The following is a 71,735-nucleotide window of genomic DNA, read 5'->3' as shown; positions in this document are numbered from 1 at the left end:
AGCGGACAGGAAAGGCTCCCTACATCTGTACCCATGCTAATCCTCTTTACTTGAGGTATCTGTCCGACTGCTGCTGTATCAGAAGCCACCCAGAGATAACTTTTCTATAGCACATTTCTATTTGTCCTGAGCTGCCAGCCAACACATATTTCCTTTTCCTGGGGGGGGCAATGAATAGCCATTGTATTTGCATTGGACTATTAATCTGCCTGAATTTGGTAGAGATTCTTAAATGAATATTCATGGGAATTAATGTCATTTAATTCCTATTGCTTCCTGAATATAATTACATGCTGTACGTGAACTGGCAAACACCACAAGACATCCAATCTTGTTGAAAGTCTATGACCAATTAATTTGAAACACCACAAGCTGGACACTTGTGCAGTACTGAAGATGCACAAAGCGCTACCAAGATGCAGCCTGGCTTCAGGAGAGGAGGTGGGCTGGAGAGAAGGCTAATGAAAGAGGGAAGTTGTACACTGTGGAAAGCAAACAATGCCTTTAGAGATGGAAAATATGATTAAAAAGGTATTTTAATACAAGCTCTTCCCCAGGTATCTGTCTACAGATAGGGACTACCCTAAACATTTGTATGCTCTTGCAAAGGAGCTTTAATTTTTCCCTTTCTCACCCATAGAAAAAGACCTTTCAGGGCCTCCTGTTCCTGGTCCCTGTTGAGACCCAGCATCTTTTGAAAGACCTTCAGCACATCCTACAAATAAGAAATGCCCAAGTCCCATCCTCCTTCCTCGCAGCAGCCCGCTTGCCAGAGTTCACGCTGTTCCTCCAATAATAAAGCAGTAATCAGCTCAGTATTGAAGCAAAACCCGTCCCCAGCATCAGTGCTACCAACCCCTGTCGTAACATAACAAGGACTCTTCCCAAAATATTTGGGCTTGCCCTGTCACAGTGAGAGGCGTTCAAGTTCAGCGCTCTGTCAACAATGCCAGGTGTCTCCTGAACCTCCAGCGCCCGAGCCAAGAGGGAGAGCTCAGAAGCACAGTAATAATCATTATTCACATTACTAAAACATAACGGAATGTTTAAACAGATAACATAACAAAATCCTTCACAGCAAAAAAAAAAGTAATACTGTTTATTATTTATCCCAGTCAGATAGAAAATGAACTCAATCTCCTGGAAAGCAAAAGCAAGGCTCCTTTTTATTTTTTTGCAACTGACAGCCACAAAAAAATTCTATTGTGCCAGCTGTGCCCTTTCAAAGGGGCTGATGTTTGCTGTGGCTCTTGATAAAACAACTGGCAAATTTTTTGGGAAAAAAAAGGTGACTCAAAGCCAAACACAAACATCTAAGAAAAAAAATGGTGAAACCAAAAATCCAAGAACAATTTCATTTTGAGTCAATCCAAAGATTTCATTTCAATTTTGATTTTTCGGGGGAATAAGAAAAAAGACACACACCCCCTTGCTTGAAAATAAAATTAAAGGACATTTTGAACACAAAGTAGTTTCAAAATGAAAAATCAAAGTGTTTCATGTCAGAAGTGTCAAAACTAACAGCTTCAGCATTTGTCAGAGCTTTTTTGAGTTTTTATAAATGACAAGTTTGGCATGTGTGCACAAACCGTTTTGGTGCTGCTGAATCTGCATTTTTGCATGCAAAAAAATGGTCAGGCAAATTTTCCTGCGCAGAAGCCCTGTTTGCCGTTCCCTTTGTGCAGAGGCCAGCAGCGCTCTCCGACGGCTGCGCTGCGACGGAGCCTCACTAACGCCCCTCTACCACTGACACCTCTAACCCCACAGCTCCTCTTTGGCTGATTAATATTTTACTATTCGGTTCGCAGGACTCCACAGGCCTGGTCTTTTCCAGAACCCGTTCCCTGGTTAGCAGGAGGAGGTACAAAGGTTAGGAGAGACCGACTGTGCATCTCCAGCTTGACGCGCTGCTGTGTGACAGGCTGCCACAGACCTATTCTAAGGTGACATTAGGTAATTTATTAGCCTGGTTCGTTACAGCCTTAACAAAGTTGCAGGCTAAGGTCCCTTTCATCAGCTCGCTGCCTTCCCAAAGTGAGGGTTTTCAGAAGGTGTTTTCTCCCGAGAAGTTTGGGGAGGTTTCGGTCGGGTTTACAACTTACCTAGCAGGAGGGCAGGGGTGGAAATAGGAGTATATAGCACCCAAAATACAGCATTTAGTTTAAAATCTCTGAATTACATAAAATGCTATTGCTATAAAAGTTGACTACGAAGCATTTACAATATCAGCAACTGAATATATTCTTGCTGTGAACCCAGCAGCCATCCGGATTTTACGTGTCTGCTTCCAGCATAGCTGACTTTGCTGCAGGTTTGGGACAGTGCCTAGTCCCCAGGAAAGGCAAAAAATAAGATCTTTGCTGTAAGCACCATAGGCCTGCAATCGCTTCTGCGGATAACAGACACCTACCTGCCTTTTGCTACCAGATTTCTGTAACACTTTCTACATCTCTCTGGTGACAGCACTGCTTCTTGCTGTATCTTGACAACTTCTAATTAACCCAGTCTCAGCATCTTTGAAGCTTCTGTAGAAAACCAATGTACTTCTCTAGAGCAGGAAACCCAATTCAAAACACCATCTCCTCCTCTGACTTCCAGGACAGCCTTTAATCCACAGGGGCTTCAAAACCCGGTCATACATAGTCTGACTCTGCTGAAGGTCAGACGAGCTGCTTCCCTGCCCTTGCTGGAAGGCAGTATTAGGAGCAAGCAGAGATGGAAACAGGTTTCTTGCCTCTTGTTGGCATTTCTGGGACTGTTCGAACTCCTGCTGTGGTGCACACAGAGAAATCCTCACAAGGACATGCCACTTTTAGCTTCTAGTAGGATGACCAGTCCCATCTCAACGGGACGGTCTCCTCACTCCCCACCCCACTCTCCCCACAAGTTAAGCAATCCTTCCCCAGAGCTATGCTGTGAAGGCAACACAGTAATTGCAACTTTCCTCATGAAGGATTGTCTGTTGATGCTGTCTCAGAAGTGTACTATGCTGAAATATTATTTCATCTTAATTTTTGCACTATTATGACTCTTTTTTAATCCAAAAGTTCAACATCAACAAAGATTAAAGCTTTTACTCTAGTTACATATCTATGAAAACAGCAGTCTCTTGTGTCTTGGGAGATAAACACTACCAGATGCTCTAGTAAACACCAGAAAGGGGAGAGAGGAAAAAAAGAGAATGGTCAGGAGAAGGGAAAGGCTGAAAATAAGTTAGAAATAGCAGAAGAGAAGACCAGAAAAGTAAATTCCTGCTGGTTCTTGCTATGTGGCAGTGAAGAGGTTAAACCCCAGTACGCTGCCATCTCTAGACAGAATTGGTTGTTATTGCATTGATAAAACCCCGGGTTGTGTTTTCCTTGTCCATTTTGACCCGTATCTGACGTTAGCATTGCAAATGATGTCTGCTGCCATTCAACTAGTCAAAGTGAGCAGACAGAAACAAGACAGAGAGCTTAGCAAAGACGATACTAATGGAAGGGGTGGGGAAAAGTCTGATTTACATATAATTAATTATTATTTATGTAAAAACCATATCATTGTGGTGGTTCTTGACATCATTTAAAGCCTCTTTTCAAAAGAGGAGTCTCCCCTGTTAGTGCACTAATCTTTTCTGTGCTGCAAGTATGACTTGTGATATGGCAGTAGCCGCGTTGGCCCGTCACCACCACTTGCAGGGTTGACATCTGACTGCCCCAAAGAGCTAAGCAGAGTAATCCTGCCTCCTCCTAAACAGGTGACTTTGCATCACCGGGGCCGCAGGAAGATAGCAAGTCATTTGGTGGGAAATTGTCAGACCTAAGGCCGATGTCACGCAGAAGATGACAGAGTTATGCATAGCTGCTGTGAAGAAGTTTCAAATGAAATAAATGTATTTTTTCTGAACTTGTAAAATGATTAACTTATTTGATTTCAGCATCTAATCACAAAATAATTACCTAGCCCAGCCCCCAGGTATCTTGGCAATGTTGTTCAAGACACACTCCTGCACAGACAAAAGCTCCCGCGGGAAGACATGAATCTTCTTCCTCTACAAATGAAACCGGCCCACAAAAATGAAGGGCACAGCTCCACCCCAGCTCTTTCAAAATTCAGCTGTCTCAGCCATAGCTCCAGTCCAGCTTCCAGACACATCCCTGCCCACTGGTTTTCACAGGAGCTAGGTCAAACCTCAAGTGCATGGATTACATATGGCAGCATGACCTAATTTATTCGGGCTCCGCTGGACAAAATCTATACAGTGGAAAGCTTATTGGCAGTGTCTCGCTGGTTCTCTCTAATTTGCCAAAGGAGCTGCTGGGCAGGAAACTCAGTTAACCTCAATGATGGTAGGGACAGATTAAAGGGAGCTGAGCTCAAAAACAGGCAGGTCTCAAGCAATCGTCTTAATAAAGACAAACAAACCACAGCACTAATTGGAACAATTGGATGGGGTAGGAACTTCAGCTCAAGCCTGGGAGCGGAGGCAGGAGCGGATGGGACGGGCAGTGCTCAGAGGGAGGGATGTCACCTGGACGGATGGTCCCACGCACCCGTTTCATGCTGTGCACAGCCCACAGGCTGTGCCAAGAGGGTGTCCCCAGCCACATCTCTCCCATCCTCCATCTCCCCCACACCCACCTCCACAGCATTTCTACACGACATGGCCTCTGCCCGTGCTGTCAGCCCACGGGGGCCACGCAGTGATGTCAGCTGGCTGCCGAGATCTCAGTACGGTGCTGCCCAACTTCTGAGGACACACAGAGCAAGCCCAGGTTTGCCTGCCATAGACCATGCAGACAAAACCAAGAGCACTGCAGGCAGAAATCTGCCTGCAAGGCTCCAACCTACACTTCTGCTTTTAGGAACAGCATAATATTTCATGTTCTCCCATCACTGTCTCCTTGTCATCAGCTGCTGGGAGCACCAAAGCATAGCTAATTCCACCCGGGGGGGGGGGGGGGGGGGGCGGGCAAATCTCCCTCCAAACATATACTTTTGTCCCAAGCAAACAAACAATTTCCAAATGGCAGAGACCAGCATTTCATTCATCCCTTGCACACCCCACAGCTGTGGTAGGATTTTCATCCTGGGTGAAATGGCTTGTCCAGCCTTGCCCAGTTTGTGAATGAACTCTGATACCAGGCAGGGACCCGATATCCCAGTTGGAAGAAAAAAGAAAAATAATTTCTCCTAATAGAGAATAATCTTCCCCATCGCATTATTTGTTTTGTCAAAAGCAGCAAAAGCTACTGTCATCAGCTTGAGACTGAGCGAACTCAGCTCACACACAGAGCACACTTGGCACAAGGAAATGTTTTCATCTCTTGGAGCAGGCCCTAAGAAGGTCAGCTCGCCTCACTATCCACTCCACTTCAGACTTTAGATGTTTTCCATTTTGTTTTTGGTATTTTTTGCCTACACCATAATCAACACATTCAGATTTTTGTTTTATTTTTAATCTGTTTTTTTTAAAGTCACATTTACCATAGGGTCAAATAGGCTGATATCTCTCTATTCCAACCTTCAAACTTTGTAAAACTGAATAAGGTCAGTAGAGGGACTGTTTTTCCCTAGTGAAATTAGCACAACCGTAGGGCAGAAACATTATCACAGCTACCGAGAGCTTTCTTTATCTGGTCGGCCTAGAGACCAGATGTTTTGTTACAAATTCTATGGCTCTCGGTGGTTCACAACTGCTCTCTGCCATCTTTGCACATCAAATGTCTGCAGAGTAAAGACAGTGTTTAGAATCTCAGCAAAATTTCAGACTTTCAGGAGGGCTATTATTTCTGCTGTGGGTTTTTCAGAGAGAAGAAATTATTTCAATGGGAAACCTCACACCCAAGAACCTTCTGGCTGTTTATTCCTACACAGGGTAATTCTCTGGCTAACACATTACAGCTTCCACCCTGATACTGTGAGAGTTGGAGGCACATTTCCATCAACCCTGACTTGGTTAATCACATCAAATAATTTGTTTATGAAGTTCAATTCTACAAAGCCCAACCTGGAAGCAGGTATTCATCCTCCCAGATACAAGCACTTTTGCTATAATTTCTTTTAAAGTCAAAGCTGATCTTTATCTACAAAAGGCCGGAGCAATAAGTATTTAGTGTGTTTAGAAAACACAGCTCTTTCACCACACCTGCAGCCCGGCTGCCAACTTTCAGCCATGTGGACTCTCCACTGGTCTGGGAGGCTCCAGTGCAGTGAACAAAGTACTTTTCCCTGGCTTCCCTTGCACCAGGTTCCTCTCCCAAATGTCTTCACATACTCACACCCTAAAGGTCTTCACACAGGTCCTGCTTCCACCGCGTTTCCAAGGGCTCAGATTTGGTGGTGGGAGTTGATGGTAGTTGGGTTTTCCTCCACTTCCTCTAGGTCGTCCTGTTGATGAATTTGCAATAGATCCAGAAGGACCTTCACTGTTGAACAAAAGTTGAACCCATTTCAGGAGTTACTCCTAAGATTCCCCTGCCCTCCTTGATGTAAGAGACAAATGAAGTCCCGTCTTTTTCAGGCTTCTGAGGGAAATTTGTTACAGCACCCAAATCTGCAGCTGTCTCCCATGAGCTGCTTCTATCTGACTCAAGGTAATGTCCCATAAGCCTCTCCCTTGGCATCTCTGGTGTTCATTTTGGTCATAGCAATGCCACTGAACAAACTTCAAAGTAAAAAGCAATGCCAGAGCCAGGGAGACGTGCCTGGGGGTGAGAGAACTGGGATAATGAAACTCACGGCATCACCCCGTTGCCAACAAGCCTGTACTTTTTGTGCCTCTAATTTCTGCAGTTTCTTGGAATGGTTTCCTAAGACACCATTTCATTTTGGAGATGAAAGGAACAGGCAAGGGTTAAATCAGAGCCACCATCCCCCACCCCCAGCCTATTCACAGCAGAAGGAAATCTGTCTCTCTCCCACCCCTCAGCATCCTGTCTCTGCTGCCTTGGAAAACACACAAATCCCTTACAGCTTCCTGAGGGGCAGAGACCTCAGCCCGCTCCCAGCTGCCCTCCTCCCCAGTGGACCCTGCGGCACCCTGGTTCCCCCAAGGCAGACCACCCTTCCCAGGGGGCTCAATGCCCCGTGCCACAGCATCTCCTTCCCTCCCGCCAGGCCTGGCCAGAGGAGATCCTCTGGCAGCACCAGCTGGGTCCCCTGGGTGTTACCCCAGCAGCTGCTTGTCCTGGCTGGGTGCTGGAACTTGGCCTCGGATGCAGCAAGTACCCAGCAGCTAGCACGGCTCTTCCTTGATGATGGGCTGAATTATTCCTAAGTGGCTTTTGTCCCCTTGTCCCCCTTACCAGGTCTATCCCAATGGCTCATTTTCCCTTTTCTCTCTACAGTTGATGAGGACAGCCAGAAGGGACTCAAAACCGCTTCCTCAATGTTGTCCCAAGCTTGTCCAACGTGTTCCCCACTGAGCATCCAAGACTTTCCCCATCCCACTGATGCCTACCCTGTAGCTCCAAGGAGCTGAGACATGCTCATGGCAATCAGCCACTGGAGATGGGGAACCCACAGGCAAGTTTCAATGTTAAACAAAGTCACCCAGGCCTCAGGAAGTCCCCCAGAGGTCACACAGGTGTCATTGCTTTCCCACACATGGCCCTTGGGTACTGCCGAGCACGCCTGCCTCTTCAATGAGCAGAAAGGCCAGCTCCAGAGCCACAGGTCCTCACCCTCTTCCCCTCCAACAGGCTCAGAGAACAGACCAGCCACCCCACTCTCTCTTGAGATACAGGGGATGGGATGCTACGAGAAGCCAGCCCTTGGCACCCAAGGAGGCTCAGCACCGCTCGGAGCACCTAGAAGGCATCCCACCCACCACAACCGCATGGCACGGCACAACCAGGAGGTGCTCAATATCCACACAGCAGCAGCACCTCAGAGCTGTGCCCATGCTAGTAAGTGCAGTTTGAAGCATGAAATGGCTGTGCTACCTCCAGTCCATGAGCTGGAGCACGTTGCTGTTGGCTCTAGGGCCTCCGAACTGCATGCCGTATGTTACTCACATAGAGGCATGCCCTGAGAACACTTCCAAAGGGCAGGTACTGCACACTTTGCATCCACGTGGGGAATCTGTGCAACGTAACTAGGGCACTGTAAATTCACACCCCGGCTCTCTGTGCTGTAACTTGTCCGTGGAGACAAGCCCCGCATGGCTTCTTCCAACGCTCCTGGTCACGCGGGAGCGGCACGGAGAACTACAGTGTTGCCAAATCTAAACATTCAAAATCATGAGTCATAGTTTCCAAAAGTTATCTAACTGGTATAAAAACAAAAAAAATAAATTTAATTAATTCCTTTTTTTTCATCTTTCAGATGACACCCAAAAGTTTCTCCACAGTTCTCAGTGCTAGAAACTCAAGGAAAAACAAACACGTGACAGAAAGCAGAAGTAGAGATTTTCATGCATTCTCGTGATTCCAGAAGCTGGAGCTTTAAGGAAAAAAAATAAACAACAAAAGGCTTATGATATAAGGATTATGATTTGGCTAGCAGCAGAAGCAAAACCTCATGATTTATGTGACAAACCTCAACTGAACAACTCAGCTCAAAAACTTGGAAAAAGAAGGTGAAACATTCCAGCATCATTTTGGCTGCCAAAATAACAGAAACAATCGTGCAAAATTTCAACAGAAGAAAAAAAAAATTAATGAGATTTGTTCCACTTTCATGAACTCAAAGACAAACAGATGTTGACAAAAAGATGTTGCAAACAGTTCTTGCTGTTGTTCAGCCGAGCCCAACTCGCAGCAATGTGACTGCATCTCTCCTTCATTATGTCACCCCCTTTGCTCTCGCTTTTCACTCACTCACACAGAGCAGCCAGTGTCTTTGCACGCTGTGTGTTCTTTCACGTCTTTTACTAACACAATGGGTTTAATTTCAGTCTCTTTTACGCCATGTTAACAGTCACAATTAATTATTTGCATTTATTCTGCAAGAACACACCTGTACTGGGTACTTCCCTAGGAGAAAGAGGCACAGACCCTGTTTCTAAGACACATGAAAAATCCCCACTCCTTAGTAACATCTGCACTTTTTAATATGATTTACAGTTTGGACTACAAGTACCAAAGGGCTCAGCTGGCTCCTGTGTACGACTTTGTCCTCCTCCAGTACTGAAGCAACCCTTAATTTTATTTACTCTAGATTAGACCTGTAGGACCCAACCTAAATGATACTGAGATCCATGAGGCGTTCTCCTGGAAAAAGGCTTCAGAAATGGATCCCATGTCCAAATTGAAGATGACGCCAGCACTGGTTTCATTTCAAGGCAATCCAGATGTTCAGTAAAGTGATTAGGAAGTGGTGTGTATCAAATATAAGATACTCTGCATTGAACTAATGCATTTATTTGCTCTGAATGGTTTTCCAGTTCAGGGCAGCACTTTGCCTGTCACAAGTAAAGTGCTTTGACAGAACACATGGACATTTCTGCTGCTTAAACTGAGCCAGCAAGCAGAATGGCCAGCAACTCCCAAGTCTCAAAAGAGTCCAAAGAAGTACTGTCACTCTGATGTATTTATTTCCCAGGCAACTAAATGCACGAGTTCAGGTCCCATTTGTCAGCATCCTGCATATCCACAGCCATTTGAAAGGAAGCAAATAAACATAATGATGTTATCATGGGGTCATTGAGTTTTCACCCTATTACTGGCTAGCAGGTGTCCAGAGTGTCGCTAAAATCAGCTAATATGTCCCTTTACTTTGAAGAATGGAGGCCAAGAGCTTGTCCCGGCTATCGGTGCTGCAGCACCGCTGCCCAGACAGGCTTGGGTTGATCCAGCACTGTCTCCAAGTGTCAATGCTTACAGGCATGGGGCTCCAGTACATAACCTGGCCTCGGCTGTGTAACTGTCACAAGGTAGGTGAGACCTGTCCAGGGCTAGCAAGAGGTGATAAAGCCTTGTCTCAAGCTACTGCAGAGGGCGAGTGCCACCTGCCTCTCCCATGGGGACCTGTTGGTGGGTTTATCATTCCCTTCAAGGAGGAGGAAAGACAATGCAGAACAGCTGAGGAAGTTAAATGAGCAGATCCTCTGTTTTAGTGCCATATTTAGTAATCTGAGAGAAAGAGTAGCCCCCTTCTTCCCCTTCCTCCTTGATGGAGAAGCCTTCAGTGGATGTGTTGACTATTACCCCAGCTGCCTTGGTTTTCTAGAGAGTTACAGAAACAAAGTCTCCAGGCAAACACAAAAACATTAAATCCAGAGGCATCACATCCTCTACTAATATAAAACACTAATTCCATCCAGCTCAGAAAAGGCACCAGCCCCACCATCCCATCCAAACGCAGCATCCACAGACACAGGCAGGATATCTTCTGCACTGTCAGGGTCCCTTTTGACTTTGGGCCTATGTCTCTCTTTCTTACTCAAGTTTCTCTTTGCACCTTCTACTTGTGAACAGGGAAGGACTCAGGCACATGGGGGGGGGGGGAATCCAGATAAGAGAATGCAGCTGCGTTGTAATTTGTAGTTTCACAGTCCTCTGTGGATAAGCCCCAACACAATACATCCATTTGCCTGCAAATTGAGAATTGTGTTAAACCCACAGTAGTTCTGATGTAACAATATCTTCATGCTGAGAAACTTGAAGACTGCTGAGAAATACAGCACTTAAGCAGAACAAAAAGCAAATTCCCAGCAGCACCTTCCACCCCCATGTTTTTACTGAGTTTTAGTAGAAAAGAATTCAAAAATACAGAGGGCCTGCAGACCAGACTAGGCATTGTCTGCATTAATTTGGGGTATACATTACTTTCAGCTGATACTCAGATGAAAAGTTAACCCAGCATTCCTCCATGGTTTGGGATTTCCTAAGTGAGTTTTGCCAATGCATCTCTGCTCCCTGGACCTGGTGCTCTCGATTTCCACTTCCATGGGCACATGGGAAAAAGAACAGCAGCTCTGCATGTGCGTGCATGCATGCTGGCAAGACAGTCCCCCAGATGAAAAAGGAACATGCAGAATACTAGCAGCTCTGAACTCACGAGAGCTCTTCTGGAAGGGGTAGGGGTAATGTGGCTTTTCACCATTTTGAGTGACAGCAGAATCTGGCCACCAAGACACCAGATCTGTACTGGCTGTGCAAAAGCAAATATCAGAAACTGATTTAAGTGGCACTAAGATTTTTCAGTAGTGCCTAAAGGAGCTGGAACCCCCATCTTCCTACACATTGGGGGTCTTGGGCTCCTCAGTTTTTATCCTAAGCTTTTTCCTTACGGCAAAAAAAGTATTTTAGGTTATAAAGGTACTATGCTCCCAGCTGCTCCTATCCCATTATCATGAGATTTTAATTCTCAAAATGCATAGCTTCATAGTTGTCATTTCATTACATTATGTAGAATGCAAAACAGGACATTGCCCTTATAAAGATTCATCAGTGGAACCTTATTGCTGATGGAAGCTAAGTTTTTAGCAGCTACATGTAAATTCAAACACTTAAGGCCCTCCCTTGCACCAGAGGTTACAAACTTTAGCCACTTCTCCCAAGAACCTCTAGGGCCAACAAACTCTTTCCATAAGGGACACTAATAAACAAAAGCTCCATCTGTGAATGAGAGGGAGGAAATACAACTGTGGGAGGATAACAGGGCATCAGCACCACCCTGCTGAACAAAGCACCTATTGAGCACTCCATCCAGACACCTTCAGCAGCAATCCCACATGCTTCACCACCCTGGAAGGACAGGCTTCCTCTCCTAGCCACAAGCCCCTGGTGCCCATGGAGCAGATCTCCAGGGCCCTGCAACACCACCACCATGCTCCCACCCCCAGGGAAAGGCTGCCGGTCTTCTCCAGTAGCAGCACCGCCAACACCCAGCCTCCTGGGAAGCACCACCACAAAACTCACTGAGTCCCACTGCTAACCCCTGCAGCCTCCCAGAGCACACAGATCACTCCTGGCTCGACCAAAACCGCTTCTCTCCTAGTATCTAATGGGAGCCCCCTCCCAGCAGCCAGTAAGCCCCCCCGAGCAGAGCCCAAGGAGAAGACCTACCTCCCCACAGCAACACAAGAGCTTCCCTCTCTCCCTTGGCTTCAGTCCCACCAGCCTTGATGCATAACTGGCAGAAAGCCAAAATGCACAGGACCCCCTTCTCAGGGGCTGTACTTCCCTTTCCCCTTCCAAACCACCTCCTTGGAGGGGAGCTTACCTTCCTCATGGGCTCTTATAGCCTTGGGGAGCTCTGGGAAAACAGCTTGTGCAGATGAAGCAGGTCAGGCCCATTCCCGTGTTGTCTGCTCGCAGGTGTAGGCGTTTTCCTCTCCTGAGCAGGAGCTGGAGGTTGCAGAAACACTGTGTGAACCATCTCCCTGCTCTGCTTCCTAGGATGGGAGGGCTGCCAGAAATACAGGGACCTCAGCTCCAGGCTTTCTTGTCTGGACTGACACCTTCCAGTTAAAGGAGTTGGACCCTTTTTACATGAGACAGACAGGGTGGCAAAATCAGGATTAAAGCAGGTCAGACATTGGGTGTTCAAAAAATGTAGTAAAAGTAACATCAGTTGCAAGTCATTGGCAAGAATTAAGATGGGCATCCTCACTGGAGCAAGATCTGCAAGCAGGAGCAGATAAATACGGGCATTTCCATCGGGCATTGCTTTATATACACCCTGCAAAAGCAAATCATTGGGTGGGAAATGAAAATCAAGAAGGAAAAATATATATGTTTCCGATTATTCTACCCTAATGTTGTGTTCTGTCATTATGGCAGATTGCTTAATTGTGCTGCTGATTACTTTTCCTGAATTCTTCCTACAGCTGTAGTTTTTGCAGTGCCGTGGAAACACTAATTAGCAGGGGGAATGTTGCCTTAAATTTTGTTACAATATATACATGTAAAAAAAATAGAAATCCTGGGCATTTACTTACTTAGTCCCCCTCTCTTGTTTATTTAACCCATCTGACTCCCTGTTCATCTGTCCCTCCTGTAAACCCCGCCTGGGCAAAGGTGGAGAGGTCGCAGGCAGACACGTCCTGCTGCCGGCTAAAGACAGCTGTAATCCCAGGCAGCAGTTTAGATCAGTCCTTTCCACCCCACAAAATTCACCTTGTAGAACAATCCAAATGTGCATTCACTGTAGGGTGGGCTAGTCTTTCCGTGCGTTTGCTACTACGAATTATCTATATATTTTGCAATATGCAAAATAAGCTGCCTGTATAGGAACATCTGCATGATGCTGTAATCTTACCGCACATTTAGACTCCACATTCTTAATGATCCATCACGGGGAATGATCTGATGTTGTTTAACTCTTGTTTCACTAAGCTGTGGCATGTGTTTGCCCTGATTCTTCTGCAATATATTCCTGCGATATACTGACTCGCTAAGGAGAAATGCTTATTTATATAACTTAATGCTGTGACTTTTTTTTTTTTTTTTGTCCGTAAGTGCTAACTGCCAGTTCAGCCAACCTTCCTCTTCCTCCTTCTCTTCATCCTCTCTCCAGCAGATGTAATGGGAAGAGTGCAGTTGCTCTTCACTCAGAAGCATGTATGGAGTCCTCAGAGCAGTTCTTTTAAGAGGGGTCGGAGGGGATCCTAGTCTTACACTTCCATAAACCCACTGGTATGGGACTGTTGGGATTAGCAGCAAAATTTGAGGAGGGGTAAGCAGCACATGGGTGCTGTTTGTAGGATTTACCTCTCTCTGAAGTGACTGATCCATTGACTAGTCCTAGTATAGCACTTTTTCTGTTTCTCTTGCACATTTAACCGTGGACTGAGCCAGCACCTTGGCTGTGACCTGGGGCCAGCCGGCTCTGTTTAATCAGCATTTTAAGCCTCCGACACAGGAGGTTTTTGCTCTGGATGCTTGAGACTACAGCTATTCCGTCAGCTCAGTTTGGGTTTGACTCCCCAGGAGCTTGCGCAGCCCACGCGCCCCAGTGCAGCCACCTCACTTCCCAGGAAAGGAAACTTGGGTGGGATGAGAAACCTCTTCAGGCGCCCTCACTGCCCAGCGCGGCGGCGGCTGACTCACGAGTGATGCCCGTGAGGCTGCCGCCCATCACTGTGAAAGTTCGGTGGCTCAGCCGCCTTCCCCAGGCAGCCCTGTCTGCGCCCTGAGATGCGAGCGAGCGATGGGTGTTTCGGTTCACCAGCAGCATCAAAAAGTCAAGACGAAGCAAATCAAAAGCAGGTTGGGCTGAGCTGTTTAACAGACCGAAACCCAAGGCGAGGAACACAGCTCAGCTCAGCTTAGCAGCTTCAGTGGGTGAAAAGTGCCCAACGCTCACTGCAGTGGAGTTTGACCATCTGAAAGCTGGGAAGGAAATCAGAAATCTGGCTACGGTCAAGGGCATCTGATTAAGTCCCATTTATAAGCAAGAAGCCAATCTTGGGGCTTAGAGCAAGTGCTTGAGGAGCAGAGGCTACGCACTGACATGGATCTCTCGGAGGCAATGCTTTATGCATGTGCACAAAATCCATTGGCTTCTTCCCGCATACATTTTCCCACCAATATGTTGCTCCTGAAACACTGCTAAAATGACTTGAAAAAGTAGTGCTGCACATCAGGACAAGGACTTCAGGATGCATGGCACTGACCAAAGCTGGCTGTACCTCTGGCACAGCGTGCAGGCAGAAACCCTGGCATCTCTTGGGCTTCCTACACGCTCTTAAAAGGACCAGACAGCACGTGCACGGCCAGCCCCGCGGTGCTGGAGGCACTGGGCTTGCTTTGAGCCTGCCGTGGAAGAGCTCATGCATGCTTAGTGGGCGAGGTCAGCGTCTCTGGACATCTGGCAGCTCCCAACAGGCTGCTAGACATTGGGAAATCTGAGACAAACACACAAAAGCCTCCAAATCTGCCTGTACACAACATTCAGGTGGAAAATGTCTGGGGAAACCTGCATATATGGTAACTCTCCGCTCCGCAGCCTCCTTTGCTTTAGCCATGACTGAAATGGAACCAGTTCCGGGATGGACTTGGACACCTGCGGTGCCAGGAGCTGTGCTGGGCTGTGGTGGGAGACAGCAGCCATGTGAGCTGAACGTTATGGACCAGCCAAATGTTGTTTTTGTGATACAAACCTCAGCAGCCCCCATGCTGTGCGTGTCTGGCCATGCTGCTGGAGCAAAGCGAGCACAAGAGCACAGCAATGCCCGGCATTAGTACTATACCAGTCACTGCTAGTTAGAAATGCTCCCACTGAGTGCTGCTCCAGAGCTCGGGCTTGTCTGGGGCTTGGGTTTTTGGAGAGAGCATCCCTGAAGAAGCTGCACAGCACATCCCGGACAAGCAGCACCTGAGACATCCCTCTGCATCCCAGCTGGGTGTGATGAGGTGCCCCAAGGCTTGGGGTTTTGTGGAGTCAAAATTAGGACCTTTTTCCCTGAACCCACTCCACGGTCAGGTTCACTAAGGTATTTAGGCACAAGAATCTCATTGAACAACTAAATTCCATTGATTTCACTGGATCTCTGTTCACAGGGAGCAGTCCCTACCCGAAAGAGCTTGCAGGTGAGAAGCAGGAATGTCAGGCAGTACGGATTATTAAAAACCAACAGCACATACAGCAGATTACTAAAAATCAACAGCAGATACATGTCCTCTAGGAGAAAAGCCATTTTATCTGCCTATTCCTAGTAAGTACAGGAAGATGTTTCATGGTCACTGTAAGTACTAGGATTGAATAATGTTTGGCTATATTAATCTGAAGTGCACAGCAGGGAATAAGGTAATTTTTCCATCCTTCTGATTATATGTAAAAATTTTATGTGAGCTTTTTGTGGGTTTGATTGCAGCAACTTGGGATGTTTCCCAATTTGCTCCTCTCCCAGGACAGTTTTTCTGGATCAGCTGCTAGCGAGCCCTGGTGGAACACATGGTATTAAATATTTGTTGCTTTAACATTTTAAACAACCTAGAGAGAGGAGGTCACGCTCTCCTGGCACGTGGCCCATGTGCAGTGCCTTCGTGGTCTCGGAGGCCCTCCTTTAGTATCTGCTGCAGCCGAGCAGCAAGGAGGGAGATGGTCCTGCAGCACTGTGTTGGCTCACAGGGACACATGTGCAAACACAAATCCATGCTTTCCTTCCCTGGCACTCCCCTGTTGACACCACCTTTCACTTTGGTTAAGGCAATGACACGTTGGCTAAGAAGGGCCTCACCCACCCTCTAAATGGCAGTGCATGTAAGTCACTTCGTTACTTAAAGTCTGTATTTCTTTATTAGAGGAGATGCTGCAAAGTACTTGAAAATAATGTTGGCTGCTGTGAACTGTGGTGCCCGATCAATGAGGGACATGACAGTCAATTATCCTTCCACTTTCTGATTGTCCCCAGCAATCAGCCCGGATCAATACCTTCAATCTCAATTGATAGCAGATATCAAATCTGAACTAATATGTTTCATTGTTTTGGAAGTACTATCACATTGTGTACAGGCGGCCACCGCATTTATTTAACCATTAATTTCACTTCCATCTGGTCCAATCTGGCCGGGCGATGCGCTGCCCAAATGGCTCCCGCGCGTGCTTTCAGCATGAGCGCCTGGCCACGATCAGTTCAGCATGAGCGGAGGGGAGCAGCAGGACTGCATCTCATTGCCCCGGGGCATCTGTAGTGCAGAACTAGCTACCTGAGAGAGGCTGTGATGGAAAATAAGGGAAAAAAAAGTTTAGGCCACCACAGCAGGGAAAAAGCATGAAAATCAGGAGCAAAACTCAGGTGCTGAAGCAAGGAAGATAATTCATAAGGTGCTGCTCCGTGGCAGCGCTGTGCGAGCGGTGCAGCCAGGAGATGGGCTGCAGCGGGGCCGCCGCAGCCCTTGCTGTTGTCCCAGGCAGGCCACTTCTCCATCCCTTGCCACCCCTCGTGTCACCCAGTTACTGTTCAAGCAGTGATGGCCTCTCGGTGCGCACTTGCAGAGGGCTTGGCTTCGCGGGAGGGAGGGTGCTGGAGGAGCGGGAGGTTGCGCCTGCCTTTGTTTCGGGAGACTTAGCAAAGCTTCCAAATATTTGAAGAAGCACTGTGCCAGGAGCTCTTTCAGAGTTTCCTTTAAAGATGCCAGTTCGTACAGGCTTTTGTAATTGAGAAGGATCATTTACATTTGTAATGGTTTAAACAAAAAACATACACACCGGCAGGGGTGTGATGAGCCAGGGCCCTGCTGTGGTGATGGCAGCGCGGCAGGGACAGGACTGACTGGGATGGAAACGGTCTGGAGCAGCGAAGAGCTTCTCTGCACTCCTGCCCTCCTATCCCAAAGCCTTGTGGGGTTTGGTTTTGGTGTTCCCCGAGCATCCCCGCAACCACGGGCTGAGTGGCATCTCCCTGCCATTGGCACCCAAGGGTGCCTGGGCCCCCCACCATGCCAGAGGTATCTTCCTGGTGGCTCTTCAACACCAGTCCTTTGTAATGTGGTATAAGCTCCTCCATGGGATGGCCATGGTGGCTAGAAATCCCCATGCTGTCTTCTGGGGCGTTGCTGCCAGGTGAATGCAGGCAGCTCGGCTGTGATTCCAAACGTCTCTTGCATTCAGCAATCGCTCACCATGGGTGAATCCCAACCCCACAACTTGCCACATGGTGCTGCCAGCTCCTGCAGGCTTCACTGCAGGTAACTGGCTTCTTTAAAGCACCATGTCCTGGGGTCAGCTGGCCAAAGCCCTTGGCTTCCCCTTAAAAAGACTTGGGAGGGGTGCATCCTTTGAGTCATGAAGAAAAAGCTGGAAAACCAACTCAGGAGCTCAGGGTGTAGAGAGCAAAAACCCCACTCTCTTAAAAACATTTTACTATTGGGGCTGGCTGTAACAGGTCTGAGCTGTGGGTCCCATCACCCTGAGGTGACGGCTCAGCTCCCTGCAGCATCAGGAAGCCCCACCAGACATCTCAGGATGCACTGCACGAGCAAACACCACGAGCCCAGGCCAGGACCATGGCTGGCTGCTTGTATGGAAAGGAGGGGAGAAATACTCAGTTAATCCATTCACCAGAGGGGCTGAGCACGGCACAGCTCCAGCATGTCCCAGGAGGACCAGGCTGGGTGATGCTGCTCACAGCCATGCAAGTAGGAGGTACTCTTGATGCACCTTTGGCTTATGCCACCCTGCTCCTTACAACCCCTAAATAAAAATATCCAAGGCAAGCAACCTCCCAGGGAAATTCAGACACCCCAGGGTGTTCCTTCAGTCCTTGCAGCCCAGTTCCTGTCCTTGCAGCATCCTGCCCTGCTCTTATCGGGCACTGGACACAGGCTACCATTTTCAGAGGACAACATGATGAAATAGATCCTGATTAGCTGGCTGTGAGTTACTTCATTGCAGTGTCCATGTGCAACGGAGGCAGGAGCGCAGGCGAAAGATAATGGAGACAAAGCATTAGCCCTACGATCGCAGCATGGCGAAGAGCCAAGGCGCTCCCTTTTTGTTAATACACAATACTTGTTATAAGATTGAATATCCATTTGGGGGCAGAATTCACCTACTTTCCTTTGCACACTCCCCTCTGAAAGCATTGTAATGATTTACTTATTGGCATTTTATTTTGATGAATAGGCTGCAATTGGTGCAAAAATATCCTGAATGGCATTAGGAGACTCAGCCATGTGACCGTCGGCCCATTTGCACTAAGTACCATCAGTCAAAGTTCGTATTACTTATAGGATGCTTAAGCCAGCGTATTTTCCTAACAAGCACGGTCCTCTGAGGGTAGCACTAAGCGTGCTGAGGACTTCTTTGAAGTAGCATAAAGGGTAATTATTCCCCAAAGTCCTATTTGAAAAACACCCTTAAAAACTAAGTTTTGTGCCTTTGGAGGAAAAAAACCCCAACCCAACACTCCTGCCTATGTGGTAGCTGGCTGCTCATCAGAGTAGTGCCTGGAGGGCCCAGCGCAGCACTGTCTGCCGAGCTCGGCTTGGAGCGGCATGGAAAGGAGAGATGTCCTGTCCCTGCTCCTTGTCTGGACTGAAATGCAGGTACTGGGGGTAAAAAACGGGAAGAAAAAGGGACCTCGGAGAAGTGTGGGTCAAGAACAAGAGGCTGCTTTTATTTGTTGTATTTTGTGTAATGGGCAGGGATAACACAGGTCACAGTGCCTAGAAAAGCAGACCTCAATCAGCAGTCGTAGCAACAAAGTCTCTGAGCTCAGGTGGATTTCTGGCACCTGTTACAGCCATGAAATACCTTCCCTGCTGACAAGCTGGGCCCAGCGCTAGGCTACCCCCTACCAAAGCCCTTTTCCTATCAGGAGCCCAGGAAAATGCAGGTCTCCAGGGTGCTCTGCATGAGTACCCCTTGGCGGGTGTTTTGGGGTGTGCATCGCTACGCTGTGCAAGGTGGAGGGGTCTGCCCGGCACCATGGAGCGGGCGGCGACTGGAGGGATGCTGACGTTGTGACCACATTAAAAAACGCTCACGCAACATGGCCGGCTGCCCCCCAGAGCTGCCCATGCCCCGGCACCGCTGCTGCCCGGGCAGCACAGCAGGTTATAAACACCACCATCTCATGATGGCGGTTCAAGACAGCAGCAAGGAAAAACCCTGCTGCTGGCCCGAGTCACCGAAGTCTCCTTGTGCTGTGGGGCAGGAAAAGGACATCACCAGCCCCAGCCCACTCACGTGTAGGGGTTTTGCCGGTTTCTTCCAGAATTGCTCCTGACCTCGTCAGTGCTGTAGGGAAGCGGCGGAGACGGAGCCCACTCTTAACTCTCTGACTGCAGAAATGCAGTGGATGTGCTGTTGTTTACTTGCCAACAGTTAGACCCAGCCAAGGCCCTGTCTGAGCACTGAAAACACATATTGCTGGGGGGAAGAAGAGGGGGAAAGGCAGCTATTTGGTTCAGCTCGAGAGAAGGAAGAAGCCACTCACGGTACATAAAGAGGCCCCCTCCATGGTTTAGTACTGCTAATCGCAATCAATTAGAAAGTGTAGCATGCTCCGCCCCATGCTTTCTGTGTGGCTTTGGGCAAAACGGTTGGCAGAAGTTTTTTTTCAAGAGTGTTTCATTTACAGTGTCAGAGAATCACCAACACGATGGAGCTTTGCTAGCTATGTGTTAGGTGGCAGTTTGTGATACGGATGCCGCTTCACCCCAGCGTGGACACGAAGTGCTTCTCCCCCGAGCTGCCAGGCGCAGGGCCCGGGAAGGCACGCTGTCCCAGCCCCAAGGAGCAACGCCTGGGCCGCCCGGCCAGCCCCACCTCAGCTGCCAACCTGCCCAGCCACGACAGCTTCTCCCCTGTTCTACAGCTTGTTTTAAGCTTTGTGTGTGTTCAAAGAAAGGGAGAAAGACGCAAGTCTAGTAGAAAGTTATACCGTCACTATCTTTAATATGCAGTTATGCTCAGAAACCCCCCAGAAATCAAAGACTTTTTGAATTTGCCAGCAACAGTTAAAGAAAATCTATTTCCTTATGGCTGTTAATAATTTAGATAGCCTCCCCCCTCTTATTTGCGCTGTTTATACACGAATTCCTCCAGCATTAGGTGCTTTGTGTAAGCAGGAAAAGTCCAGTCCAGACACGGCTCCATGACAGCTCCCCCTGACTAACAGCAGGATTATCCTTACATAAGTCCTTTCCCTTCCCTGGCATTTTTTTCCCCCACCGGGAAGGAGGGAAGGAAGGAGGGAAGGAAGGAGGGAGGGAGAGAGGGAAGGAGGGAGGGAGGGAAGAAGGGAGAGAAGGAGGGAGGGAGGGAGGGAAGAAGGGAGAGAAGGAGGGAGGGAAGGAGGGAGAGAAGGAGGGAGAGAAGGAAGGAGGGAGAGAAGGAGGGAGGGAGAGAAGGAGGGAGGGAGAGAGGGGTGCTTCCCGCACAGCCCGGCGGGACGGCCGCAGCTCGGCCCCCGCGCCCCCGCCGGGCGCAGGCTCGCTCCATGCCTGATGTTGCAGTGCCATCTTACGGCAGCGCTAGTGCCAGCCTGCCGCAGGAGATGCGTTTTTCTGTCACCTCTCTCCAGGTATTTTCTTGTTGAGCTGCTAAGGTTTTAGATTTATACACCACCCCTCCAAAAAAATCCAAAGATTAAATAAGTTTTTAATTACCAAAAGCTCTATGTCCAAAACTTAAGAGCCTTCAAAGGAAGCTCCAGGATCGAGCACAAGCGGCGAATAAATAATTTTCTTAGAAGATGATCAGCTTTCTAGTCCAGGCTGCTGCTATATATATGGTAACACTATACAAACACCTGCCTTCCATATTACAGACCATCTCTAATGGCTCCTTTATTTCAGTAGAGAGAAAAAAATAAGATAAAAAACATACTTAAATCTGGAAGCTATTGGAGGCTTCGAACAGTAAACTATTGCAAGTGTTGAACGTCCCCTCCCACCTCCTCATGGTGCTGAGAAGTTTCCAGCAGTAAAAGCCCAGGGGGTAGCAAATGCCAAGAGCAACCCCGGCTCCATCCGGCACCCTTGGGTGCGCAGCAGGAGCACCTCCGTCCGGGCAGCCGGGGACAGTTCCTTTGCAGAGGAGGAGAAGCAGAATGAGCAGACACTGACACTAGACACTGCTCCCTGTCTTGTGGCCTGTTGGCAAGCCAATTAGGTGTTCCGGGAAAGCCACGCTTTCAAGAGACCTTTTCTTCAAGGCTTCAGCGCATCCTGTGCTTGCAGGAGAATCAGAGGGAGGCCTAATCCCAAAGATTAAGGTCTGGATGCAAGTGGCGGAGGGAAGCTTTCTGCCCCTTGGAGCAGCAGCACACACAGCACTGGCTTGGAGGGGATTCTGCTTTAGCAGGCAAACCCCAGAAAAATCAGATGTTCTTTCCAACCAGCTAAGGATCCCATTTGCAAAGGTCAACACCAGGGTGGGAGATGGGCTGTCAGCACCATGGAGGGTCTGCTGCCCCCCATGCCAGAGCCAGGTCAACAGATCCCTCCTCAGAAAAACCTGGGGTCTGTATCTGATAAAAACAATTAGGGAAAATAACCACAGAGGAAGAGGTGCAGCACCCTGCCCTGCCCTCAGCGCTCCCCGTCAGGTATTTTCCACACTGCAGAGGAAGGGCTCAGCCCCCAGGGCTGCATCCGTTGCTCTGGTTTGGGTTTGACCCTCTCAAGACTGTGGCTCCTGTAGGATTTGGATCTCCAAAAAAAGCAGAGAGGTTTCCTGGAAGCGCGGCAGGGCAGCGCAGTTGTCAGCAGAGGGTTTGTTGTTCACTTGTTTTACATGAAGATGCTGCTGCAAGAGGCAGGGGAGGAGAAGCGGCCACGTTGCTCCCTGCAGACTTTGGGCCGACTCCAGAAACGTGCAAAGGAGGGACAGTGGGGTGCTCAGGGGGACAAAGGCTAGGGTGAAAGGGTGAAAAAGGAGCAGGAAGGATGGGGGCAAGGGCAACAAGGATGCTCACATCACCTTTTGTCATTGGCTTGACTCCAGAGGGAGAAACATCACCTTGCTTACCTCCGAAAACCCGGGGAGGTTTTCGCAGGCAGAAGGCCCTGCCCCAGGGCCCTCTGGTTGGGTGTCCCGCTGGGAGAAACTCCGGGGGGAGCCACCTGGTGACCCTGTGACACAGCCACAGCGAGAGGGTGGGGGATCCGAGACACGAAGCCAGAAGAGTGGTGCAGCTGCTGCTGCAGGGCGTGGGGAGTTACTAACAAGCTAGTTGGGAAATACTGAAAGCAAAACAAAACAAGAAAGTCCCCAAAAAATTATCCCAAAGGAAAAAAAAAGCCAGCAAACTTTCTGTGCAGACCGTGCCTGCGCCACATATTGCGGGATCATTTTGCATTTTACCTGGCAGGTCACCCTCTCCTTTTACAGGCAAATATTATTTTTAAAGGTTGCTAAGAGCCAGCAGTGCATTTGGGTCAGGATTTTCCTACTCCAAAAACACTGTTTCGTGACCAAAAGACATTCAGGAAAAATCCCTTCTACCTTAGATTGCATTTACGATGTGATCCACCCCATGCCTCTGACAGCCGCAGCGGGAGAAGGCAGGGGAAGGCAGCAGGGATACAGGGTGCCAGGCTGGATGCTTCCCCGGTACGACGGGAGGCCATGCAATACGATTACCAGCCCAGGGAGAGCACAGCATTGCACAGGTTTACATGCACCATCCATCACTTGCTGACCGCATTGTTTTCTCTTTGCACACTTGTATGGACATTTAGCTACAAAACATTCCTACAAACTGTTCCCTGATGTGCAAATATAGCTTTAAATGACTTCTCTAGGAAAGAATCCTCACTATTTTATACAAATTGTCTTGCATGTTTATTACACAGAATCATGATCCAAAAAGAAGGGGATTCATCCCATGCCTATTCATAACACTGCACTCCCTTACGCATTACAAGCTGAAACATACTCCAGGCCCTCTTGCATGATGAATGATACCTACTTCACTCTTTGCTTCCAGCCTGCTCCGATCTGCTTATTTATGGAGCCTCAGCACATGGACAGAAACCCTCCTCTCCCAGTTTCTCCATAAGCCAGAGCACATCGTGGGCACCAGGCTTGCAACGGGCACTTTGGAGGGGGAGCAGTAAGACCTGAAACTCTGCTCCTGGCCTCGCTGCTGTGCAAAGACAACCCAGGACCGCTGGCTCCGGAACTGCTGCACTTCCCACTGACACTGTTCCCAATAGCTGGTAGTTTCTCCACCACATTTAAAGCCCTTTCTCCTGCCTCATGTCTCAGAGCAGAGCACCAGGCTGGAAGCAGGGCCACGCGCGTGCACGGATGCCCACCCACCCGCTCCAGGGATGCTGTGGCTGGGAGGTGCGAGTGGGACGTCTCCTGCTGTATTTAGCTTGGCTGGCTCAGCCAGCCCTTTCCGCTGCCTGCACACAGCCCCGGCGAGAGTGGAAGGAAACAGCGTGCTGGCCAGCCAAGCCAAACACCAGGAGGTCAAACGCTGCAGCACGGCTTCTTGGAGATGACACACCCGAGGCAAGTCCACTTGTCTCCTGGCACGGAAGCACCTCGCAAAGCCCTGCACTAACACCGCAGCTGCAAACATCAGCTCCTGGCCCTGGGCTCCAGCACACGCTGCCTCCCCGTGATCCCAGGGAGGATGACTTTGCAGCCTGGGTGGGAGGAAGGTGCTGGGGTGGGTGGAAGGTTCTGGGGTGGGTAGTCCCAGCACAGAGCGCAGCCCCCCTTCTCCAGTGGCATGCGGCGCAGTACGTACGGCTTCGGAAATAATCCAGTCTTCATTAACTTGTCAAATTAGGAAATTGAGAGCTGTCAAAGTGTAGCGAAGATTGGAGGTGGCTTTTATAGCAAGCTGTGGGATCTCCCACTGTTTGTCTAATCTAATTTCCTCGTTGTCCTAAGAGAATCATTACAAGAAAGGAAAGAGAGGGAGAAGTAGAGAGATGAAGACATGAACGGTTTCCAGCTGAAAGCACCTCCCTTCTGTGTGCGGGTGCAGACGAGAGGGTTTATATAAGCTGCTTGGGATCAGTAATTTTCCTCTGTCACAGTCACGTTTGTGTTTTAAGACAGCTCTTAAGCTTCATCCCCTCTGGTCAATCCTGCCATAGGAAGAATATAAAAAGTGATTTATTTGGTACTCCCATCAACTGGCAAAGGCAGAGCATTGACTGAACCCCTTCTGACCCGTGGAGCTTTTGTGTTCCTCGCTCTGAGGTATTAAGTTAGTTAATTATTACTGAGGAGAGTGCGCCAACCTGTCCTGAACCTGCCACACTAAAATAAAAGCACACAGAAAACTGAGCAAAGCCTGTAGCATGAACCGGCTTTAAATCAAAGACGCTTTGATGCTCTCCTCCACAGCAATCAAGCAGCAGTGCTAAGGCACATCACACAACGTAAAAACACCTTTTCCTCTGCTTGCTCCTGCTCCCCCCATGCTCTTTTTCAACACTACTCTCCAAAACAAAACTCCACAAGTGTGTCCACAGTGCAAATAAGCCGTAGACCAAAATAATTCATTCCGGTCTGTCTCTCATTTCCAGGACCACTGCAAAGGCAGTCAAAAAAACCCCCAATAGTACAAAGTGAGAGAGCCCAGCAGAGAGAAGTCTTAATATGCAACTGCAGCCCACTTCTTCAGCGCATGCAAATAGTGTGAGTGCCTGGTGAGGAAACCCCATGTGCTTCGTGTGATCTTCCCCACACATGTAGCTCAGAGGGGAGGGAGATGCTGCTGTGCGTGGAGTAACCATGGTGGAAACCCTCCCCCCCGCAGAGGAGGCACGACCGGGTTGTGCAAAGGCACGGCTGAGCCGGCAGCCCCAGCACCGCTGCTGCAGCAGGAGGGCAAAGGATTTATTCTCGGGATGGCAAACACCCCTGCCCTCCAGCGCTGGCTTTTAAGAAGGCAGCACCAGAGTCTTCTAAAAAAGTAACAAGTGAAGTGGGACATCTCAAGCTCCTGCAGCTCAGATGAAGCCCTAGAAGAACTAGCTGCTGCAAGAGCAGAGATCCAAGCTGTCCAATGACAGCAGCAAAACCAAATACATTAAGAGTCAATACCATCTTTGCTGGAGAATGAAAGGTTAAAACCATGGCAGCAACTGGTTGTGAATAGACTTTTGAGGCAAAGTTGCCATTCCTTGCCTGCTAATTGTTATGTTTTCCAAAGATTTCATCAACTAAGTTGTGTTCAACAAACCGCTATTTAATTACCAGAGTAGAATCCTGTTAATTAGCCAGCCCCAGAAGACAGCCCTTCATCCCTGTTAAGTGAAATTCCCAACTAATCCCTCCAGCAGCAGTTGTCTCGCAGCCTGGGGAGCCACAGAGAGCAATTAGAGATGCCCCTGAAGTTGGGGGGAACGATCAGAGCTCAGCCCCTGCCTACTGCCAGCAGCCATCTTCAGCCCTGGGAAGGTGCAAACCAGCACAGGAGCGTAATACTCAGAAGTAAAAAGCTATTCTTCTCACCATGTCTCAGCTGTCCCTCCTGGCTCCATTTGTCTCGGCTGCTTCAGCCACAGCCCAGCCAGTGACTCCTCTTCCCCCGGGGCTGGTGCCCCCGCTGCATCCTCGTGCTGCATCCCTGTGCTCCCTCTGCACAGTCCGTGCTCGTGCCCATGTAAGAGGCCAGCAGCTCTCCTTCAGCCAGCTCACCACCATCTTCCACTTAACACCACACAGCATCAAAGCTTTTCCCGGGAAGATGCTGTGAACACCTTTCACAAGGTACTACAAACATTTCTAAAGCCAACCTGAGATCTCCCCCTACTTCCCATCTCACCTGGCTTCCCATGATAGAGGCTAAAATGATCCCCACGTGACAGTAACTCCACACCCAGCAGACCTGGGTGGCAGGACAGGTGTATCAAGCATATGAAGTTCCTACAAAACTCAGAAAAACAGCCTGGGTAAAGGAAACAAGTGCTCCAGCTACGTGAAAGGCTGCAGCGTGACCTGCCACACCAGCAGACACCAGATAAAGCCCAAGGGCACTATCCCAGTGTGGGCACGTATCAGCCAGGGCTTGTTACCACCCCAAGAGGGAAGCAGGTTTCTTTAATTCAACTAATGCAGCAATCTGGAGTTTCTTTGTTGTCTGTCACCATGGAAGTTAAATGTTTTTATTTTATGTTGAAATGCCAGCAGAAATTCATATTGAGAGGAAGTTGTAGGCTCTTCTTTGATATGCATTTAAACAATGTAGACGATTTTGAAGAGGTGGGGGGTTCATTTAATCAAGTTCAATAAAGCAGATCTCCAGGTGAAAATAATAAATATTTAAAAGACTAAAAAAATTAACTGTTCAACATCATTCGGGACAAATACATCTGTGCTACAGAGATCAGTAAGGATGAAAGGACAGTTCAAAAATTCTACAAAGTCTTTAAATTAATGGTTGCAAAATTCCAATATGCAATTTGTCGTGTTGCTGTAAACTTGCATCACCCATTTTGATTCAAGCCCAGTTTTGGATTGTGGCATACGATATGCTGAATTTTAGTCAGAAGATATCCATCAACCCAGATTCTAAGTAATAATAACAATTATCATCAGAATTAAGCCATACAGAAAAATCTCTAGTTTTATAGACTAGGGATTTAGAACAATGAAAAATTGACAACAGTTCATAGTGTGGACTTTGGTGGTCAATGTGCAGTTATCCTATCCTATGGCTAGGATACAGTCTCTCTCAACCTCTATCCAATGTTCGAGCAGAGAAGTCTTTCATATAAAAATGTCATGCAAGGCAACTACATAAAAATAACTTCTTTCAATAGGATGAATAAAGTAATATCTTAAATTAGCAAGTTCCAGTGACATCACCAGATCGGCCACTTCTGCCAGCAGATCCAACTCTACTGAAGCAACATTCATGCACAAAATGAACCTGGAGGAGAGGTAAGAGGCTCTGGCTTGTTTCCAAAAGTAAAAGTAAGCAAAGGGTGAGGTATGTGATTAATTCCCCATTAGTATTCCAGTCACATTTCCTCCAAAGACAGGGAATTATTTCAAGTGAGAAATCTTGCTCACCAAGCTGTTGAAAACATTTCTCTCAAAGTTTTCTACCCCTCACTTCTCCAAAGTCACTTTTTGACTTTATGACGCAGGCCTGAAGGCTGTCCGTGTACATCACAACTGCAAATACCAGCTAGCACTTCACTGGTAGCTGATGTCCTGAGGCCTCCCTCTACCCATTCCCTGGAAAAAGGGGAACCCCACTCATTGCAGATAAAAATGAGGGTCACAGCAACAAGTTCATTTCACCTTGCAGGGAAAGCACCTTCCTACATTCCCTTATTTCTCAAGGAGGTTGGGTATCTCTGCATAGGAGTCAATGGGTGACAATGTACCTACAAGAGAAACTACACTGAGTTTCAATCCTGTTTGTAGTTAAATATAAAACTATTTTTTTTTAAACAGCTCTCAGACAATTTAGAGGTAATCCAAAGGGAGTAATATTATAAAAAGAAGTCCTTGAAGCATTATATGTATCTTGGAAAGTCAAGTGGTAAAAATTAATCTAAGCAAGGCTAGCTAGAGTATTTCATATACTGTCACTGCAATGTGAATTGAAAAACGTCATCTAATTAAACTGGTAATAGTCTCTATGCTTTTTATTTTGAAACCTCAATCTAACTGCAACTCAAAAATACCTCAAGTATTAACTGAATACATACAAGAGATACTACCTACTGATACTACAACTTCAGGCCTCCTTTCTGATTTAATAACAAAAAAATCCATTTAAAATATTTTTAATCTATGAACAAAACATAGATAGCTTCTAAGATAATAAGTTTTACTGAAAAATACACAGGTTTAAAAAAGCAGGTCCAGTAACATTTAATCTCAAACCAATTACAGAAGCAAGACATCTGGATTTTAGAAAATTTGTTTAATTAATAATGCTCATTAACTGCACAGTTTTAATTCATAAATACAGATGAAGTTGTAAAAAAAAAATTGCAAATGTGCAATTCTTATTTTTAAATTTATTTGGTTTTAATGGCTGCCTCTTAATACACTAAAGATGTGGAAATCAGTGCAACTTGAACAGTTGCCAAACAAAAACCTCTTTTAACAACGAAGTAATGCTCAGTGGAGTGTGCATTCATCTCTACCTTGTAGCTTCTTCTTGTAAAAGGAACTACATCAATCTTTGGTAGTATATTAAAACACAACAACACCTCAAATAATTAATATAGACAAATAATTAAAGATTAACATGTTTTGTATTCATGCTGCAACACAAAATATATTTCTTTTCTGTATTTATTTTTTAAAAGGTCACTTGTAAGTCATGATGGCTTGAAACTACATATGATGGGATCTCTTCCCTTGCACTGAAGTCAACAGCAGTTCTGACACTGTGGGTGCAGGCATGGGCCTAAAGTACTCACAGAAGTGTGAGGGATGGATCCAGTTAGTCTAATGCATTAGAAATGACTCATGACACTTTATCATGAATGGACAGTAAAATATTATAAGAAAGCATACGATATAAAAACATTTAAAAACCCATCCCCTCTTAAATAAGAGAGGCGTGGAGTTTGCAGGATTTCCTACTGAAAGATCTCTCATTCTAATCTGAACAGGGACTCTTCTGAAATCACTACAATTGAAACACTCATTAACATCATCCCACAAAGGGTTAGTCTCAATATAAATGTGTTCTCTTTAGTCGCTCATTTAGTGAACACTTTACTATTTACTTTTACAGTATGTGTGCGTTGCCAGTGCAAGACCAGATTACACCAAATATTAGAATAAATGCAGTGCGATTTCTTTCTCTCTTGGGACAAAACCAGTGAGTAAATCTTAACGTGATAGGAATGTTTTAAAATGAAAATTGAAAACACATTTCACCAAGCCAGTATTCCTCTACGTACAGCACATCTAGGGAAAGCAGCATACCATCTCTCTGCACGTTTGCATTTAACTAAGTGCAGTACAGGAGAAATGAAAGCCTTCTATCTTAATGAAATAGGAACAAATGCAATCTGATAGAAAAAACAAGTGGCCAAAATATCTTTCTAAAGAAACAATGAAAAATAAAAAAAACCCCAACCAAACCAGAAGTAATGAATTGCGCATTTAGCAGTCAAGGCACCTGGTTTTCCTCATTTTCCCAGTCTGAAATGTTAGAAACTCAAAAGGGCCACTGTGTGTAGTGCTTCTGTAGGGCTTCCACCATCCTTCTCCTTCTCCAGACCACCTCAAAACATCAAATAACAATGAATGAGCTTAGCACTTAATGTTTTCCCCGTCGGCCTTCAAAAGCATGATGCTCTCTGTGTGCTAAGGAAAAGAGAAGGAAAAAAGAATAGAAGAACATGTAAACTTTGTTGAGGAGTTGAAGAGATGAAAAGAGAAGGCAATGTACGAGCAGTCCAGGAAGACACAACATGCCAACGAGTGATCTTTGGGAATACGCTATTCTGATAATAACATTTATATAGAGCCTAAAATAAGAGATCCCTTAAAATCCTGAGTGCAAATGGTTCCTCTAAATGAATACTTAAACTGAACAGCATGTAGTCTTGAGAGTTATCAAGAGATTTGTCTCACCCATTTTACGAATCAGGCATATTAAACACGAAACCAAATATATTCTACAATTAAACTAAAAATATCTTGTATTTTGAATGGTAGCTAACTTTTACATTGAGGGGACAAAACCATGTATATTTTTGAAGTAATAATTTTAATGCAATGAGAGATGCTATGTTTCTAAATGGTTCATGATGAATCAGGCAGGATATTCCCATGGAAATACCCTACCAGCATCTTGTTTCTCTAATGAAGGTGGAAATTAACAGTACAGAATACTTACATTTATAAAACACAGCTCTAAAAGATGTTTGTGGCAGAAGTTTATGTATCTTCTCTAAAACTTTTGCTTCACTTGCTAAAGAAGCATTCACATTCCAGACTTGCACAACATCTTCACGGTCACGAACGCTGACGCTAACCCCTATTACTTCATCATCTGCACAGAAGAGGAAGCATCATTAAGGAATACTTTAAAAGTGAGACATGTCTAATTTGATACTTATGTATTATGAAACAGTGCCCAAAAGCTGAACAAATTGAAGGAAAGAAAAAGAGCAATCTCCAGTGAGAATATCAATGTTCAAACTAGACGAAATAGTTACCAGAAAGAAATAAACACTGTATTTATAGAAGCTATTGGAAATATTACCTCACTGTGGTTTTAATAAAGTGCCATGGGATTATTCGTCTTTGCTATTAGCACTCTTATCCTTGATTAGAAGGGAATCACAAGCCTCCCTTCAGTAAGGTTAGCAATATAAACTACTAAAGGCAATTTACCTACAGTAATGTCTATAAGCAAAAATGGGGAGTGAGGATGAAACAACTAAAGCCCCAGGAACAGTACCTGGTGGAGATCAGACACCAGCTTTTCCAGACTTTGCTCTCTTTTTCCTCTACATTTTGTCAAGACAGCAACAGGAAAAAAAAAGAAAAAAAATTAATAAAGCCCCAGTCAGGCTGCTGCTGCCAATGTTGGTAACTCCGTGCTTCGCTGAAGAAGCCCTTTTTGGTGTGAAATTCTCAGGACGCAGCTTCGTGGAGAGCTCAGCCTAAGGCCATGCCGTGGCTGGGAGCAGTGGCTGCCTCCAGCAGTGAGCTCCACGGCACCGCTGCACCATGCATCCTAAGGAAGGGTAACGATAATGCAAAGGCGGTGTCAACAGCACGTAGCCAAGGGGAAAAACGACCTCTGCAGGCAGCAGAATGTCATGTGTTTGCTTCAACTGACCCCGAGATCACCCTGCTAGTATAAAGGGCAGGAACACTCCCTTCTTGACACCAACTCAATTATGCATATTAAGGATTTTGAAAAGCAACTATTAGAACTGTCTCTCACAGCTCAAGGATTTGAGGCTTGTATTCTGTATCTTCCAATTCTGAAAGTTGGGAAGGCAGTGAGAAAAATACACTATTTGAGAAACTCGTTCAGCAAAACTTTTGTAGAAAAAAAACAAAGCCACGAAGGTGAATATACCAGCAGCAGCCTACTGCAATATGCCTGCTCCACCACATTAGCTAGCTGTAAGAGAAACTGTTTGAAAGGTTTTTGCTGAACTGCTCTGTGAACCCGAGAAATGCAATTCTTTTATCTGGAATGACAGAGCAGTGAAGGAACACTCCTAACGGGATATTCACCATCACTGCAACAGCCCGTTTAATCAGATATTCATGCTTAGGAGAGAAGTAAATATGGTCAAAAGAAATTATGAAGAAACATCATTTGAACTGAAAAGTTAGTTTAGTAATCAGCTCCCAGAACACCTTCCCACTAGGCCAATGGATCAGTAAGTTCATCATTTGCTTCACCCAGAAGCAAGAAACAGTTCTGTAACCAAACCGTAATGACTTAAATCGTCACAGACTTGTACTTGCTTTTCATGACTAAGAAGCAGCATTTGATGATCTGTCTTAAGCCAGCTAGCATTCACAGTCCCTTCCTGGAGTCCATTTCCAAATGAAACGTGCAACCTTGCAAGCCTAGAGAAGGTATTTATTCTGAAAGCAACTTCATTAAATTATTACCTGTGATAAAAATCACATGTGAGTTTCTGGATGATTAATGCCTGTTTTCCAGTAAACCAGCAAAGTATTTTAAGAATATTTATGTAAATTCAATTACATTAAAGATTACCTTGACCTAAGCAGTATTTTTAAGCAATAATGAAAATATTGCTTCTGGGTAGAGTGCTAACCTGGGATTCAGGAGAGCCAGGTTTGTGCTATGGCTCTGCTACGGGCTTTTAATGTCACCACAGGCAAACCACACAGCTTCCCTCTGCTTCAGGTCTGCACTAGTTCTTCCCCTGACAACTCCTACCCAGAAGGGACCATGAGGGCTAATGGGGGCATCTATCTAATTTAGTTGCTTCCTATGGTGATAGTACAAACAATCTGTACAGAAGTGGCATTTGGGGTTCCAGAATCCTGTCATTGGAGAATGAATACTAATCATTTAAATACTGGCTAACAGATAGATATTTAATAACTAGAAAATGTGCTGGCTTCCCAGGGATGCAAGCTGTTGAGCTTGAGTCTTGTGCTAAGACAGTCAGGATACCTTGTCTTCTTCTTAATGACAACACATATGAATATGATTTCCAGCCCTATACCCCCATTTTTAGCAGTGTTTCCACGTTCTGTATTCAAACTCAATTTATCATGCTAGCCTCAATAATTTTTAAGTTACCTGCTGCACAACAATCTGTAAACTGCTCTCCAATAGTTGCTAGCAGTAGCTCTTTCCAAACTGCAGCCTAAGGAGGGGAGGGGGGGGAAAAGAGTTACATTTGCATTATTATTTTTTAATTTAAAAGTTAGGTTTGCTAGCTCAGTTTTGAGTGCATTCTCTTTCTGAGGTTGTAGACAAAAAAAGAGTATTTATTGTAAGTACATGCTGTGTTATATAATTAATTTCCTCAATCCAGTTGGAGAAAGAATTTAGACCCTGACAATACATACTGTTACACAAAATTATTCTAATAATTATTTTAAATATTTAACAATAAGTTTACCTTTGCTATATCTGTGTCCACGACTCATCCTGAATGCACTAGTTAATGTAAAGCCCGAAAGTAGGTTCCTCCCAAGAATTTCCCATGATAAAAGACCATAAGGCTCCACTGGTGATTGTTTCTTTCTACAGAAAAGAATTACTAACCACTTTAAGAAAAGTACCTGAAAACCTTACCAGTGAATTAAACTGATTTATATTTAAACATCATCTCTGATTTGCCTTGACTCTGAAATAAGTCCATCTTTCAACAAATTCAAATGCTCACTAGAGACTTAAAACAAGGGGAAAAGCTATCTGCCACTTTTCTTTGGCTGTTAGACTAATTACACTGTTATTTGCTTTTGACACTTGTTATAACCTAAGCCAACGCCCATACAAAACTCCAAATGCGTCTGGACCAACATAATGCTCCAAGGTGTGCGTTTACAGGGACAGAATATTTTTATTTATTTATTTTTTAAAAGAACACATCAATATGTGTATTTGTTTGTATCACCATCATGACTTTTTCATATACTACTTTTAAGGAACACCTTTTCTGCTATATGAAGTTAGCCTGAGTTTTAGTACTATTAAAAAACCCAGCAAATCAAATGCACCAGGTTAAAACAGAAAGCAAGCAGCCTCGAAGATGACAAACTAATAAACTGCTTTAATGGCGTTCCTGAGTACTCCTAAGCCATCTTTTAGAATACAAAAGATTTCTGTGACTCATTATCATCTAATCCAATGCATCGTACAAAGCTGTGCTATCGGAAGGACCATCCGATGAGATGGCTCCCAAGGCAGGTTTGAAGACGTCAGCATGACAGCCTCTGACACGGTGCCTTTTGCCTGCCAGCGGAACAGCTCAGAGATGAATGATGGGACTGACCACGCACACTCTCATTACCATGCGCAGTGCTCACTACTTTGAGTTGTCCTAATGGTCTCAAGGGGAGGAAGCACTTCATCCAGTAGTAAGCAGTTGCAGGATCAGGCTTATGAGGATCTAAAAAGTATTAGTTTTCGTATTAAAAATTGACATACAGAAGTGTCACTGTACACATGCAACAACATGTAAGTGTCAGTATTTTGTCAGTCAGTTTTTCACACCACTTGAAAGACTAGTATCTTTAGAAAAAACTACATTTCCCTCCCTCCGCAGCCTCACTGAGAACTGCTATAGTGTATCATCTTTTTGAGTTAGGTCTGTACATGATGGTTCATCTTAGCCAAGGAGATGCTGTGTGCACGTGATGATTTGAAGAAAGAAGCCAAAAATAAGAAATAGGCATAAAGGTATTATTTATGCTATTTGCAGAGGCTGACTAAAAGCTGACTGAAGCTCACCTTCGATTAAACCTTTCAGAAGTGACCTGGGAAGTGTGGCAAGTAGTTTGAGAGATCAAAAAGTACCTTCATCAAAATGGGCCTGTCATTCAGCCTCTGAAAAACAAGGCCTCTGAGGTCCCTAAATTCACCACCCAGTAATGCAGGCTCCCCAAACCACTTGTCACTTCTGACAATCTTCACACCTTGGATTATAAGAGGAAAAAGAAAATTTCAGTCTTTTCTGATCCCTTGGGACTTCAGGGGAGGAAAGCTACAATTCACATACGGGGAAAAAAAGCCCACAGGCAAAAATCAATTAACTTTTGACTGAAATTTCAGCTACCATCTTTTCAGCATTTAATGTCTTCTGCAAAGCTATCACATTTTTCTGACACTTCACTTCTCGTGTTTAAAGGCCTGATCCAGAACACACACACATAAACACCATGTGCGAAGAGGTCAAATCTCCTTGCTGTGACAGTTCATGGGAGAAGTTACTCACATGCATTTGCTTAGGGGCACAAAGAGAAACCCAATTATTTCAGCAGGGCTAGAACAACAACATGCCTGAACAGATTTCATGTTTCACGTTTTTAAATTCAAAAAAAGAGGGGAAAAAATTGAGCAGCACTACAGTTTCACAAGATGCACACAAGGTGATCTGACAACTCACTGTTGCCAAAGGGGATGATCCTACTTGTCTTTTCTCCTTTATACCCTATGCCCATCAAGAAACTCTCCTGGCCATACACTCAAATTAAAAATAAAATAAATAGAAGACTTTTTGTGACATCAGAGTGCGTTACGCTGGCTCACAAAACAGTCTGATGAGCACCAGAGCCAGTGCAAGAGGGATGAGGAGAAAATGAGCAAGATCTTCCCCCTTCCAGTGGGAGCAAGCCATGAGATGGGATTAGCTATCAGTGGAAACAATGCCTTGGTCCGTCTTTGGCTACAGAAAGTGACAGCGCTACTCACAGCCATACATAGGTGTGAACAAGCACTGCCAAGCAGAAATAGTCCTACGGAGTTTGGCAGAGAGTTTAGCAGCATTTCAGTCAAATGATGAAAGTTGTGCTGGACTCTGTGTGGGGACTTTTGAAGAGCATTACTGAGATTCTGGCTACAATTTAGCATATAATATTATCAGGAAAAGATTTTTATATTTTTCTTTGCATGCCTGTAAGCAAACAGTCTTGAGAACAAAGGTGATTATAAAACACTGTGTTTCCAAATGGAAATAAAGTATAATACTGCAGCCTTCATTTGCTTGATAATACATTGACAAGCATCATCAAAAGCAAGAGAGATGGAATTACCTGAAAAGAAACTTTTGCTCGTTGTCTTAAAATAAAAGGTTATAGACATTAAAGTAGTGCTTGGTTGTTGTGTTGGGTGATGTCAAAACTATAAAGCTTTACAACAGCTTTATTAGATGGAGTTTAAAGAAACCCCCTTACTGAACAGTGTCTAAGTAAAAAGTCAATGTAACATACCGCACTTTCTTTAGGGACCTTCATTTTCCATATACCTCCTTTGGCATTGCTTTCGTCTTCCCTGGTTATGGGAAATAGATCAGTAAAATAAACATTCGAATCCACATCTAGATAAACCTATGTTTGGGGTTTAATTTTCCCAGAAAAATCCCATTTGAAAGGCAATTACTAACTCCAGGTAGCATGACTCAAGCTATGGCTTTTGACATCAGAGAGAATTCTTTCATTGTTCATATGAAGTGTATCTCTCAACACCTAATCCCTTTCCTAAGTTTTGTGTGTTGGAAAATACATACATTTTCCCTGACACAGACCATCTTTGAAGTGGCTGCACACTATATGGTAACAAGCCACAAAGCAATTTTATGTTTTACTATGGTAACCTTTTATTTTGGAAAAACTCTGGCATATTTTCACGGAAGCAGCTTATTACTCTCAAGTTTATCCAGTTTAACAAAAGAACATGAGAGCACTTCATTTCAGTTTTGTGACAGCTAGAAATTAATTGCCCTTATTAAAAGAAAGACTGAAGCTGCTCAGGGTCAGGGCAGACATAACCATTAAACTGCCTCGTAATGACAAAGGCACAATGTACAAACCTGTGAGCTTCAAGTTTATTCTGTCACAATTCTTTTTATAAGATTTTAAATTAGGGTTCTAGTTTCCTGTTAAAACTCTGTAATAGCAAAGGTTAAGGAATAACCTAAAATTCATCTTTGGAATATCTAAGCCCAGTATGAGACCTATAGAGATTCCCCAGGGTCAATGGTCTCCCACCAATCCAGACAAACACTGGGGAAAGGAGGAGGAAAACTTTGGAAGGACATCTTCAAAAACCTGCAGTCCTCAATTCTTACTTCAGCATTTGTTTTTCTTCCTAAAAAACAACGCTGCAATTAGCCAGTATACTGTAACTGTAATCTGCGAAAAAGCTTCTAGGCAGTAATTACTGAAAAGTTAGCAGGTTACTGATGAGATCACCCTCTTGCAATCCCTTTCCTAAAATACAGCATCTACATTTACTTTGACAGTCTTAAAACTGATGTAGTATCTTCAGAAAAGATCTTTGCATTTCACGCCTTTAATAGTCACTTGCCAAATCAAAACTAAAAACCAGGAAAAACAAACCCCAAAATGTTCGCACTTATCCTTACAAAGATATCAAGACCTGTACACAATGGCCCAGTTGATTTACACAGACACCAATATTTCTTTCAAATCCAGTTTAGCTATCCTGACCAGTCACAGTATTTTTAGAACAATTATGTAGATCTTCAGATGCATTTCACTTGAGAAAATTATTTACTTCTTCAGTAGATTAGGATATGAACCCCCGGTAGTAAGTCGCCACCCAGTTAGACATGCTAGGATCAAGTTAAAGAACTCTAATCCAATCACAATCTATGCAAACTATGCCAAAAGATCAAAACTCTTCAGGAAGTACTAGGGCTATCTAATTAAGATGTGACGGAACTGCACCAGGAAGAAGGTATGCAAAACTAAATTTCTGAAAGGAAACCTCAGTGATTTATACTTTATTCCATTACTGTCCTACAATCAAGTAGGAATTTGCTGCAATGAATCACTTCACAACGCCTTAAGTTAGTTTTAATCCAAGGTATGTATATGTGCATTTATGTGCTTTTGCACAGGTGAAGAACAGTTAAGGACCATCAGTCGTTTGCATCATTATTACACTAGCTTCAGCAGAAAGAAAAAAATTTGCAAGTTAAAAATAATTCAAATAGAAGTAACATATTCTATGTATTCTTGAACTGAAATTCAGAAGCATATTTTAATGTCTTAATTTCTATTTTATAACTTAATTTCTTTCTTACATTTATGTTCAGAGGTGGACAATTAAATTGCAGCCTGTGTTTTTAATAAAGACTCTTTAGTACAAGTCACTTTTAACTTAACAACATCCTTAGGATATTTCTTTCATAGGTCTCTAAAGCTCAGGCATTTGCAGGCAACAGAAACAAGACACTCCTGTCCCACACCTGCCTCCTTTTACCACATCAGGTTTTTTTACTGCCCATTCCCAGAAATGTCTAACGATAACATACATACCAAAGCGGCCGTCTTTCTCCCCGCATTAAATGGTAACTACATCTCAGAGGCAAATTTGTCACAGGAGGAATATTGTTGTAGACACTCCAGAAATCCTTAAAAAGAAAAAATACTAGTTGCATTAACAAAAAAGAGTAAGTTTCATGCAGGTTTACTTCCTTGTTCATCTTCTCTAAAACAATTACATATCCTGCTCCTAGAGAACTGGCACCTTCTACGTTATAATCAAATGCTCTGAAAAGAACTTGTTGCAATTTCACTTCTGCTTTTTTTTTTTTTAGATGCCAATTCTCCATAAGGTGGAGATAGAAAGAAGGGAAGCAGTTGAACTGTGGATTACTTTAGAATCAAAGTCCTTAGGAATAGAGAGGAAAAAAAAATCAAAATTAGAGTTATACTAAGTGTATCAGAACAAACCAGTACATAAAACTTTCTTAGCATATTAAAAACATATATCAAATATCCACCTTGTTTTACTTGACTAGTCTAAAACTACTTTATTATTATCTTGAGTTACAAAACCACCACAAACAATAATTCTGTTGAACTAAATGCCTAACTAGCAATCGAACTACTTTGTCTAGATCACAGTGAAAAGTTTCAACCAGATGCAAAGAACTTCAAATGCACATATTAATACAGGAATGGGGGAGAAATTATAAGATCCAAGTTACCAGGAACCATCAGATTACTTCCCAGCGTTTCTACTGGTAAAAGCAGAAGCTGTCATGCATGTTTGGGGTGGATAAAAGGCACCTAACAGCAGTGGTGAGCAACAGGGAGGGATCACTGAAAAGATCCCAATCCCCTTTCTTCTTTATCCAACAGTTGGGAATAAGAAAGGATTTTTAAAGATTTATGTTGCATCAACATGTGGTGATGCAATATTAAGCATTAGTACAACTCATGAAGTATTATCTAATACTTAATCATTAGCACAACTTTAGAAACAAAGATTGCAACATTATGTGATAAAATTTTGTGGCCCCTGGCAATTCTACCTACCAGCCATTACCATTACCCAGCCACGACAAAAGATGGAAGACTATTAAAAATACAAAAAATTGGTATGAAACACCCATTTCAACTTACATCTTAGTCTTACCTGGTTGTGTGCCCAAACCCTAAAGCTACCGACAGAAGTAGAAGAAGCAGAGCTACATTGGCAGATGGGTGTGGCAATATTTGAGAGCTCTTGTTTCCTGAACCAGGGACTTAGTTTGGAAGGTTGTGGTTTTCAAACATCCTTCAGGCGGTGCAGACTGGAATTCCTCATTGACTAGCCACTGCCCGTGGAGGACAGTGATGAAGTTAATGAAGATTTTGGTTTTGCTTCCCCAAGGAAGATCATATTATGTGTATGACAGCACAGTAAAACATGTTATGTGCCATGCTGCTAGCTTCTGATAGCCTCATCCAGATCATGAGTCTCCCCAGAGGACCCGAAGGAGGTTTTTGTATTTTAAACCCCAACCCGACGAGAAGAAAACCGAGTTTTTCAGCCAATAAAACCTAATTATTTAAATAATGAAGGTTAGATTCAGATTGGAAAAAACAGATAGCACCAGATACCGTGTACACCAGTCCATGGTCTTAAGCTGTCCTTTTTTCAACAGGAACCATTGCAGCCAGTTTTGAAACAAACCCACTTCTGTTGTCAACTTTAACTTCAGAGTGTCACTTCATTGCGTGACCAACGGGGACATTCTGCTGACATGGAGAGGTGAGAGGGAACCTCTCCCAGGGGTCTGCAGGACACTTCCATCCTTTATGCCAAAGTACTTCCACTGATAACCTCATTTCCAGACAACTCCAAAAGCCAATTTGTTTCTTAGGCCAATTAGCTGGGAAGATATATCTCATGCAATGTAACAAGTTGTGTAGACACTAACGAGAAACCCTTATTTAAAACTTCAGTAGATCACGATGGCTGGGCTCCTTCAAAGAGAAGGTTTGGGCATTACCTTAGAATTTCAGAGATTTAGTGAACTAGAGTCAGCTTAGCATTAAGGCGAGACAAATACTAATTCACTACACCTCACGCTAACTGTGGTATTAAAACAGAAATGCAATTTTACTTGCAAGAGATGCCCACTGCTTGGCACTGGCAGATCGTACAGAGACACGCAGAATTTCTCACTGCTGCAAGTATTGCATGATTTAAAAGTACTTTAATCCAAGTTGGTTTGCTAGAATTTTTTTAAAATTCATACTCAAGGAGAGAAAGAAGGAAAAAAACCCACAAGCTGTAACTTTTAGTCTTTGTGTAATGATTTTCTGTATTAAACACTAAAAAAAAAAAAAAGGAGAAAAGGCAGGAAAAATATTTAAAATACATCAAGTATAACAATCCAGTGGAGGCACAAGTGGAAACTGAGGAAAGTTTAAGAAGAGGGAGCTTGCCTGATCAATCCAATATGCTTCCTCCTTTCCTGGTCTGGCAAGCCAAATGAAATTCAAACAATGACAAAGTAATACCACACATGACCAGTAACACTCACATTTCATACCACAGGTAAGCAAAGCCGCAACCGTGACTGATCTGTATGAGGAAAAATGAAACTTAAGGTGTGAAGTTACTTTAATAACGTGCGGCAACTCCTATAGCAAAGCTATACACCTTACCTGTACTGTTTGTACTGTATAAATCTTCTTCAAATTTGATGCACATTCAGCTGCTGTTGTCCCAGGAAGTGACCTTGAAAACCAAGTCGAGATTAATAAAAATATGAATCGTATGAGTGTGAAGTTGAAATACTCACACGTCAAAGTTGCATAATAAACTCCAGTTCCAATTACCAGGAATCATTTAAAGATAGGAATTCAAGTGCTTTTATACTTGTGCTGGTTTTGGCTGGGATAGAGTTAGTTTTCTTTATAGTAGCTAGTATGGGGCTATGTTTTGGATTTGTGCTGAAAACAGTGTTGATAACACAGGGATGTTTTAGTTGTTGCTCAGTAATGTTTACGCTAGCCAAGGACTTCTCAGCTCCCCATGCTCTGCCAGGTGCACAAGAAGCTGGGAGGGGGCACAGCCAAGATGGCTGATCCAAACTGGCCAAAGGGCTATTCCATACCATATGGCGTCATGCTCAGCATATAAACTGGTGGAAGAAGAAGGAAGGGGGGGACATTCGGAGCGATGGCGTTTGTCTTCCCAAGTAACCGTTACGCGTGATGGAGCCCTGCTTTCCTGGAGATGGCTGAACACCTGCCTCCCATGGGAAGAAGTGAATGAATTCCTTGTTTTGCTTTGCTTGCGTGCGTGGCTTTTGCTTTACCCGTTAAACTGTCTTTATCTCAGCCCACGAGTTTTCTCGCTTTTGCTCTTCTGATTCTCTCCCCCATCCAACTGTGGGGGGAGTGAGAGAGCGGCTGCGTGGGGCTTAGTTGCCAGCTGGGGTTAAACCACGACGGTTCTTTTGAATAAGCTAAGATATTTTGTGAAGTATTTTGATTAAATAGGTGAATTAGGAGTTTTAAACCAAGAATAACAGTGTTCCTTCGAACGGCCACCCCACACCCTTTTGCTGCCAGGCATCAAAAAGGGCTCTGCAGCCCAACGCGAAGGGCTATCAGCGGGGGACGGCACGCTCCCACCCCGGACTTCCTTTTAATTGCGTTTAATATAACCCAGCACCCACTTCGAGCGTTTTAAGATACCCTCAGTACGTCACACTTTTAAAAAGAAAAGTCACTCACGGAGCTGATGTAAGGAACTACGACCATCTCCTCAGCAGCCGCCGCCGCCGCCCGGAGCAGAGGCCACCAGGTGGCGGAGGCGCGCCGGCCGGCGGCGGGGGACGGCGGGGCCTTCCCTCGCAGGGCCTTCGTTCCCTCACAGGGCCTGCCTTCCCTCGCAGGGCCTTCGTTCCCTCGCAGGGCCTGCCTTCCCTCGCAGGGCCTGCCTACCCCTGCGACAAGCTCCTCGGTATCCCCGAGTGGATGGGACAGGCGCCTGGGCCGATGAGAAGACCAAGTCCCAAAGGCCAGCTCTCCTTTCTGCTGCGGTGAGCCATATTACCCAACGCGTGCAGGAAACCTCCCAGACTTCAGGCAGCTCTTCCACCACCAGCATTTATTTCTTCAAGCCATGTCTACTACCAGCATTTCCCACAAACCAGCCGAAGGACCTCTTGGCTTTCATTGCCAGACCTCAGGGTTACACTGATGCACACCATTGGCTATTCCCAGTTCCCATCCGGAGCTGCTCCCTTTAGGCACACGCGGCACCGACTGCACCCCATCATCTTAAAGGTCTTTTCCAACCTAAATGATTCTGTGATTCTATTTATAACCTTCATCACGACTCTTCAGTGCATGCAACATGGGACGGTGCATCCACATCCTCAGACATCACTGGCTCCTGTCACGGTGCTGACAGCACATCATAGCACCCATCTTACAATTCCCAGCACGCGCCCCCACAGGCACAATTTGGGGGGGAATGAGGTCAAAATTGCTAAGACGCATTCAGTTTGTTAGAATTCGAAACATTCCCCCTCCCCCCCCAAGAAGCTGAAGTAGGATTTCTAAAGAAAAATGAAGATCAAAGACAAAGCAACCTCCCATTGCATCTCAGAAGAGGAAATAAAATGTGTAAAATGACTAAATCTGGAAACAGAAGCAACAGAGCACATTTAAGGAAACAGAAGAAAAATCAGTTGTTGCCCAGGTACCCGCTGAAGAAAGGATAAGGGCAAACCAGATCTCAGTAACCCTCCCATCAGTGTGGCTGTTTGCCCCGATACATCTGATCAGCATGAAATATGTCCAGGAAAACACTAAAGTAACTCTCAGTTGGTACAGATATAATTCAGGCTCTGGGGTGAAAACTAGGTATTTGTGTAAAGGAAGAAATTTAATATGCAAAACTACTGAAACAGCATCACATCTTCAAAACTTTAACAATAGCTCCAAGGTTTTTTTGAAGGCTTCTATCAAAATAAGTTACTTTAAAAATACATACAAAACCAGCAGAGAAATCGCTCTCAACTTTTTCAGTATAGAACAGCCACTAACATCTACTTTACTATGTGCCTGTTAATCACTAGACCTGAGTACATTGCAACGCTGGAACTGATGAGAAAACAGTGTTACATGTCCAGATTTCAAAAATCACTTTAACTAGAGGTTATAAAAGCAAACAAACAAAAAAACCCCAAGAAATCGCTGTGGTGCAGGTTCTAGCCCTGTGGCTCATGAACTATGAAAACTCCCATGGGAAAACTGATAACTTGAAAACAACGACCAAAACTTTCATCAATGTGCTCAAAAGGAATTATCATAGTAAGGGTCTTTTTTTTTTTTTAATTAATACACTCTGCACTCAGCATTAAAGAACAAAACCAGAAATTCACAGTATTTGACAGAAACAGGGTCAGTCAGATGGCTTTTGAATGCACCAAAAATAAAAGTAGTAAGTTAAAACAGAAAAGTTAGCAGGTGATATAACTGTTTTTGTCAGTAGGGAGTAGTGGATTTGCAACGAACTACCACTTGTTTTTAGCTTGCTGCTGACAGAACTACCACCTCTCTACTAAGCTTCGTTTCATATATTTTAGAACACAAAGAAACAAAACCTGAGATAACTTTGCCTGTTGGTGTCTCACACTGTACAAGAAATTACTTCTCTTAGGCACTACTTCTGCCAGCTTGCTAACTTAGTACTCACCAGTACATATGGGGTTAACTTTGTTGTACAATGTATATCATCATCGCTCTCTATACTCACACTGATACTGCCACGGAGATGCTGCGATAGTAAGGTCTATTCAAATAAAAGATTAAAATTTATTCTCTAACAATAGCCTTCAAAGGTTATCTAGATAATCATGGTAGCCATTTAGCAAATTCAATGCCATTTAAAAGAGCAGCTAAGACAGACGGACAGAATATTCCACTCCGAGGTCATAAACCAGTTTATTTTGATAGTTGCAAATAACGTTTTCCAGAGAAACTATGTGACCAGCTAGCCCAAAACACCAACCAACCAGCAAGTTATCTGTTTTAAAAGTTAAGGGGAGTGACCATTTATTTTTAGTAACCTGCCTGGCAAGTGCTCCATGCCCACAAGATTACATGGCATTATTTCAGCCTTTCACCCAGCTCTGGAAAGTGTCAGTGATATATTGGTATGAGCATGAACCCCCAAACTTTTTCATTAAAAAGCCATTGAAGGGACTGCAAATGATAAAATGATGACATGCATCAATTTAAAAGTTTCAGGATCATTTGCTGCAGAAATTACACCTGCACAAATTTGGTTTAATGGATGAGTATAAGGCAGAGGCAGTATTTTAGTCACAGACAGACAGAAGGAAAAAGCCCAGAATTTCCTACAAAATTACAGACTGCTGACAAATCTGAACCACAGTGATTCCGTGGTAGCCTTCCATCAACTCAGCAGATCAGCACAGATGACAACTGAGGCAGTTTTATGCCTTGAAACCCATGAAATTGTGATTTTTATTTTTTAACTGAGTACACAGAATAAGTTTAGATTAAATTAGCAGAAACAGCAGATGACTTTCAAGTGAAGAAACCTGTAGAAACTCCTATTTCTGCAACTCTTCCAACAAACACTTACACTGTAAGCTAGGAGTAGTAAGATGGTTGTGTACTTTGCTGAACCCCAATACACATGCTACTACAAAACAGGAACCCTGCAAATGCTGACCCTTAAAATTAAGCCATTACAGGATTCCTCCCTTTTGGATAATTTTACTGCCATCAACAATAAAATTAATCCGATATGCCACACTGAACTGTCAATTATTGCCATGGTGAACAATTAATTTCCAAGTAACTCAACAGCCCTGCAAATCACTACGAGCACACTAACAGGAGGGGACAGGTCCTCCCAGCTGGGTCACAGCACCAGCCAGGCATTGACAGCTCTTCTGGAGATGGAGATAGTTGGTCTGTCACCACACCACCTACAAACACACTTCTGGGTTCCCCGTGGAGAGTCTGCACATAAAATATTCAACAGTTCTCCTGGTCTGCCTGCACTGTGCCCTGTGATGCCACTTTTCTGCATCTTCAGAATGTTTATGGGAGAAATTTTAGTGCAATAGCAGGAATAATCAAGTTGCCTAGTCAGGCCAGACCCACCATACCACATCTCACAGTAAGCTGCAGGGGCATCAGTTAAAAGTGGAACACGGAAGCAGGGATAACCCACGCGAACTGAATCCTAATGCCAGCTTGCTTCGCTACTCCTTCATTATTCCAGCACAAATAAAGAACAAAGGATACAAAGATAAATTCCACTGTTTTATCTATGACTAAACCACCAGGTGGTTGTGCTTATGTTAATGTCTGATGCTGAACTGTAGCTCTTCTGTTTCCCTGCAAAGAATTACGGATATAAGTTTTTTCATATGTGCTCACACTGGCCTTTGTTTCCCACTGGGAATCTAATCGCGGCTTTAGCGGGAGCTTTAAAAGCTGCCGAGCACTTTTGAAAATACCCCTGTAAGTACTTAGCTGCAACTGCTTTTGGTATAAATAAGCAAAATATTTACTTACAAAGCATAAACTCAAAAACATGCTGTGGCAACTAGATAAATCTGGTAATCCATTCTGAATACAAAGACTGATTTCAAGCCATTAAAGCCTGTCAAAATGCATTTACTGGCTTGAACGTTCCTATAATATTAACCATCATTTTTCATTGTACGCCACCTACTCATAAGCTTAAATAGATGAAATAGATGATCCTAGATAAATAAGATTTTGCTATAGGGAAGAAAGGAAATTATTAAGTTTAGTTTCAAATATCTGATGTGTTTAGTTATGGCGATTCACAATTATTATGAAAATGGTTCAGTTATCAGAATTTCTCTACTAAACTTTATTTATATAGAACTCATCAGTATAACATGCAGAGAGAAAAATCAGCACATAAGGATAATATGTTTATGTAAGCATATTTTCACTTTCCTGGAGTAGACTAATAACATTGCATTACATTTGACAATGTTTATAAGCATATTCTTCCTCTCAGAAAGATACAGAAGAGTTAAACTATTCCTGCAATGGAAACAAAATTACCTAAAAAGCACTTGGAAGTCAGGCAAGAAGACAAGACAGGCAGGCCATGATCCCGCAACATGATCCGCACTGCTGCACACTCAGACTTCATGGAAGCGAGGGTGTCTTTGACAAGGTTTATCTAGAAATGAGACTTCTGTACTAGGCTTTTGTGTGATCTGTGCTCAGTTTCTGATAGCACTGATTTGTATAGAAGGGTACTGGTGTTTTCCTCACTGTTGACTGAAAGTGGTCTGTCAGCAATGCTGGCAGCTCAGATGCAGTTAGATCTTCAAAAGAGATCTTTTTGCAAGGACGTGCAACATCTTCATTATGGTGTGTGCACGCACACGTTGGACCAAAAACTGTTACCACTGACAAAACCTCAGGCTTCTCACCATGAAGCTGAAAAATCAGACAACTACTAGTATGTTCTCTCTGTTCTTTTTCTAGCGAAAGGCTTACTTGGTGTAGCGTTAAACGTAAGATGGCATACAATACCCAGGCTAAACGACAGTCATGATTTGCAAGGTTTACAATGTAGGATATTTGCATTACGTCCACATGTACATCAAAAAGCATAATCAGCTTCACAGCTTTGTATTTACATAAAGATCGCACCCAGATCCACAACCCCAAATCCCATTAAGGGATGGTTTCAAGTGCCTAACATGGCTCGTTACCCAGGACATCCCAGCCTTTGATGGTCATTTCACTTGACTTCTCCTTTTGTGCAATCCCGGTGTTGAATGCGCTACACAACATGAATATAGTGACCAGATTTGTAATCCTGGTGTTTAATTTGTTATATTCAGTGATGCATACTGACACTTTGATGTAAAAAAAATGAAAGACTACACAGTGTAGCAAAAACTAGAAAGGCACTCTTTCATTTCAAAGCCAGAGGCCATTATAAGCAGGACCCTGCACCAATCCAGAGCTTCACTGAGATAAACACGAGTGTGAAGAGCCATCAGCATGGATCAGCTTCCCAAGGTGACACCAAAGGCATCTGCAAGACTTTCTGAAATTCCCCATGCACCATAACGTCACTGCATGCAAAAGTACCATGAATGAGACATGTAGGTATGAACTTGGAAACCTGCAGAATGGACAAATAAAACAGCAGATCTAAACACCTGCTTTCAAAACTTTTAGCACATGACCTTAAAACATTTTAACAGTTAAAAAGGAAATCTCATTTCTCTTAAGAGAAAAACACCTGACAACTTCTCTGAAACTGCTAACCTGAGACCATTTGAAGATCATAGACAGGATCTTATTTGTCAAACTGGTGAATAATATTCTCCCAAACACTTTCACCATGCTCACTTCCCTAAAGCGTATATGGGGTAAGATACAAGAGCACGATATCAGATGGTTACTATTTCAGATACACATACCAAGAAAGGCTTAGCACTTACGGGAAACGCTGATGCCCCGTGACATGAGTGAGATAATGGCAATGGCAATGAACCTGGTCACAGGATCCCAGCCTCCAGATGTTAAGCCAGTGCCAAGGTGTTCACAGAAACAAGTGCTGATGTAGATAAAACAAAGGCATTTACTTCTAAAGCAGGACATGTATCCAGTGACACTGTGATAAAAGCAAGGTCATGCACCCCAAGGGAATCCCTTGGTAGCATATCACTAGTTGCTATAGAAAGTACTGCTTAGCTGATGGATATTTAAGTGTGACTTAAAGAAAAGATACATTTTGGAGATCTTAGAATGTGTATCATGGATCTCTCTCACAGTAATTTAATAGAAAAAGATAACTACATATCCATCTCAACATCTCTTTATCCATAACGTCACTTCTTCCTGCTTTTCAGTCCAAGTACAGGGCAAGATGTAGCAGCAGTCAAAAATCAATACTATCTCATGAGGAAACATCACTGCTCCACACTATGTGTTCCTAAAGTAAGTTAAAAACACACCCAGTTATCTTCTCTGGAAAGTCCATCCTATACAAGCCTAAGCAATGATCCCTCCATCAAATCTGGGCGAGTGCACCAATAAATGTCACAGCCACTTCTGTGGGACTCTGTAGAGAGACACGAACCTCCACACACTGCAGTAATTTAAAGTTCATGCCTGCATCTCTTGCGTGCTTTTTAATGCCTTAAATGGTTTTTAAATGTATGAAGCATGCCTTGTTTGCTGTCCTTCTTGTTCCCTGCCATTATTCTATCACTGTTGCTGGTAAACAAAACACACAGGTTTGTGTACATACGGTCCCACTTTTTTTTTTCTTATACATACACTCTTGGTTTTATAAGTTAAGGAGCAACAATACTACCTAGTCAAATGCACTTATATGTGATCAGAAAGAAGAAAAAAACAATCTACAGAATAACTGAATTTTAAGAGTCTAAACTGAAGTACAACCAAGACTTAGGGAAAAAAAAAATCATTATGCAACTCAGGCACTTGAAATGGATTTTAACTTCTGATGTTGATTATAAAAGATAGACATGCTTATCTCCACATGGCTTGTGTAAACAAACAGATCTGGATGGTAGCTTGCCTAAACAGCAGTCCAAATGGTGCTTTTTAAAAACAAACAGAAAACACAACTCTGATCCTGAACCCAACCATAACTACGTCATGAGTTCAAAAGGATTAACCAGAAATAATCCGTGGGGTTATTTGTAAGATTTGATTTGCAGGACCTGAGAGTATTTGTGTGCTTTCAACAGTTTGTTGCTATTTCTCTGTCAGGAAATAAAGTTACCAAAAAAAAAAAAAAAAAAAAGAGAGAATGTTACCAATAGTATGAGGCAGTATGTTCAGTGGCAGAAAGGCTTATAAAGGAGAGAGCTTTCCTTTTGGACTGGGGGGAGAGGAGAAACACAGAAAAGTGAGAAAAGGGAGATGTAGAAGATTAAAAACAAGATGCCAAAAAATACACACTAGAAAAACAATATCAAATCCCGGTTTAAAACGTTCTATTTCAGTTTTGACTTTGGTACTTTTTCCCTCTGCCTAGCTGTATGCACCATGGGGTGAGCTCCCTTTGCAGCAGCTTTCCACGACCATTAGAGACTAAAACTTCACACTCGTGAAATGTAACATGACTAGCTGAACATCGCAGTTAATTCATAAGTTTCAGCTAATCCTTCAAAACAGATCACTTTAGATTTTAAGAACTGACCATCCACAGGAGTCAAACCTGACTATTACAGAGTTCTAAAACTCGACGTGTCCCGGCCGGGCGGGACCCGACGTGTCCCGGCGGGACTCGGCCCGTTCGGGGCCGGGGCGGCGGGGCCAGCCCGGCGCGGTACAAACGCCGCCGCAGCCTTCAGCTGCTATTTCTGGGGCTCGCAAGCGTCACGCCTAAATTTGGAGTTTAAAACACCACCGACGCTGCCCGAACCAACGTGCGCCCGCTGAGCTGCAAAACCGAAAGCGTTCCGAAACCGGTTTCAGGAACTAACTCCCAGAAAGCGCGAACGCTGCCCCTCGGAGGGGAGAGGCACCCGCGGGCTGCGCCTGCCCAGGTCCCTCACGCAGGCACTTTTCCCGCACGCAGCACAAGACTCCTTTCCCCTTGTCCGACGAGCAGCACTGATAAAGAGCGGAGACGCTTTCCGCAGACGGATTTGGGGGATTCCCCCCGTGAAGCTCCCCGCCCGGGTCGGTGCGTCCCGCAGCGCTGCTGCCCGCCGCCCCCGGCCCCACTCACTTGTCCAGCCAGAAGGTCCAGGGCGAGTGGAGCGGCAGCCCCGCCGGCTCGGCCGCTTGCCCGCCCCGCCGCCGCCGGCCCCGGCCGCCCGCCGCCTCCCGCTCGGCGCCGCGGCGCCCGGGGGGGCTGAGCGCCATCTCCCTGGCCGGGGCGGGGGGGGCGAGGGGCGGGCCGGGACGCGGGGAGGGGACAAGGGACGCTGCGGGGCGGGGGGGGGGGGGACGGGACGGGGAAGAGGGAGCCGGGCAAGGGGAGGGACGCTGGAGAGGGACGGAGGGGGTGAGCGGGACTCGGGCGGGGGGACGACGCATCCGCAGGCAGGGGAGGGGACAGATGCGCAGGGACAAGGAGGGGGGCACTGGGAAGGACAGACAAGGGGACAGGCGGGTGAGGGGAGGAGGGAGCCACGCCGATGGCGACAGCGATGGACACGGCCAGGGCCCACCGGAGGGCGCGGGTGGCTCCAGAAGGGGCCCTGACCCAGGCCCATCGGATGTGCTCACCCCACCCACGCCTCTGCCCCTCCGGCGGGGCACAGCAGCGGGGAGCGTTGCTGTACGGCCTCAGCCCTTCCCAGCACCCCGGCCAGAAGGCGTTTGGGCGGGCAGGGCACCCGGTGCAGGCAGCTCGCTGCCAGCAGCCCCTTCCCTGCGCACGCAGATCGCCCCGCAGCGCCGGCGAGGCTCTGGGGCTGCCTTGCTGAAGACGATAACCTTCGGGCTCCGTTTGGCTTGGCAGTGCTGACCAGAAAACTAAATCTCTCTGAAAATCCAAGTTTTAGGACACAAAACCCTGACACTTTCACAAAATGAAAGGATGAGTACTGCGCAAACTGACCACGGACGAAGACCATAACGCAACAATGAACCTTTCCAGAGTTAAGGGGGGGGATAATTTATCTGTCTTCTCATCTTCCCTACAGTCTATTTAATGTACATGCTTGGTTTTATAGGGAGATGTTCCTCATAATCCAGCATGGACATGTGCTAAAAACCTCACGTTATTTTTATAATAGTATTTTTTAAATTAAGATTCTCCCCAGTGGGACTATGCGCAGTAGTAAACACCCACATAAGTGATAGCAGGATCAAAGACCATGAATCACATAGGTTTCCTTGCAAGCACATTTAGTAGGATGAATAATTTTATACATACTTCATCCTAAAAGAAAAATCAATAAAGACACACTCCTTTAGAGAAATAAAAATCTAACAGTAAGAAAGGGCAGAGATCACCCATGAAAAGCAGTCTGTACAGTGACAATGAAGAAACAAAAAAGTTAATGATTATGTTGTGCAGATGGAAAATGCTAACTGCTAAGCCAAATTAAATAAGATCTGGAAAACCAGTTGCACCATCTCTTGCAATTTAATTTACTCCTCTTTAAATAGAAGGCAAGATAATGACCGTTTGGGAGAGCTTGGAATCTAAAAATTCATTGGTATGCCCACTCCAAGCTTTCTCTCTCTCTATTTTAATGGTGAGCCCACCAAAAATGTTAATTGTCAAAAAAAACCAACCCCACAATAAATGGCTGTATCTAGGCACAGATTTTCTCAGAAGAGCTGGAGAAGAGAAGAGTGCTAATTTCTTGCGACCCTAAAGGGCCACATCTTGCCTCCGTGACTGGCGTTGACAGCCTCCACGCCTAATACATTTTTGATGTCCTCTGCTGAGGTTGCCAGCGAAGTATTAATTTTTGGATATGCAGTAGAATCATTCTGGAAATAAGACCAAACCTGCTAGAGTATATTACAAAAACTAACTTTGAATCCAGCACCTGCCTCTGATGGGAACCACACACTTCAGTGAAAACTTCTAGATTCCATCATCAGAGAGCTGCTCATCATTTAAAACATTATAGCTCAGGCTGAAAACAAATTGTTCTGTTATAAACAATCCGAGCTGCAAGGAACAATATAGTGCAACCCCCACACCTCTGAGACACAGAGTGAGTACCAGGCGGCAGAGCCTGTATCATTATTCCAAATGAGACATGTAAAGCCGCCGTTTATTTCTTGTTTACATCAGTAGATACCAGACTTCACAGTGGCACAAGGTACATTGTGGGAATCTCAACTAACAGTAAATTAACCTGGTTGTGGAGGAAGAGCAATCACAGGATTGAATTAGCACATCCTTTGCCTACAGAGATTTCTAAGAAGTCGTGACACAGAGGCAAAAGCGAGTCTCCTGAGATGGATCTCACAAGGAAAAATGATGGTGAGAACAGCCTCCTGATCCTGCTTAGCCACCTCATGCTGCCAGCACACCTTGAATAAAATCAGTTCAGAGATTAAAAATCCCAGGAAATTACTAGCATTTTCAGAGAGATATTTATAGGGCTTTAATTAAAAAATTATTTTATTGATATTTGTCATATATGTGGAAGGTTCCCTTTTAAAGAAACCCTGGTGATGCCATTTCCTGTGCTTTTGTACTTTGTCAAGAAGATTTACCATAAACAAACTGTGTTATGGTGCAGTCCTGTGCTGCAAGATGGCACAAAGGTGAGATGAGTTGATTTAAAGCTCACCACCGCAGAAGGCATGCCTGGATGCATTCCTTACTCCTTCTCCCAGCCATGTCCTCCTTTTGCTTACAGAGTTCTCTGGGTAAACAGGTAATCTTCTGCCAAGTTAGTGAACTGAGTCAGGCCATGAAAAGGTCTTATAAAGCAGGACCGTGTGGCCGAGAGCAGGAGTCAGCCGGTAGATTAGCTCAGCTGATTTCAGATGGGTAACAGCTGAAATTTTCCCAGGTAGCAACTTGGGGGGGGAAGTGGAGTGGGAAATACTGTTCTGCCCCATTCTCTGTGCTCCTAGCACTGCTTTCTTGCACCCAGTTTCGGACACCTGAACCTCTTTGCCACAGCACAGGCCCAAGTTGCTCTACGCTGGGGCTAATTAGAGCTGAAGCAAGCACATTATAGCCAGAAGAAACAATGAATACTTCATAACTCTTTCCATCATTTTACTTGAGATTTAAATCCCTACTCTTATAATCCTTGCAGATCCCAAAATCTTGACAGCGATGGGTACATTACATGTGCTTGAAACATTATTTGCCTGTTCCGATAGCTTTTCCCTTAGCCCCTGCAGGGAATCCCTGTGATATAAAGCAATGGCGGTTTGAAGAGGCAGACTGCCTCTTAAAACCGTCAGGACCATCCTTTCTCCCACCGATAGTTGTGTATACCATCACTGTGGCAACTGCAATGTCTGTGTACATGAGAAATATTAGGAGAGCATTAGGCTTATTTTAGCTGTATTCTAATGCAATGTAGCACCTTGAAGGAAGGAAACAAGCACCATATGAGCAGTCATATTTATTTCCACACTGGAAGTGTTCCACAGCTATTTTTGAGGTGATAGGTATGACACCCTACGAAACATCTAATAGATACCTGGGTTTTGTTTGTTCAGTGCTCCTGATACAAAATGAACTGTGTGAAATGTTGGGCTAGACCTCCCTCCAGCTGAAGCTCCTCTTTTTTACTCCAAGGCAGAGCTAGGTGGAGCCTAAACCTTCATGGACTTGAGGGATGGCTCGAGCACAAGCCTTGGCTGCTATGCCCAGCTGCTGCCGCTGCTGCCCTGCTGCCTTGCAGGCTGAGCCAACAGCCATGAAATGTAATTTCTCTACCAAACGCTGGTGTCACGATCACTTGCTCTTGAAACACTGCCTGGGACTTCAGAAGCATATTAAGTAACACAAGAGCTGCTTCTGAGAGGTTCCCAGGAAGATAAACTGATAAACTGAGAGCCGAAGCAGAGGTGAGGATGAAGGGATTTTATTTGATATTTGCTTCCAGAGGCTTAAATAAATGTTTTTTTAAACCTAAAACATTATATTGAAGTGTTGAATCCCAATGCTTTTGGCAAAAGCCCCCTCATCTAGGAATGATTTCATATCAGCCAAGCTGTTAAGTGGAGGTTGTCATGGAAACAAGTTATATTCAAATGATATGGCCAGAGATATACTGTATTTAGTGAGTTCTTCATTTGCTGCATATTGGGAACATGTCAGAACTAAATGATATTGCATAACTTTGTTTTGTTAAAAACAAACTGGCTTGCTGCCCCTGTTTTTCTGGCAGGCTTGCGTCCAGTCCTGCCTGGGACGGAAAGTTTCATGCAGAGTACCAAGCACCGCTCAGGGGGAGCAGCTCCTCACACAGCTGGTTCCTGCAAGCTCCCGTTCATTGAAGTCTTCCTTCAAATGCATGAACCTACCAAACAAGCAGAAGAACCTTTCCTTAGCTTGTAATTCACTGGTCCAAAATGAAGTGCAGTTCAACTAGATCCTTTCCTTCCTTACTAAAAAAGTTCCTACGTATGCATTGTGCAAGTCTAAAAAAAAATCTATACAATACACAAAAGTAAAGCCAGTTCACACATTCATGGGCGTTAGTGTGAAGTGTCCCATAAGTGTCCATGACCTCCTTGTAAACATAGGACTCCTATTAACTTACTGTCTGTGAGTGATGCTAGAACAAATCTCAAAGAGGACAATGTGCATACTGAATTTGTACATCTGCTTTTTTAGCTGTAGAGCTCTTAAAAAGCGCAAGAATTTTGTTCCACATGCTAGGAGTAAATGCATATTTTTTATATAAACAAAATTAATGGAATAGTCCTTGCTCAGGTTATAAACCCAAATCAAATCGCCTTTGGCCATGACACTGTGTGGAAACTTCAGCCTGAAAAGTGAAAACAAAAACGAAAGACAAAACTGGCTCCAAAATCACTATCCTGGGAACCGCTGTGCAGCTTTTACAGAGCAGCATCCAAAGGAAAGTGTTTTAAGCAGTCTCCCAAGGGATCAAGATTCCTGATTGCCCAATAGAAGCTGAGCATTAAGTAAAAGTCAAACAAAAGTAAAAAGTTACCCTTAATGTTGTTACATAACTGAACACACTGTAAAACGCTTCACAGGAAGGTGATGGCATCTCACAACCCCCGGGTCCAGGGGCCTGTGAAAACTGAATGGGAGCTTGCTCACTTCTGGGACAGGTAATCCTAAATTTCTCGAAGCTTTCTCTCTTTACAGTTTATAAAGGAAAACCCAAGATCAAATAGTTCCTCTGCTGTATGGAAAAGCAAATCACAGGACTGACTTCTGCTTGATGTGAACATCAGGTAGTGCCTGAAGAAGGCACTACCAGTCCTTTACCTACCTCAGATTAGTGTGCTAGCTGGAAAGACATCAGTCTTTCAGGATCTTTGATACATTGCAGAATCACAGCTCTCTTTGGTTACCATTGCTTGTGAGGGTCACTTGGGCCACAACAACCCCATGCAACGCTACAGGCTTGGGGGAGAGTGGCTGGAAAGCTGCCCGACGGAAAAGGACCTGGGGGTGTTGGTTGACAGCTGCCTGCATGTGAACTGGCAGTGTGTCCAGGTGGCCAAGAAGGCCAACAGCATCCTGGCTTGTATCAGGAATAGTGTGGCTAGCAGGACTAGGGAAGTGATCGTGCCCCTGTACTCGGCACTGGTGAGGCCGCACCTCGAATACTGTGTTCAGTGTTGGGCCCCTCACCACAAGAGAGACATTGAGGGGCTGGAGCGTGTCCAGAGAAGGGCAACGGAGCTGGGGAAGGGTCTGGAGCACAAGGCTGATGGGGAGCGGCTGAGGGAACTGGGGTTGTGTAGCCTGGAGAAAAGGAGGCTGAGGGGAGACCTCATCGCTCTCTACAACTACCTGAAAGGAGGCTGTAGAGAGGTGGGGGTCGGTCTCTTCTCCCAGGTAAGAAGTGATAGGACAAGAGGAAATGGCCTCAAGTTGCACCAGGGGAGGTTTAGACTGGATATTAGGAAAAATTCCTTCACCAAAAGGGTTGTCAGGCACTGGAAGAGGCTGCCCAGGGAAGTGCTTGAGTCCCCACCCTGGAGGTATTTAAAAGACGTGTAGATGTGGTGCTTAGGGACGTGGTTTAGTGGTGGACTTGGCAGTGCTAGGTTAAGAGTTGGACTTGATGATCTTAAGGGTCTTTTCCAACCTAAACAATTCTATGATTCTGTGATTCTATAAAGGAAGGCTGAGCTTCATCCAAAGCCCTTTACAGTTAAATAAAGGCATGTATTGACTTAAATATGCTTTAGATTAGACCTTTATTCTTTACCTAGCCATCTTCAGGGAGCTGAACTGGCTTGACTCAGCATCCAATCCATGCATCGGGTATTAGGAGACTTGAATTTCTTACTTAGCTTTGGATTAGGGTTTGGATTTTGAATTTCTACCTTAGCTTTTGGCTTCTGCTTTCATCCCTCCCTTTCCCGTTCCCCATGCTTGCAAGGCACTGGAGCGATCTTAGATGCTAAAGAAAGAGATGCCCAGCAAAGGTGAGGTCAGGGACATAAATGCAAGAAACCTGACAGACCTCAAATCCAAGTTATATGTTGGAAACAAACTCCAAACAGCTTTCTTTTCCTTATTTCCCAGTAAAATATCTGCAGAGTGTTTCACTTAGGTATCACTTCCCCAAACATGGAGATCCCAAAATAGCACCATCCACAGTGCTATTCTGTGTTATATTAAACCAAAAATAATGTTACTGGCACCACATCTGGCATTGGCTTTGATGTGGAACATGAGCTTAAATACTGATCTTTTTTTACAGGCATCCCAGTATACAGCTGAAGGAAACAACGTGCTAGAACCACATCCTACACACGGAGCAAACCATGTTAGCTTGTACCGCAGAGTAAGCCTGGAATGGAAAGCCTCATCTACTACTGATATATAAAAAACCACAGAAAATATTATTTTTATAGGTTTTATGCTCACCTCCTGCAAATTATGAGTTCACTGCTGCTTTACGGTTCAGCTCATAGGGGCCATGCAACTTTTTGCATCACACTCCAGCAAATTCTGTACCCTTCCAAGCCAGTAAAGCCAAGGGCCCCTCTGGAAATAAACCACTAGAGGGAGACTGACTTCAGCAATGTAACACCCACAGGGAGAAAATCCTGCACGTCATTTTAAAAAAAATCAAGATTCAGACAAAATGTGCTCCCTATAGCTCAGGTCAGAATTACTCTTTGTGTTTCTTCTTCACAAATAAAAGTGGCTGAAACTAATGGGTCAAGTTTGGCTTCATTACTGTAAATTGAGGGAGCGTCGTGTAAATGGGATCAGGCAGTCACGTATTCTTCTACTGTTTGTAAGAGAGGCTAGGCCGACTCTATTAAAAAAAAAAACACACCAAAAAAATACCCCAGCCACTGAAAATACTAATAGCTGTATCCTAGCAACATCACGGATTCCATGTGGACTTTGTTCTGGAGTCTACAGTCTTATTTCATCAAAATTATTGACTTTCTCGAAGTCTCTAAATGACCATCAAAAACCAGTTAGTGCTTCAAAAATACAAACATTTAATTAGTCACATTAATAGGAAAAAAAGAAAAGCCGCATCGCATGCTAGCGCTCCCTTTTCATGGAGCTCGGTTTAGCTCCCTTTGAAATCAATGTCAAAATTCCCACTTTCTTCATTGGTAGCAGAGCCGGGTTCCTCCTTTGAGAAGAAAAGCTGCAAATGGCCCTACAGAGCTTGGCAGATGAGGTTTGTTTCCCAGGCTGGACTCACGCATTGCATGGATGAAATTCATACAGCTCTCCACAGTCCTCCCAATCATCATGTCCTTATTGTAAAGGTAAGTCAATTGGCATTCAAATGATATACAGAGGCTTTTTACAAGGCTTTTTGTACTACGCACATAACCAATGTCTTTTTTTTCTCTAAGCTTTGTTTTTATTTAATGACAACAATTTTTTTCAAGATCACAAAAAATGTGAAATCCTGTTGGATCTTCCCAAAAGCCCATACCCTGCTCCTCTCAGGTATGAAGACTTCAGGTTTAACACAGCTCCGGGAGGTTTTCCCTCACCAGCCCCGCATCACTGAAGTGAACTTTATTAGATAAAATACAAGAGCAAAAGGCCAAATAAATAAAAAATGAAACCACCCAACCCTCCCAAAGAAAAACTCTTTGCACAAAAGGAACAAGCAAGAAAAAAACCAACCCAACCCCAAACAAATAAACTGTTTGTTATCCTTAACAGCTTGCATGATGATCTGAGGAATCCTGGGGCATTTTGGTATCTAACTCAGGGTTTGGGTAGGCTCAGGTTTTGGTCACAATTTTCACTCAGCTCCAAACTGCATCACAGCTTTTCTGACAGTTTTTATCTGTTATTTCAAGCTCTGCTTCCCTAAGTTAGCAAGACCTTTTACCAGAGAGAAAGCGCTATTAAAATAATAGATTCCTTTTCATCAGCCTGCCTTAAAAGCTCACTTGATAGGATAGTATGGTAAAAAATGTTTCTCACGCTTTACTTAGCCCACAAAGTTGGTTGAGACCCACGAATACTTCTAAACTGCAAAACCCTTTTATGTGCTATTTCTATAGTTCAAAATTAAATGATGGGAGAACGCCTTTGTTGAAGAAGTAATTCAAATACAGAAGGGTTAGTTAGTAACTTTCAGCCCTTGAACATGAAGCCGGTGATGGCTTGATTTGAATTCCACACATCATGCTGAACTGTTTGCACTGCTTCAGCAGCGGTGGTGGAGAGCCTTGGGCTGACCTCCGAACCGCTGCTCTCCCTCATGGGAATACGCTGCTGGATTATCATCCCGCTCCAACACCCTGGCAAGGGCTTTCTCTAAACAGGCAACATGCCTTTAACGAAGAATTTAGCATTCAACTAGTGTTCATGGACTCTCTGATATTGTAAAATCTCACAGTTCCGGTCACATTGAAGGTTTTTGCATTGCTCATCCTTTCATTTCAAGCAGCTGTGAAGGGGGGGGAGCCCTAGGCAAGGAGGGGATATCCATTTGCACAGAGTGCCAAGATGAGAGAGTAGTTCTGGCTTCCACCTAAGCTGTGCACAGGTATAAACCAACAGGACAGGTAATATATAAGGACAATAGAGCAGCAAAGAAATCAGCTTTCAGATTTTATTTACTCAAGTTAAAAGACAGTATCAGATGGTACTTCCAGCACCTCAAATAACTCTGCCCGATGATTAGACTAATTCCAAAACTGCTCCAAGGAGAGCAACTAAACAAAAATGAGAGTTGCATACCAAATTATGTTCCTAGTTATACCTTGAAAGAGTGCTGTTGGGCTAAGTTATAGCTGGGTAATATGTAAAAGGGGGGAAAAAAGTAAAATACACAATAAAGATGAAGATGCTTTGACTAGCCAAGCAGATTTTATTTGAAGGCTCTCTTTAGCATTTAGTAAGGGTAGCAACTGCAGCCTGTTGACCATTTGCAGTAGGATTGCTTTTGATGGCAGACACTACAGACAGCGAGTGGAGAACAGCAAGGGCTGAATTCATACTAAGGAAGTAAAAACCTGCTTTCACAGTGACATTAAAATGAACTTTCAGTTGTACATTACCTTGTTTTGTTTTTTTTTAACCCAGTGAATTTTCTAGACAAGCATTCATAGTAGGTCTACCCGAAAGCAGAGAAAGGGTAGCAATGGAAATAAGCTGTTTCATAATCAAAACAGCCACCTTTTGTTCGGAAGCTGCCCACACTGTCCATGGTGAATTTGCTGTTGGGTGCCAAAGGCCATTTCACCATGACGAGGGTGGTGGTTTCATCCTGCACTGACGAGATGGTGCAGCCCCTGTGCAGGGATGGCAGTTTGCAAGGGCTGAAGTCAGTCATGCAGGGAGACCTGACAACACAGTGCGTAAAGCCTGTTGTTGCCTGTTTGTCCTGCTGCCAGGTTTTACCTCAGCCCATGGAGATGGCTGCAGCACATGCATGTAATTAGGCCACATGTATGCATGTCATTAGGAATACACTTCTTTATTGCAAGACGTTCTTCCTGCTGACGAAGAACTTGGGGCCTGAGAAGCACCACAGCGGCAGAGCCAAGGGCTGGCAGTGCTCCTGAAGGCAATAATCTGCTTATCTCCGGCCTAAGGTGTTTATAGCACCCATGCATCTCCAAAAGCTCATTAGCTCCTCAGTAAGCAGCTGAGATATTAGATGCACAAGCAGAACAGCAGTGGCTTGAGATTGCTGCAGCACAGATAAAACTTCTGGGGTTGGCTAGTCTGCAGCACGCTGGTTCAACAGCCTGAAGCAATCCCACTTACATATAAACTGGAGAAAGCCTGATGTTGTGAAATGCTCCTTAGTATCCAGCTTTGCTAGTAGGAGAGCGCGTAGCTAAAACTCAGCCCTAAGGAGGGGCTGCACCTGCCTCCCTGGTACCCACCGAGAGCCGAAACCGGCAGGGCATAGCATCTCGCAGCATCACCTGCCACAGCAGCGGAGGAAGCCACGCGCCCTGACATGACCTCACATTGCATCTGCTTCTCCCTTGCCCTGCGCTCCTCCAGTCACTCACTGCCTCCAGGGCAGAGAGGTGGGAAGTGCAACCCAAGCAGGTGGTCTATATCCTGTGAGAGTGAACTACGAAGAGAGGAAGAGAAGGAACAGGAAAATCTGTGCCTGGGGAGGTTCCCCTGGAGATTTTAGAGGAACGGCTTTTCGTAACTTTCTTGGCATGTCCGTAGGACTGGAATCGCAGCTACAAGCTCCTGTAGAAAGCCATCATGTCAGGGATATTTCCTGTCTCACTGCGGCTATTCCTCATGTCACAGGGGAGCTCTTCCACAAAAGAGCTGCTTCTGAAGAACAGCATGTCACCAACAATTCAGTGGGTTAAGTTTAGCAGAGCCAGTGACAGAAGTGAGCAGGAAGGAGCTATTCTTCCCCTCTGCTTTTCTTCTCTTTCCATTGAGCAGTCTTTAAAGACTAGCTCCCTTTGCAGAAGGCTACAGAACTTTTAGCAAGTGGCATGCATGGAGGCATTCACAGCCATGATACCTGTGTCTGGTTATTTCCAGTCAAAATAATCTCCTACTCAATTATGGAGAAGAATAGAGAAGCTCAGCCTGACTCACAATCACATGGGGGAAAAATGAGAGGAGTTGTTCAAGTTCAAAACGTTCAGCTCGCTGTGGAGGAGGATTAGTACTGCTGTGGAAGGAGGCTTTCTCTCCCTCTGCAACAGCACAGCACTAAGGCATCGAAAAGACCCGAGTCCACTTCCCTGCTGTGCCAAATATACTCCTCCGTTCTTCTCTCCTCCCTCCCCAAGAGAGCATACGAAATATTAAACAGCTAGGAATAAGCCCTTGAAAAATGTGATAGCTAGCTGTCAGATACCTCTCTGCCAGATAGCTGCAGCTCTGTGACTGTTCGCCTGCAGATCCTCTGCTGCCATCCAGGAAATCGGGATTCAACAGTAACATTCATACTCCCATCCACTTCGGTGTCATCTGTACATTTTGCATGACCATGCTAATGCTTCCGTGAACAAAAACACATCCAAAATGCTTCATTAGCGTTTTGCTGAGCACAGATCCGGCCTCTGCTTGCCCGTGCTCTTCCCAGCCTGATGGCAGTCCCCAGTGCCCCATCCCCGACCTGACATCTGGACCCTCTGCAAGCGAGAGGTAGGGTGGGCGTTTTCCAGTGTTGGTTTAAATCTCTCTTCATTTCACTGGCATGTACTATGGCTGCGCCCCAGTTACAGAGGGCAAGCATGACTCCTGTGCAAAGCAGTTAATTTGGGTAGTACTGTAAATTTTGCAGACTTAAAACTTCTCACAGTTTTCATGTTAGCTGGTGCCCAAACATTACCTTAATGTGTCATCTTCTGTTCTGTTGTTGCCACAGAGTATTATCATGATCCTTGTAAACACCCACAAACCTACCTCATTATCTCTTTGCACTCCCTCCTCCCTTTGCAGGGATGAGTGATGGCCATGGTTATGCCAATGCCATTCCCTAGGCTGCAGCCTCGCTGTTCACTCATCCTCCCTCTTCTCTAGGGTTCATATCAGCTCTCTCTCCCATCTCACAGTTGGATTTTAAGTTCCCTTGGAAAAAGGACAGCTTTTTGTTTTGCTTATGTAGCACCCTGGTCCCTGACTCACTCCATTAGGTGCAAAGATAACACAAATAATGAATGTCATCCGGAGAGCTGTCTGGGAATTACAGGAAGCTGGGAAGGAGTATCCAAATCTTTCTTGTGCCAGCATCCGACTCAAGCCTCTGTTATCCCTTCCTGCTCCAGACTGACCTTTGCATCTCCTTGATTACTAAGCCTGAAAACTTCCTTGCCTGAATTATGTGTGATGGCAAAATTGTTTTGGCTGACTGCTCTCACCTGTCCTGCTTCCCGATGGCACCTTGGCCATGGAGGGGCTCTGGGTTTGTCCTTCAGGCATGTCCAGACATTTCCTACTTCTTCCCTTATGTCACACCAGAGATAACACTGATTTCTACTACAGTAATACCAAGGATACAGGACACTTCTCTTTCCAGAAACATTATGCAGAGCTCCCAGACACAAGAACACAAATAACACCACCAATAATAAATAGCTAAGGCTTCGGGAAGAATACCGGTGACTGGTGGAAAGGTGGCAATATGCCACAGTATTTTCTGTAAGAGTCGGTATTTCAGCTGTCTTTCCCATTTGAGACAGCGAGCGGAGAACATGAAGAGGCAGCCAATTCAAGTAAAGCACACTGAAAGGTCAGAGGAATCCATCTAGCTTGTGCAGCACCATTTTGTAAGCACAGAATAGCTCTTCATTAAACTCGTTTTGTGAAAGTGATTGAAGTGAGAAAGGGAAATAGTTTAACACACTCATTACAATCTCTGGAAATTACCTGTTCCCCATGACTGCTGCGATGGATCTGGCTTTTGTCCAGCTATGCCCAAATCAATATACACCCAGTGTTTTTAGCCCCTGCTTAGGCACCGGAGGTCGGAGCCCAGTGTTTCAGTGCCGTGTCGTGTCCAGGGATGCGCCCACGTGCAAAGGTGCTCCCGCTCGGCCCAGCGCTGGATGCCTGGCAGCATGCCACAGAGCCGAGGAGCACTAAGGGCAAAGGCTTCGCTGTGGGGATGTCGGGGCAGCCCCTGCAGCTCCTTTTGACTCTTAACAGTGGACACCTCCCCAAGCACCACAGTCCCTGCGGGCTGGAAGAGCTCCCTGAGCAGCTCTGCAACAGCAGAGAGGTTACCAAATACCCTATTTCTCATTTTTTAGTCAAATACTGTAAATGTGGTGCTGTCTTAACATCCAAACTGACACTGAGACTGGGTGAGGAACTTGGTTGAACCTGATGGGTCTGATGCAAAGAGGAGGTGAAGCACCCCGAGGTGCAGGCATGCCCTGCCTGCATGGGGCACCCAGCTGGGACAGGGAGGGCTCTTCCCCTGGCAGGGAGCAGGCAGGGAGATAAGAACAAGGGCTGGGGCATAACTAACAGGCACTGTTATCTGGGCGGGTCTAACCCCATGTCAGCCCCTTAGGGAGGTGAGGAGCCCACTTGTATGAAGACTGTTAACCTCCCACCTGCCCCTGTTTTCCCCATTCCTTTTGGCTGGTGCTTTAGCACTGCACCTCTCAGCCAGCCCTGCAAGGAAGCTGTCCCAGATTCCTGGCTGACACCGCCTATAGCACTATATAGCAGCCCCATCAGGGAAGCAGGCCTGGGAAGATGGATGAAACACCATTCCCTGCCTGCTCTCCCCTCGCTACAGGTGGGAGAAAGATGAGCTAGCAATTTGTTGCTGGCCTGGCAAGATAGCAGTGAATTACGGCATCTCCTGAGCCAGCTCAGCTGCGCTGGCGAGCATTCAGGGAGAGGAGAAACCCTACCCGCAGGCGCGGAGGAGGGAAGCAGGTGTGTTATTCCCTTTTGCTCACTTGATGGCAGAGATCACAGAGCTAACACGGGCCATAAGGTCTCCTCTGCTCCTCCGAGAGCCCACACGCCCCCAAGGACAACCAATCCTCGTACTCGTGCTTGGCAAAGCGCTTTGGCTGCTGGCACCCTGCCACGGGAGAGTCTGTTAACGTGGTCCTGTGTTGCACTGGGGGCAAGCAAGGTACGTGGTGTCCCCGGCTCCGCCAGAAAGACACCGCTCCTGACACTGGTGCCAGGGCTGCCGAGGGGACACTGCAACCCGGCGCTCAAGTCACTGCACGAATGTGAGAAACGCCTTGAAAATTGCACAAAGCACTGAACAACCCGTGGGCAATTCTCTGTCACAGTAAAACTTCGGTGCAAATGAGAAACCTAACAACTGAAAACAGCTCAGATGTACTGGTAGGAAGCAAAAAGCAGCCTCAATTATCTGCCACTTTTTTTTCCCCCTCTCTGGATTTCTTTGCTCTCCTAACGTTAGCAATAAATAACAGATACAAACCAGATCCACAGGCAAATAAAGTCCTGCATGTGATACAGATTGCCCTCAACACATCTTTGGGCCGAAGTCTGGCTTTGGTTCTAGCACTGTTTAAATGCCAGGAGTTCAGCAGAGCTGCTCTGGATGGCTGGTGGCGGGATCGAGGTCGGTGCCTGGCCCCGTCAGATGCAGTGAGACTTTCTGAAACCAGCCAGAAAGATCTGCTCAAAAGCTGCTCCACCAACATCCGCTTTTGGGGCTGATGCAGATGATTTAATTGCTATCGTTTCTGGAATAACGCTGAATTTACTGATGGCTTTTAATAGAATGCTCAAAAAGGATTTCAGACGTGTCCTTCACAAGAAGCCATGAAGGAAACTCAGCAATAGTACGATAATTGCATTAGCATCTCCAGCGAGCCCAGGGCCGCGTGGTGGTGCGTGCCTTACAAGGCACACAGAGAAGCCTTGCCCTACATACACAAGGATGGCAAAGTGGAAGAGAGAGGACAAGGATCTGCATCTCACTGGCCTACATTAATTAAACTGCCCGTTATAAACCTGCACCAACAGTACGGGTGGATCAGCAGAAGCTCTGTGCTAGTCAGGCCAAAGGTGCTTTACTCAGCTCACAAAAACCTGCCCGACCCTCCACGGGCGCCGTGTAACTGAGCCTGGGAGCTGGTAAGCCCCTGCACAACGCAGAAACGCAGACAGTATCAGCGTGGACATTTTGCCATCTCCCCCCCTTCCATCTTCTTAGGAACCCATCAGACCCTAAATGTCAGGCTCCCGACTTGCAGAGGCAGCTCTTCCTTGATGTTCACACTGAAACGTTCGCCACGTGAGCCTGCTGCAAACCTCCTTCCCCTGCAAACCTCCCTGCCCAGCAAGGGACCGTGCACAGACCTGCTGCAACAGGCGCTACTGGACTTGCCTCCCCTGCGTGCAGAGTTAAACGGCTATTTAGTATGGCTAAATCTAGCAAAAGCACATTGGTGAATGTGACACAGGTATATCACTAACATATGGATATACTGGATCAATGCATGTATGCGGTAGGTATCAATATACGTGTATACGGGTATACACACACCTGTGTCACGCACACACATACATCAGCTCCATAAGCTATAAACGGCTTCACCCCTCCGCCTCCAGAAGGGGACGCGGGGGCTCTCCGGGACCACACGGCAGCGGGACAGCAGCAGTGGCCGGACACCCCGTCCCACCCCACCCCACCCCACCCCACCCCGCCGCGGCCCCGCGGGGATGCCCGCGCTCACCCCGGATGCCTCCGAGCCCCACCTCGGCACCCACCCCCGCCGCTACATCCCCCCCGCTCCGCCCCGCGGCGGCGGCGGGAGAAGGGCGGGGAGCGGCGGGGCCCCCGGCTCCGCTCCCAGCCCCGCTGCGGCAGCGGGACCTCCGCGCCGCTCCGCGCCGCTGCGCGCCTGACTCAGCCCCGCGCTCCGCAGGGGCCGGGCTGCGCGGGGGGCGGAGGCAGGGCGGAGGGGAGGAGGGAGGGGAGGGGAGGGGAGGGAAGGGAAGAAGGAGGGGGGATTTACCCCATTGTCCTCGGCGGGAGCTGGGCAGAGCCGCCGCCGCTGTGCGCAGGCTCGGCCGGCCCCCTCGCCCGGCGCGGAGGAGCAGCTCGCCGGCGGTAAAGGGGTGGCTCCGCGCCGCTCCGCGCCTCGCCCCCCCCCAGCGCATCCCCCATCCCCATGGGGCGGCGGCGGCGCCGGGCGCGGCCCTAGCGCGGCCGCGGGGCGGGGGAGCCGCATGGCCCGCAGGGAGCGCGGCGGCAGCGCCCCGCGTCGCCGGGGCGGCGGCGGCGGCGTTGGCGGCGGGGGGAGGACGGCGGCGGCGGCGGCGGCGGGCATGGGGGCGCCGGGCGGCGCGGCCCTCGGCCCCGGCGCGCTGCCCCGGCGCTGAGAGCCCGGCCCTGCCAGCGCGGCGCCGCCGAGGAGGAGGAGGAGGAGGAGGAAGGACCCGATGGCGAACAGCAGCGAGCTGGGGAGCAGCAGCAGCCCGCACCTGCCCAGCGCCGGCGGCCTGCTGAGCGCCTCCGGGCTGAAGCTGGCCACCCTGGGCTTGATCCTCTGCGTGAGCCTGGCGGGCAACGTGCTCTTCGCCTGGCTCATCCTCAAGGACCGGCACCTGCACCGCGCCCCGTACTACCTGCTGCTGGACCTCTGCCTGGCCGACGGGCTCCGCTCGCTGGCCTGCTTCCCCTTCGTCATGCTGTCGGTGCGCAGCGGGGCCGCCTGGCCCCACGGGCCCCTCAGCTGCAAGGTGCTGGCCTTCCTGGCCGTGCTCTTCTGCTTCCACGCCGCCTTCCTGCTCTTCTGCGTGGGGGTCACGCGCTACATGGCCATCGCCCACCACCGCTTCTATGCCAAGCGCATGACGGGCTGGACCTGCCTGGCTGTGGTGTGCATGGTGTGGACCCTCTCCATGGCCATGGCCTTCCCCCCCGTCTTTGACGTGGGCACCTACAAGTTCATCCGGGAGGAGGAGCAGTGCATCTTTGAGCACCGCTACGTCAAGGCCAACGACACGCTGGGCTTCATGCTCATGCTGGCGGCCGTCATCGCCGCCACCCACCTGGTCTACATCAAGCTGCTCTTCTTCATCCACGGCCACCGCAAGATGAAGCCGGCTCAGCTGGTACCGGCCATCAGCCAAAACTGGACTTTCCACGGGCCAGGAGCCACTGGTCAAGCAGCTGCAAACTGGACGGCTGGCTTTGGCAGGGGGCCCACGCCGCCCACCCTCGTGGGCATAAGGCAGGCCACCCACAGCCAGATCAAGAGGCTGCTGGTGCTGGAGGAGTTTAAGATGGAGAAAAGGCTCTGCAAGATGTTCTACATGATCACCTTGCTCTTCCTGCTCCTCTGGTCCCCCTACATTGTGGCCTGCTACCTGCGGGTCTTCATTAAGGCCAGCTCCATCCCCCAGGTTTACCTGACCACCTCCGTCTGGATGACGTTTGCCCAGGCAGGGGTCAACCCCATCCTCTGCTTCATCTTCAACAAGGAGCTCAGGGTCTGTCTCCGAGCCCACTTCCCATGCTGCCAAAGCATCCAGAGCACCCAGGGCACCATCCTTTGCGATCTCAAGAGCTTTGGGATGTAGGGGGGCTTTTCTCTTTCTAAAAAAGAAAGATGGATATAATTTTCCATGTTTCTGCATATGATCTCAAGAGAGTGTGACCTGTGGGGGACATACTAAACCACCACCCAGCACCCAAACCTTAGGCTGTAAGAAGCTATTTTATTTATTTTTCTATATTTTGCATATGTTCTCTTCAGAACATAAAAGGTTGCTGTCTATGGGAACAGGTACTTGAGCAGAACACCCCCAAACCTTAGGCAGTAAGAAGCTGTTTTTCTTTGTGATTGTGTGGTTTTTAAAAACAAAACAGGGCTCCGAGTTTCTGGTCTTGCTTCTAACGTTTCTAGACATGATTCCAACAGATACGGATTAAGGCCATGACATTTTTTTTTGTTTTCCTATTCCTGTCTGTTTTGATAAAGGCTTAACAGTTTTACTCATGTAATATTTGATAAGGGCCAAGACAATTTTATACTAAAGTTATTTTTGATGACCTCAAGAGGTGTTGTTTTATTATTATTTGATTTTAAGTGAAGAACAAGAAGGGGACGTTCCTAATGTGGTCAGAAGTCAGTTTTTGGTGGGAGCTGTTGGGTTCATTCATTCTCAAATGGTTTCAGTATTTGAAGCAGTTACTTATAACTTTTGCTTGACATGCAGTCAGTGTAGAACTAATTTCAATTTTCTTGTTGCACTATTCATTTGGTAATATTTCAGAACTATTTGTGAAACGTGATTTTAAAATATCAACTTTAAAAATAATCAACTATAGCAGTTTTTAAAACCTAGATTGAAATTCATATTTTACTGCCTTTATAGGAAGTTATCTACAAACCTGGGTAATACTTGTACATTTTGACTGTTTTCTTTAATAAAATATTGAAAACCTTTACTGTATGTAATTGTTTCAGAATGGCAGCATTTTGCTTTGCTGACAAATAACTTGTGTATGTGGAAGGTTGTATGTCTTGTGTCTGAGTAGATTTCACAGCTGAGGTTATTATGGACAAGCACAATCCTTATTTGCTGTTAGATCTCAATTTAGGTGTTTATACCAATAAAAGTGACTAAAGCTATTTTTAAGAAGACTTAAGTTCATGATGGGCAACAGGTTTAAACAGCACAATTCTTTGTGCCTGCTGAAACCAAATTTCTGGTTTAGCTAATCGCTCCTCTATTAATGATAGAAAAGAGTGGATAACCATGGATCGCTAATTTTAGTTGGCAAAGCAGTTTTTTAACATGGTGGCTCGGTTAATACTGTACTCATTTGTAAACTATATTCTTAATGGGTAATTTACATTTATTAAGTATGGCATTTTAACCTGCTTTATTGTTCTGCAAAAACTTCTCTGAAAGTATTTTAACCGGCAGCCTGATGGTAGGATCCTGACACAACTTTTTTAGCTGTCCCTGACGTGCTTGCTTTCTCATGTATCATGTAACATTTAACAAACATTGATCATTGCAGTGCTGGAGCAAGTCGCACCAAAATGACAGTGATAAGCTCAATTTCCATGAAGAAATCTGTGTCTGTGCTAAGAGCGTTTCTGCAGAGAGTAGTCCAAAGTTGTTAGGCATCAACTCAGAAATAGTTGTCCTGGCTGAAGTGAGCACAGAAGAGATGTGTGGCAGATCAGAAGAGGGTTAAGGTGGCTGCTTCAGATTTAGCCAGGGAATGAAATGAGGTGGGGCTTCTGGTTTGGTTTTATGTCTTCTTTCCACCCCCAACTCAGATTTGAACACCAGAGAGGCAACATTTCTCCAAGTGCATACTGAGAAGTTTGCAATTTGAGCTTTCTGTGTAGCTGCAGAGAAGGAAGATGGAGCTGTCTTGATACTGCCAGAGCTGGGCTAAGAAATATGACCATGGATGGAGTATCTTGAAAACAAAGTGAGACTTAATGATCATTTCCAAAGCTGTTTGAAAATGCATCTGGGTACAGAAGGAAAGCTGTCAAGAACTTCAGATCACAGCAGAAGTTGGTTATTAGTGCTAATAATATTTTAATCCTGGAGTATCAGATCATTGGTCACTGAATCTTGGTGAGTAATCAGGTGGAGTTGTGTTACAAAGACTTAGGGGCAAGGCATCGATGCTGTTGCTGGGAATTGTACTCCAAGTATACCTTACATGCCTGTTCTACTTTTAGGTCTTTTCAGTGGGGTTCCAACTTTTGCAGAATCATATTTCCTTAAAACTTAAGAAACTTCCCATGTAAGGGCCTAGAACTGTGATCTCTACTCATATCTTGCCTTCTTTTTCCTAATCCTGCTGGCACCCAAGCCAATGTTTTCTTTCTCTATTAAAAATGCCTGATATTTTGGCATCCTATCTCTCTTCCAGGCTATAAGTAGTATGGTTATGATTCTATTTAAACCACAGAGATGGGAGAATAGTTATTTTAAAACCTCCTTAAAAGCTGCAAGGACCAGATTTTTCACTTCTAGAAAAATTAAGCGCAAGTTGTATAGTCAATCGTATATGCGGGGGATGAAAAATCACCTTTGGGTGACCTGATGGTTTTATTTAGACTTAGCTTATCAAGCCATGCTGCTGTATTGAATGCCATTCTCTGTGCATAGGCATCCCCCATCTCAGCGATGTCCTCACTAGATGGGAGAGTCCGGTTCTTACCCACTGAAGATAATGGATGCTTTGCTGTCACCCATCAGTGGCAACCAGGCTTGGCCTTGCTACAGCAAAAGGATACAAAAAAGTGTACAAAGGATATCTGTATACCATGCCTTTTGCTTGCATGTAGCTTCCAGGGCTTTCTCAGGACTTCTGACATACTCTGAGAGCAGAATCAGTGCTGTTTGAAGTTAATTTTATATTTGAGGTACTTGTAATATGAGGCAGATTATGATCCTGGCCATGCTAGTACAAAAGAGAAGGAACTCCAGTAGCTTTAATTCAGGGTTTAGATGGGTGTTGTATGATAGGGCTTCATTCCAGAAAATGTGAAACTAAATATCAAGGACAGACACGTGGCAGAGAATGAAGCAGTACTCAGTGCCGGCACGCCAACAAACACCACTTTGCAAGTCTATCCTGCTGGCTGAGAGTGCACCAAGAAAGTATGAAAAACCAGAAAGTGCTGGAGAGACATCAGAGGATAAATATTCCTTCTAACATCTGAGAAAAAGATAAGGAAGTTGCAAAAAAAATAGCATTTCCAAAGCACAGTATTAACACATTCTCACAGCATCCTTTGGTCTGCATATGGGGAAAGTGGGTCACAGAGATTAAATGCTTTGACCAAGATCAGAGAAGGGGTGTCAGAGAGGATGAAAACCTTCTCTGGATAACAAAAGTAGACAAATAATGTTAAGAGCATGGGCTGAGCACAGGGAGCCATCCCTGATGCTGTTGGGACCTGTAAGGAGTGGCTGTAAGCCTCCATGCCCCCAGCTGCCCGTCCAAAAAAACAGAGTGCTGCTGGCCTTGCTCAGAAGTGCTATTGGCTGAGATTCAGCGAGAGCTGGGTGTTAATAATTACCTCCCATGTCCACGTGAGAAGCTATTGCAGCTTGTGCAAGTCCTGGGCTCACTTGTGAAAACTCAGATGGTCTGAACCCCTCTCCCCATCCCCACTGACCAAAATGCAAAGTACTTGGAGGGTCTGGTGAGCTGCTCGGCAGGGGGGCTCTCCCAGCTCTTCCATCTACCTGTGCTTGGCGAGAATATAGATTGAGTCCTCTCTATACCCCTCCAGGCATAGGTATGATAGTTTTCCATATTCTGGGCAACACAAGTGCTGAGTATCACAGGAAATACCAACATCGCCTCCCGCAGAGATTCTCTGCAGTCTGGCTCAGAGGTCACGGCGCGCTTGCTTTTGCATATCTGTGGTGAAGAATTGCAGTTGCAGAGAGCTGCGCGGCTCTGGAAAAATCTTGATTGCTGCTGGCATCTTCACTCACTCACCAGGTATTTAATACATTCATTGCAAACATTCCCAGTCAAACTCTTGCTGTGCTGAAGTCAGTGGAGGTTTCTAGCATAAACTTAAATGTCAGGCCAGCTTGAAAAATTTCAGTGGTCTGAAATCTCAACAAGTACTGCCCATGGCCATCTCTTGCTTTACAACACTCAAAGGTTGGAGTGCTGTGGGGTGCTGCCGGCTCTGCTGTTAGATTTGGAAAGCATTTGCTAGGAAAGGGACTGAGGTATTTGGCCTCAGCCAAATTATGTCGGTTACAGGTCTTATTCAGTGGTGATGCTAGAGCTGAAGGATGAGCAGGGGGATGCACAGCCCACAAGCTGTCATTATTTGCTTTTCCAGTACCAGGTCTGCACCAGGGGAGACAAAGCTGTCTCCCAGAATGGTGTGAAATCAGTAGCTTTGACGAAAAGGGCAGGAATTTGGCTTAGTCTGATAGCAACAATTCTTTCCTGGGGCTCTACCTGGATGTGATACAGCTACACCTCCAGAAGACTGCTCTGCCATATGCTGCGGGACTGCTCTGGGATACGTTGTGCTGAGCTCAGAGGAGAGCAAAGCTGGCATTTTCCCTCCCTTCCCAGCAAAGGATGCTGGACCTCTGCCACTTGCCCCACACGGTTAAGCACAGTCACCTTGCTCCTGTGTAGCACCTGCAGTTGCTCAGAATTGCCAACAAACCACGCCAAGAGAAGTGGCTCCAGACAGAGTAACAGCCACGTATTGGCAGAACACGGTGTTAAGTATCTCAAGGCACTTCATTAACTTAGGCTGCAGATTAGACGATGCTGTGACATATCAGAATACTCCAGAAACCGTATTAGATAGTTATGCTGCAAATAAAATTATTAGAAACATGGCAGGGGGGCTGTTTTCTAATAGAGGTCCCCTAAAATCCTCAA

At 45.6% G+C, this 71,735-nt stretch overlaps 2 protein-coding genes across 3 annotated transcripts; one reads left to right on the top strand and one right to left on the bottom strand.

Moving 5' to 3' along the window:
• Positions 1 to 28,158: 28,158 nt before the first annotated feature.
• EIF4E3 (eukaryotic translation initiation factor 4E family member 3) lies at positions 28,159 to 49,694 on the bottom strand. Of its 2 annotated transcripts, none has more exons than XM_072875885.1 (7): positions 49,520 to 49,694; positions 40,417 to 40,489; positions 37,792 to 37,886; positions 35,719 to 35,779; positions 32,582 to 32,648; positions 30,173 to 30,328; positions 28,159 to 29,554 (listed from the first exon to the last, which is right to left on the bottom strand). In XM_072875885.1, the coding sequence occupies exons 1-7, from the start codon at positions 49,654 to 49,656 to the stop codon at positions 29,481 to 29,483; spliced, it is 663 nt and encodes a 220-aa protein (XP_072731986.1). In that variant the 5' UTR covers positions 49,657 to 49,694; the 3' UTR covers positions 28,159 to 29,480. The 2 variants fall into 2 exon arrangements, with proteins under 2 accessions (XP_072731986.1, XP_072731987.1); XM_072875886.1 differs by having other exon boundaries at positions 28,164 to 29,637; positions 49,520 to 49,691.
• A 15,643-nt stretch (positions 49,695 to 65,337) lies between these two features.
• GPR27 (G protein-coupled receptor 27) lies at positions 65,338 to 67,941 on the top strand. Its single transcript, XM_072875884.1, has one exon. The coding sequence runs from the start codon at positions 65,765 to 65,767 to the stop codon at positions 66,905 to 66,907; it is 1,143 nt and encodes a 380-aa protein (XP_072731985.1). The 5' UTR covers positions 65,338 to 65,764; the 3' UTR covers positions 66,908 to 67,941.
• Positions 67,942 to 71,735: the final 3,794 nt, after the last annotated feature.

The sequence above is a fragment of the Ciconia boyciana genome, chromosome 11, assembly GCF_034638445.1.
Source record: "Ciconia boyciana chromosome 11, ASM3463844v1, whole genome shotgun sequence".
In the NCBI taxonomy this organism is placed as follows: domain Eukaryota; kingdom Metazoa; phylum Chordata; class Aves; order Ciconiiformes; family Ciconiidae; genus Ciconia; species Ciconia boyciana.
Note: the sequence above shows the minus strand (reverse complement) of the source record. Positions and strands in the feature narration are given on the sequence as shown.

Bases quoted from the DNA above. Each gene is read 5' to 3' on its own strand.
- EIF4E3 (XM_072875885.1), bottom strand. From the start codon at position 49,656: ATGGCGCTCAGCCCCCCCGGGCGCCGCGGCGCCGAGCGGGAGGCGGCG. The intron at 35,780-37,791 runs GTATGTATGTTA...TCCCATAACCAG, and splicing joins GGAGAAAGACGGCCGCTTTG to GGAAGACGAAAGCAATGCCA. The intron at 30,329-32,581 runs GTAACTTAAAAA...TCTTCTGTGCAG, and splicing joins TACAGATTGTTGTGCAGCAG to ATGATGAAGTAATAGGGGTT.
- GPR27 (XM_072875884.1), top strand. From the start codon at position 65,765: ATGGCGAACAGCAGCGAGCTGGGGAGCAGCAGCAGCCCGCACCTGCCC.